The sequence below is a fragment of the Amborella trichopoda genome, chromosome 12 (genome assembly GCF_054954075.1).
Source record: "Amborella trichopoda isolate Santa Cruz 75 chromosome 12, AtrichopodaSantaCruz75HAP2 v2.0, whole genome shotgun sequence".
In the NCBI taxonomy this organism is placed as follows: Eukaryota; Viridiplantae; Streptophyta; class Magnoliopsida; order Amborellales; family Amborellaceae; genus Amborella; species Amborella trichopoda.
In genome coordinates, this window is record NC_142347.1 from 48473933 (window position 1) to 48546021 (window position 72089).

A 72089-nucleotide genomic window follows, 5' to 3' on the forward strand; every position below is an offset into this window, starting at 1 on the left:
ACTATAAAAATAAGATGCACCTCAAAAATTGAGCTGTCTGGATAAAAATAAGAAAATAACTTTAAGTCTTAAAAATAATTCATTTTGTAACAATTTATCTAGACTGTTTATTTTTAATTTAAAATTAAAATTTTATAATTAGAACTAAACACAGATTTTCAAGGCATGGTAAAGTTTCCGATCGTCATTTGAAAAAATTCAAAGGTACACTTAGTATTGATTTACCTTTATGTGGTTTCGAGTATTTATTAAGGGCTGATTAACTTGAAAGAGCAAATGTACATTTTGCTCATTCGAGAACATAAAATCAGTTCACAAAGGGCCCGTATTTGAGGAACCACGTGAGTGAAATATGCTTTGCCCACGTTGCAGGTTTACGATCTTTCTCAGCTTACCTTACACGTCCCTACTGGCTTCCCTTCAAAGGTGTGCTAGGGTCGACCCAACCTCATGGCCCGTCTCTGCTGGGGGTGGGAATTGGTCGGGTCGGTGTATCGGCCTAATAGGTCAACAGATCGATCCGATTGGGTTTGGGTATGTCTCTAATCTTTGGAACCAGATGGGATGGATCAGGTTCATTTGACCATGACCCAACTAGGTTGGGTCTTGGATTGGGTCCGGCTTAAATCTTGTCGGGATCAACCCGAAATGCATATTAATAATGCTACGTATGTGATATAAAGGAATCATGTTAGTTATATTTGTTTAACTGCAATTTTTAAATACACACTATTTTCATTCCATTGAACAATTTCATAAAAATGAAATTTGAATACACACCTTAGAAACTGTTTTTTTTAACCCAATTAATATAAATCGCCCATTTTGTTAAGCTGCTTAGATATAGGCTTTAGAAAGATTTTCTCCCCTTTCAAATTTTTTGGATATATTTGTTATCAATAGATGAACAATGTTGAAAAGAAAAAAATGGTTTTGAGTTCGTAAAGATCCAGATCTTGAAATTCACTAAATGGACGGTCTAGATCACTATAAGAAAAATCGAACCGGAATGATTAACTGGACATGAGGCCAGAAGCGATTCAAGCGGCCTAACCGGGCAAGTCCGAAATGGTAAAAAAAAAATGTTAAAAAATAAAAAATACAAAAATATCTAATAAAATATAAAAAATATATTTAAAGCATGATTAAACAAAACACATCCAAATGAAGTTGAAAATTAGGGAAACAAATGGATTTTAAAGAATCGATTTGTGCCCAGAGGTACTTTTAATTTTTTTTAAAAAAATAAAAAAATACAAATATACATATTAATGGCCAAAACAATTTATAATATTTCTCAAAATTATGAAATATTTTTAAGATTTTATATAATTTTTTTTATTTTTTTTAAAATACCCGACCACCAAAACCAGCAAGTTGCTTGTTCCCATCTAACGGGGCTAGCCGATAGATGAGAAAATATCTAGGGATATCTCTTTAAAAGTCTTGGCTAACTGTCGGTTCTTTTTGGTCTGCCTACCCCATGTGTTCTTCTTGTGTTTGCTGCTGGCAAGGGAAAATTTTTTCTCATTTCAAGTCTTCTTTTTCACCATGATCCACCGCATGCTGCTCGATTTCTGTTCGTCTGTCAAAAGGGCGAGGTCTCAACGTAGGGAGCGTGCTCTTAAATCTCTATGGCCTGTTGTAGCGGTTGAAATTGAAGAATCAGATCCGAAAGATTTATGAAGATGTTATGGCTTTAGATGTGGCTCTTCTTTTCAAGTGGATGCTGCAGATGATCAGCAGGCTGCTACGGAGTCTTGGAGTTGGACGTAACTCATGATGAAATGACTGAACCTTTGTTCCTGGAATTCCTTCAAAAACGGCTGCTTGGGAACAAGCTCCTGCTCAAGCAGCCATTCCCACCACCAATCTCATGCATGCTGCTCAACCAGCCATTCCCACCACCAATCTCTCTGAAGAACATGCAGCCTATCTGGGAATCTCTCTGAAGAACATGCAGCCACTCCTGTGGTGACGAGTGTTGTCTCTGAGCCCCCTGCAAACCTTCTTGCCTAACCATCTGCTCAATCGCTTTCCCATGTGGTTGCTAACGTTGCCTCTGAGTGTGCGCATCTTTTGGTGCCCTCGGTGGTTGTTGGCGCTACTGAAACTTCGGCGGTGGGTTCTACTTCAACATAAAAAAAACCGAAGTTGAAGTTTCTATCCTTGCCTTCGCGCACGAATTGCAGCTCGTGGTAGCTCTACTGGCCTTTCTCATGGTGTTGTGACCTTTAGATCAGGGAACTCTGTCTCTGATGCTCTCGACGTCTCCAGCAACAGTATTGGCTGCTCAGCTCTTTCCCAAGGTGGTGGCTTCAAAGGTCCTGACGATACATCCTCTTTCCATGAACATTTTGAGGGTGTTGATGCTATTGGGAATTCTGATGGTTTGTGGGTCTTCTGGGACACTTTTATGTTTCCAACTTTTGAAATTTGATAGATTTTTTGCTATGATTTTTTAAGGTTCAATTAGGGTATTTTGTTGGGTGCTCATAAATGTTTATGGACCGAATATTGTTGCTTTAAAAGGTGTTTTTTTTATGATGTTAAGAACATAATTGTTTCCACTGGGATGTGGGTGGGGACTTTAATTTGATTCATCATCCTGATGAAATCTTTTCTTCTATCCGTGTACTCACAGATGCATATGTTTAATGATTTCATTTTGGGTAATGATCTTCTTGATCTTCCTATACTAGGGGCTCATTTTACATGGTCTAATACTAGTACTAGCCATCTCACCCTCTCTAAATTTGAAAGATTTTTAGTTTGTGAAGCTTGGGAGAGTGCCTTTATGTTTGTCAAAGTTAATGCCTTAACCAAGCTTTCTTCTAATCATGTACCTATATGCTTGCATACTAAAGATGTGATTCCTGGTCCCCTTCATTTTGATATTGGCTGGCTGAAGAGCTTGAAGTCATTGACATTATCAAACAAACATGGGGTACATGTCATCTTCTTGGTAGTATTGGATACTAGTTTCATAAAAAGTTGATTAATCTCAAGCATAGAGTCCTAGCATGGAAAATAGAAATTAGGTATCATCTCAAACGCAAGATAGAGACCACCATTATAGATCTAGAAATGCTCGAGTGTTCCATTCAAGAAAATCATGATTTGTTGAAAGACACTCTAATCAACAAAAATGTTTTGCTCAATAAATTGCATGATTGCCTCAGATTGGTAGAAATTTATTGGAGGCAAACGTCTCATGTTAAATGACTTAAGGAAGGTGATCAGAATACAAATTTTTTTAATACAATTGCAATGTTCGCAGGAGGCAGAATGATATTACAACATTGAATATGCTAGGTGTATTGGAAGGAGATTCTATTGGTAAGGACAATGCAATTATTCAACACTTTTTGAAGGCCTTTTCTTGCAAGCATTAGCTAGGGGTCTCCATGGAGGGTATTCCATTTAAAACCTTACCCCTTTCCAGGTTGAGGAACTTGAAAAGGACGTAACTGAAGAAGAAATTAAGAAGGCGGTCTTTGCTCTTCATGGAGACAAAGCTCCTGGACTAGATGGCTTCCCCTTTCCTTTTTTTTTCAAAAATTTTGGTACTTGCTTAAAATTGTTCTCCTCCTTCTTGTAAAAGAAATTTTGGGCAGAAAACGTATGCTTAAAAGCATCAACTCAACTAATATTTCTCTGTTCCCTAAAAAAAAATATCATTGCCGACATTGGAGATATCATACTCATTAACCTTTTATCAAGCTTTTACAAAATTATTGCCAAAGTACCTGCTGAACGTCTAAAAGTTGTTATTCCATTTGTTGTTTTTGGGGAACAGTCAGCGTTCATTCGTGAAAAAATGATCATAGATAGCATTTTTATTGCCCAAGAATATATCCATTCAAGAACTCTTCAAAAGAAAGCTGAGGCAGTGATCAAACTGGATATGGAGAAAGCCTTTGACATAGTTGAATGATAGGTGTTACAAGAAATAATGAGACGTATGGGTTTTGGAGCAAAATGGATTTCTTGGATTTTGGGTTGTCTCTCCTCAACTCACTTGTCAACCCTTATCAATGGAAGCCGGAAAGGGTATTTTAAGGCCTCCAGGGGTATTAGGCAAGAGGATCCCCTATCTCATTTTTCTTTTTACCTTGGTTGCTGAGGGTTGTAATATGATAAAAAATATTGAAATGGATTTCAAGTATCAGAGAATGATCTTGTTATTTCACATCTTAATTATGCTGACAACACTTTAATTTTTGGTGATGCAGACTCGAGACAAATCCAGAAGCTTAACAGTTTCCTTTTATGTTGCCAGCTTGTCTTTGGTTTGAAGGTTACTTTTCATAAAACTTGTTGGAGTCTCTTGTTGTTGGGTTCTCTTGGATCCTCTTGTTCTTATCCTTGTGTAAAATTGATAATTTTGCTCTAAAGTATTTGGGGGTTTCCATTTCATATTATAATCTCACTAGAGCAGTTTGGGACCCACTAATTCATAGATATCAAGTTAAGCTTGATTTGTAGAAGACAAAGACTTTGTCTTTAGGAGGCCGAATAACTTTGGTTTTTGCTAACCTTCCGTCCATTCTACAAATGCATCACTGTCGTCCTCACTCTATTTGTAAGCTTCCTCCTGTGAGCTCTTTCAAACTCAAATTTGATGGTAGCTCCATTGGAAATCCAAGTCCAGTTGGAGTTGGTGGTTTGCTCAGAGATCATGAATGGTTGGTAATTTTTTGCTATGTAGGATGCTGTAGCAATAACATGGCTAACCAGGCTGAAATTTCTTCATTTTTATAAGGACTAGAAGTTATTGTCAGCAAAGGTATTTCAGGTCCAATTTTAATTTAAGATAACTCCCTAAATGTCATCAAATGGTGCAGGAAAGAGCAAAAGATTCCGTGGTTTTTTCATATCATTGGGTTGAAAATATTTGATCTTTGCTCAACTCCGGGCCTTCTGGTCTCTTTCTCTCATGTCTAACGTGCGGCCAATGGGGAAGTTGATTGCCTAGCTAAACTTAAAAGTACCCGACATTGTAAAAAAAAAAAAGCTTGCTATTTCCTCTTAATGCCCTTTTCCTTATTGCTTTTTTTTTTTTTTTGTTTGTTCTTTCCTTATGTCTGTTTTTTCCTTGATCCTTGTGCCTTTGCCCTTTATTACCTTAATGAAAAGCATGTAAAGTTTCCAAAAAAGAAAAATGTCCCTTGCAACCCAGCCAGGCTTAGCCATCTAGCCGAAGGGTGGAGTAAGGCTCTTCAACACGGTTCGGGCTAAGCAGAACGCAGAGCAGCTCTCTATGGTCTTATGTTGGGCTATGACTAGCCATGACCTGGCCTGTTGTCATCCTTATTCCTAAAAATTAAATTTTACATCTTTATCAAATGACGTGTTTAGCAGGGATTTGAGATACAATTGAGATCGTCAAATAAGCAATTCCATAAAAAGGAAAAAAAGATGAAATTTGAGTAATTAAGTCCTTAGATCTGATCAATCAAATAGTGGATAACCTATGTGCAACAATGTTTAAAGGTGAAGCTTGGATTCACCGGGTCCCAAGTCATAATCAAAGGCTTACTCAACTGTGTCGAGTCACCGGATTCGATGGAATCTCCAAAGAATAGGGGTGGCAATGGTTCAGTTCGGGTCCGCATTCGAAAATATATTGTGGGACCCAAATCCAACCAGGATTTAAAGTCTTTGGACCAAGACCCAGACCTGGACCCGGACCTGAGTTGATTATGGGGGACTTGGACCGGACTTGGACCCAACTTAAAAATCAATTTCTATATTAAAAAATATATATTTGAACTAAAAAAACAAAGAGAGATTAGAACCCAAACTTGGTCCCAAATCCAGATTTGGATCCAGACCCGAATCGGATATAGGCTATTGGACCCGGATCCGACTTGTCTGGTCAACCCCTGGACATTGGTCAGGTCTCGGGTCCCAATTGCCACCCCTACTGTAGCATAGGAAAATATATAAGAATCTTGGAATTAGGGTAATTCAATTTTTTTGTATTATTTGTCCAAATTGGAATGTGCCTAGGTCCGAGTGACTCAAGGGAGTCCAAGATTGTGCCAAATATATTTCAAGCACTACTATTACGGCGAAAGGCTGATTTTGGAAGTTTTTTATTATCTAAAATTTTAACCTAAGAGTAGGAAGTGATTTCTTGGGTATTTAAAAGTGGGTATGGTATGCATAACGACAACTTTAAACAATCAAATTAAGATGCATCTCCAAACTTTATCATGAAATACAATTTTGGTGTAAAAAATTCTAGGATGGTGCGAGGATCTATTTTCATCTCTAATTATAAAATTTTAAACTTAAAAAATAATTAAAATCAAGTAGATCTATAAAAATATGAGAATCTTGAAAATAGACGGTCCAAATAATGTGTTGTAAAATATACTATCTTTAAGACTTGAATATACTATTTTTAAGGCATGAAATATCAAGATCTATGTAGTCTCGATGTGATGATGATCAATTAGGTATTTTAGTCTCGATGTGATGATGATCAATTAGATATTTTTCTAACATAAAAAATAACCTATTTTGAAGGATTTTAGAAGTTCATCGTTATTTTACATTTTTAAGTATCAAGCTTATATAATTTTTGTTGTTTTTTATTTTCTTTTCTTTTCTTTATGAGCTTAGGCACTAGGTTAATGAGGTCACAACCTCTAATGGTTAAAACCAAGGAAAATAATATAACTTAGACACGCATTTTTTTTAGAAAATGCGTACGTGGTCCTAAAAAAACTCCCTCATAAAATTACATGCATATTTGGTACGAGTGAAAATACTTTCTGGTAAATATTTTTCCATAAAAAAACCCTTCATATGATTAGGCATTAAAGTTTTTTTATACCAATTGGTCCCAGTAAAAAATTTCGAAAAAAGATTTCCACTCATACAAAAGTAAGAGAATTTGCTCTGATTGAACCAGCAGGTCATAAAAGCCAAAATCAAGTCTTAAATAGGCTTGACAAGTTATCATCAAAATTAATTTTAGCTCCACATTGGCCAAGACACTAATCAGATCCATCGTACCAAACAGTAAAATTTGATTTTGGTAATTCTGGTTCTCTATAGTTACTTTTCTTTCGTGTTGGACCGGAACCGGCTGCTCCAGATTGGTACCTCTCTCTCTCTCCCTCTCTCTCTATTAGCGTTTCTCTGAGAGCGACTCACTCTATCTCTCTCTAAGAACAACTCTCTCTCTCTCTAAGTTTGACATGGCTAGGTAGGCAATAGGTCGGGCTGGGTCTAGGTTCAGACCTAAAAAACTATTATTAGAACCGGACCCGACCACACCAAAAGTCATCAAACTTAAATTTGGACCCGAAAATATAATGGGGGACCTAGATTCAAACCCAATTGAACCCGACCCAAAGAATATATCTAAATATATTTTTATTTTTAATAATGTTAATCTTATTTAGTTATAAAAATTATCTATAAAAAATAATTTTTTAATAAAAAATACTCGATCTGTTGATAAATACAAAAATCACAACTTACTTCTAACATTTATTATTGTACTTTGAGGGGTTTTTAACCAAGACAAACCCAATTTTCACAAATTAGGAAATACGGCCTATGGGTCAATTTTTGAACCCATACCAGAACCTGAGACGGGTTTAGCCGTCGGGTCCGGGTCCATTGGAACCCCCTTACTTACGTAGCATGACTTACCTCACGTTCCTGCACCACCGCCGTAACAACAGTGCTTTATGACTACCCTTCCGGAGCAAGGAACAACCCCGACTCCTCACTGTGTGTTTCTCTTTGAAAGCTTATGCAGATTAATGGCGAAGGAGGAGTTAGTCTCTCGCCCCTGGGTCATTGGCTGGGTGCCTTTCCTCGTCGTGGCTCTTATTGTTGCCCACCTCCTCGCTTTCGTAACCTCTTTCCCTTGTTCTCTGTATCTCTAGATTACTTTTTCTCTCTCTAAATTACACTCTCCATTTCTGATTTCGATTCTCTCTCTCTCTCTAAATTATGTTTTATATTCTCTGATTCTTGCATTGTGTATTTGGGGTTCCTTGATGACGCTCCAGGCTTATTGGATTTACAGGGTGGCAACCGAAAGACAGTCACATAGGAGAAAGACGCATTGATATAGGAATTTGTAAGCTCATTTCTCGATCGTTTTTGCTTTTTCATGCTTTGTTTTCGCATTTGATGCGATTTTCGTTACTGGGTTCATCTAGGGTTTTTCAGTTTTTGTTTAATCTATGTATTTGTAAGCTCATTTCTTGATTCATTTTGTTTTTGATGATTTTTTTTTTAATTGTTGGATATAGGGTTTTTCGGTTTTTGCTAAATATATGAATTCGTAAGCTCATTTATTGAATCATTTTGTTTCTTCCAGTTTTATTTCCGCGTAATTTTTGTTACTGGATTGATCTAGGGTTTTCCAATTTTTTACTTTTTATTTTGGGTTCGCCATTGAAATATAAGTGATTAAAACTTATGATGGTTTGATTTTTGCTTTATGGTTTTACATGGCAGATGCTAGGAAAGAATCTTAACACGTCTAGCTCCATAAACTGTAAGATTAATCTTTTATGTATCTTGATTCCTTTCTATTTGTTTTGCTGTTATTTCTTTTTTGTTGTATCAATCTAGTTTTTTTTTTTTCTTTCTTCGGGTAGTTAATTTGAATGTAAATAATTCTAATTTTATAGTTTTTTCTAACATTCAAAATATAATACATAAATTTTATTGAGACAAACTGTATGTTATTTCATATACACATGGTTTTGGCAGAAAGTATTGTTACATTTCTCGTTTCCTGTATTTGAATTGTGTACTGAGGTAGTTGAATAACAAGGAAATGGAACACCTATTTGTTTATCTCTTGGAATTTTGGGACTAGTTTCTTTAAATGCTCTTTCAAAAGTGGCTAGAAATATATGCATAGATAGAATGAGTTTACCATCCAAAATCCATCTCGGTGATGGATTTGGAGTCCACAGGTTTACAGATCTACCATCCCGGCCACCACGGTCACGAGTACGGGAAAAAAATGAAGTTCGAGCCATAATAATGGGTTGTCTTGTACTTCTATTTTGGAACGCTCATTTCAAGATCCCAGATCTACAGTGCTCTGGAGCACCAAAATTATAGATCTGAAGCGGAAATGGATTTGCAGTACATGAATCCCTTGAGAACCAGGGAGGATGCATGAGTCGGATGACTCACCAAAGACTTTCCTTTAAATTTTGTAGCTAATATTTATGTTTTTCAAGACATGTTAAATTGGTTACATCTTTCTTGTGCTTGAAGTTAAAACACATGCTCGAGTCCAAGCATTTTAGAGCCGATGGACTTTTTGATAAGAACTAAAACAATGAGTTTGGAGTTAATTGCGTAAATCAAGAAGAAATCTTATGCAATTTGTTGAACTATTAGCTAGCATTAGAGTGTTGCAGCTTTCTCTTATAGCTTGGAGGAAAATGCTGTACTATCATGGGTTTTGAAATCCATTTGTCACATTTGTTTTCATAAGTAGGGCCTAGTCCGCAGGATTCAAAGATTGGTTCGATATTCCTCAAATTTGAACTGAAATTCATAGGTTCATGTTCAAATTTCTCCATTAAGTATAGGCAACAGGAGTCTGGAAATCTTTTTGGTAGATATTTTACATGGCTTGCCCTTATATTCTTCTCGTATTTCACGTTTTCGATCTTTGTCCCAATTTAAAGAAGAAAAATTTACTTGTAGAAAAATTATTAGTTTTTTGTCAATATGCTATATGTCCTAGAGAACGACATAAACTTTGGTACGATAAGAAAGCAGCATCTAGTTGCCATGAAACCTACTTCCCCCGAAGATTATTTGTATGTTCTATGCTCACTTCAGACATTGGTGCTTGCATTTTTGTTGTCCACACATATAATTTTTGGTTAGGTCATTATGTTATTATTCACATTTATTTGTGTCATGATTACTTCAACTTGTTCTTAATCAGTCACCTTTTGGTCCAGACATAGCCAAGCATCAGTGAAAAATGCAGTTCGACGGTCCTACGTTCCCTTAAATTCTATATCTTGGGAGCCAAAGTTAATGTTGAGATGGATGTTCTCAATAACAAACTCAGCTGAAAGAAGCTCTCTTTGGTTTCTTTTTTCACCTTGAGTTGAACATCCGAAAGTCACCTGTTCTAATTGTTGTTTTTTTTTTTTGATCGTCAACTTAATTTCACTACTCAAAATTTATTATCTAGTAAGTGTGTATTTTTTTCCTTCACAAAATTAAGCCCATATATTGCAAGACTTAAAACTTTGATTGACAATTCCATCTGTCCTGGATCCTATTGTATATATTCACTTTCAAAACGATCATTGGATGGATCAATATTTCATTAGGTGAACATAGTTACTTAGTTTTTCACCATGAAACCCTAATCATCTCCAACAACCCTGATCAGATCTCTATCCCTGACACGATTATTGACAAACTGGACCTTATTGCCTTGACATTTAAACTTAGTATCACAACTTGGTGTGGTTTGCTCTTGCAATCTGGGCTACTCTTATATTCTAAGCTTTTGGGCTTTAGATACTTTTTAGAGGGCTAGTTTTTACGTCAATTGTAAGTCATTTCACCAGCCATAGAATATAGAGCCATCATGTGCATAGATGGGCCATAAGAGTTGTACTTATTGGTCTATAAAATTGCGCACAATAACTAGCTCCTCTTTTATTTATTTATTTTGTTTTAATTGACATTACCCATAAAACAGATTGATATTACAAATTTGCAAGAAAAGGGCCAATCCAAAAGGAAAGGAGGCAAAAACAAAAGAACTAGGGCTGATTGGATTTCTGCCATGTGGGATTTATTGATTGCTAGAGGGATGCTGCAGAAGAGGCTAGATGATTGGTAAGACTAATACTAGATAGATCAATTGAACAGAAAAGACAGAAAAATGAGCCAAAAAATTTGTTCTTTTAGAAGGGTTGGGCGTTTGTTTCTAGTTATTAAGAAGTAAGAGATGGTCATTATGGGTGAATGGTGAAACATTCTGGACTACAAAATAGGAACCTAGTAATGCTGACTATATATAAAAAATTTCATTGATTGTAATTAATCCATGAGGATCTAAGGACAGGAAATATAAGGAGAGCATTTACTATGCTCATTAATTACGTTCCTAATGAGCCTCGTTTCTGTTGAGGCAAAGGACAGGAAAGATAAAGAGAGCATCAGTGATTCACAATTCTGGGTAGTGATTAATTGCCAAATAAAATATAAATATATATCCTATGGTATCCCTCATAATGTACTTACAGAATAAAGGCCACTTCAGTTTACTAAATATAATTTCCCCATTTATTTCACGTTAAAAAAGAGAATCTATATTTATCTCTGTATTTGCATGATTATAAATTGAAGATGGTAGGGTATTTGTGAAAACCCAGTCCAACTCACTGCACATACTATATCTTAATGTTTTATCTACATTTATCTCTGTATTTGCATGCTAATATATTGAAGATGGTAGGGCTATTTGTGAAAACCTAGTCCAACTCACTGCACCTACTATATCTTCATGTTGTGAAGAGTGCCGGAGTTTGCACTGTGGCTAAATGCTCGGAGAAAAGTGGGACTCAAGCTTTATTCTGAAAAAGGATATAAGGGGCTTTTTTCTATCAAATTTGGATAAGCTGCAATTATAACAGTGCATATTATGAATTCCAGTGAATATTATGAATGTATTTTAGGTTTATTTGTTGGATGTTCTGTGATGAAAATGTGACCATGCAAATTCATTTTTCTAAATGTCTCAAACTATAATCAACAAAATGTAGTTTTCTAATTATTAAAAAAAAGACAAAAAAGAAAAGAATGAAAAGGAAGAAAAATTTGTGAACTTTCTTTTCCTTTGTCGTTTAATTATTTTTCCAATTTGAATCAATTTGGTTGAACCACTACAATATGTACATAAAGCCAGTTAGCTCTTTTACTTAATATGTTAAAGTAAATTGAGATCTCATTTGCTGTGTATTTTTTTCACCTATATATACTTTTGTTTATGCTTATACAAGTCCATTACTCATTTCCAGAAAAGTTGACCACTCATGTACCAAAGGAAGCAAGCACACGCTGGATACCTCAGCTTTTGGGGTGCCACGGAAGGGATTGAGTTTATATGATTTTTTTTCTCTTGCTTCTCCTAGGGTTTATTAGTTGTTAAAACTTTTCGTTCTTATTTTTATTGTAAGTCTAATGGTTTATTGTTGATAAATAAGATAACTCCTGTTTTGCTCTGATCTTTAAGAAATTTTGAGGACATGGGTTTTGATAATTTTCTACGTATCAAATATCCTGTAATGTAGGCGGACAGCCTGCCCCTGTTGGATTGGTGGGCAAGATGATCTCTCTACTGTCCAATATGTGGAGCTGCTAAACATTGTCAAATTATTACTGAATCAACAAGTGATTTTAATCATCTGAATAACTTGTTCTTGTATTTGCTTGGTTTATTTTGAGGAATGATGTATTTGCATTGTTAAACTAATCGGCTGATTATCAATGGTGATGAATTCATGGTCTTCTAAGAACCCGAGGGTGTTTAACACCCCTTCCAAGAATTAGAATGCCAGCTAATGACTTATCTCAGTTCTTTATCATTTCACTATACATCAAGATTTGGTATTGATTCCATTTTTTTCTTGGGATCCAGAATTTTCTCCAAGTTGCCATAGTTCACCCTCAAGTAGCTTCCTACTTGACTGAGTTCCATTGAAGGCAAATGCTCTTCCTTCACTAGTTTCAGATCAGTGTCCTTTTGGCCTGAATAACTTAAAGGCACTATTAATGCCATGGGTAGTACTGAAGGCCAAAGAGAAGTGGGGTTGGCTTCTACCCTTCTATAAAGCTCTTGCTCTTGTCGGATGGATGGGATAGAGAAAACATACCCTCAATACAAAAGGTTAGAGAGAGAGAGAGAGAGAGAGGAAATGGGGAGTTTGGGATTAGCTTGTGTATTTGCTTTGCTCTGGTTTAGTAGTAGTTCAGTGTTTGGTGGAGAAGTTGTGGAAGTGGAGGACTATTGTGGGGGTTGGCCATGCTTCTTTGTATCTCCACCCCCTAAAACGTCACCTTGCGGAAGGCATTGTGGCCCGAAACCGACACCAGCGAGAAAAAGTGCTCCACTAATCGGCATGGCTCCTTCTACTCCACCTGCTGTAACTTTGGGTAGCTCACCCCCTCCACCTCCTGTTCTGTGAGGTTTACTTGTGGTCTTGTTCTACAACCTAAAGAAAGAAGAGAAAGGAATGGTCTTCATTTGGTTGGAAATGACGAGCAATGGTCTTCCGTTTAGTTGGAAGTGATATTAGCCTCTTTGCTATGTTTCAAAGTCTTTCTTTTGCCCTTTTTAGTTTTGCTGGTAAGTGTGGCAATGGAATTTGTAGCCTCAGAGGCGCACTAGGTGTAGAGTTTTTGAAGGTTAGATGGGTTTTTTGTGCTCTATATTTTCTTGGCAAGCTGTCCTTCATTAAAGAGTTAAAAGAAAGGTAATCTCAAAATGTGACTTAGTGATTGGTTGCCAATGGAGATTATGATGAGACTAGTTTATGGGCTGTGAATCGAGAAAGAGAGAGAGAGAGATATCTTGTTGAGATTTGAGAGAGATATTGTTGAGACTTGAGTGAGACTTGAGAGAGAGAGAGAGAGGGAGAGAGATAGAGATAGAGATAGACATATCTTGTTGAGACGAGAGAGAGAGAGAGAGTGCAGTGTAGTCAGATTATCTTCGCTTCGGTCAAAGACGCCAAGCCTTCAGATTTTTGGCCTAGATTGAAGTGAAGCAAAACCTAGTGAAGTGGTTTTGGTCAGCTTCAGGCCACTTGGGTTAGCTCCAGCTAGCTTTGGCCTGATTGATTGAAGCTTCAGCCTCTTCGCCAGCCTATTCGCCAGAAGCAAAGAAAGATCAATATAAAAGTATTTTTTTTATTTTTTTTGAAAATATTTTAAAATTTTTTATTATTGTTATATGTTGCATATGTAAATATTTAATTTATATTTATTGTTTTTTTTTTTTAAAAAAAAAATAAGAAGTCTTCTCTTGAATTGGCCAAAGCATGAAATTATTTCATTTTTTCTCACCAAATTGAAAAAAACTTTCGAAGCAAATCTGACGACACCATTGAGATAGAGAGAGGCAGATCTTTATTGAGATTTGAAATGGAACATTGATAGAGACAGAGAGAGGCAGATCTTTATTGAGACTTGAAATGGAAGGGCCAAACCCTAGAGGATAGGAAGGTGTCCACCTTTTTATTATGGGGAAAAGGATACTTCTTTGTTGCATTACGGGGGATATATGTTAATTACTATCCAACTATAGTCTATTAATTACGAATTTAGAGCATACCGTTGAATTCGAACTGTTTGTGATTCTAGAGCCTGGAAATTTCTTTTTCCTTTATACAAAAATTCCAAGGTTCCAACTCACGTGAGCCAGGGTTTTAAAACTGCAGATTCCGGTTGAGAATCATTGGGCCGGATCGGATTTGGGAAAGGCGGATCTCTTCCCAGAATCGAGAATCTACCCTGTTCTATATAAAACTGTTCTATATAAAATCTTTTATTCGCCTAAAATCTATTATTTGCCTTTTTTAAATCTTCAAACAAACATAGATGATGGAGATGACCTATGCAAGTTTTTGTTTTCTTCTTTATTATTAATTTTTTAAAATTTTTGGCATGATGGTTGATTTGGCTAATCTGGATTATAGTTAGCAAGAAAGGGAAGAACAATATATTGGCAAACCAAAATAACGACAATAAATTGGCTTTGTTCCAAAAGGTTGGAGACAAATAATATGGTAAAAATATAGATAAAATTAGGTAGAGTCCAAGAATCATGAATGTTTTGGATCGACTCAAAAAAATCAAAGTAAAAAAAAGTCAGATATGCAACAATTACACAAGATTTACAATTATTCTATTGTTAAAGTCATTGACCAGTAGTTTAGGTCCTTGCCTGGTATTTTTTAGATGGGGAAAATTTTTTATAAGTGCGAGACGCTAAAAAATCAAATTAAGGCGCACCTCAAAATTTTTTTAGAAGAGGTTCATTTGAGGCTCAAAAATCTGCAAATTGATCATCCTGACTTCAAAATGTAAGGACATGAGAAAAAATGGATTTCAAGTTTTGAAAATAGTGCATTTTGTAATGTACTTTCTGGACCGTCAATTTTCAAGATTTTCTAGTATTCATAGGTATTTTCGATAGACACTATTTTTTAAGTTTTAAATTTTATAATTAAAAATAAAAACAAATTTTTAGGCCATAATAAAGATTTTCAATACTGAAACACCACCGTTCCACACCATTAGTAGGTGGGCCTTACTTTGATCATCAGCCCTATTACAAACTACACCCTTTAGATAGTGACAAATTTTTGTTAAATATAATAACCGTACTTACTCTGCTCTTACAGCACAAAACATATGATGGGTTTGTTGGGAGTATGCAATGACAGACTATTTGAGACATATGGTTATGTGTCCCATCTTTTTCTGGGAATACAATGAGATATATGATTACTTTGGAACATTATAGTTTTTCTTGTAATTACTGCTTGTGGTTTTGGAGAACAATTTTTTAAGAGACACATATTACTGAAAAAATTTTGATGAAATTTTTTGCTAAATCAAGTTCCTTAGCTCTATCACATTTTTGAAGTGTTTTAAAATCAAATTCAATTATATCAAATCAATAAAGAGAATGGAAGTTTCAATAAAGTTGTGGAAGAAATTCTCTTTTTAATACTGTAATCGTTTGTTCTAGCACACAGAGTCTATGGAGTTCTATCATTGTGATCCTTCACTCTAGGTTCAATACATGGAGTTAAGATTCTAGCTACTGGACCTACTGGCCGTGAAGGGACTTCCATTGAATCTCCAGACCAACCCAGTTAAAATTTACATTAAATTTTCAGAATTCACAGTACCAATATTCTTAACCTGATCTCATATGGCCATTCTTTCTCTCACCTCCCTTTCCATGGCATTTTCTCTCTCATCTCTGCTATGGCTTCTCCTCCATTTCATGGAAATCACCTGACAACTCTTTGTACTCAACCCCATCAAAGGCCCATCTTAGAGAAACCCATCTTTTCTCTTCTTAAATCCTCCAACAACAGGAAAACCCTTCTCAAAATCCATGGCCTCATGTTCATTAAAGGATTACACAAGCAACTTTCTCTCTCTTCACTTCTTATCAACAAATATGCAGAGTCCAATGACCTTGAGAGCTCAATGCTGGTCTTCCAAACCTTGGAGCAAAAAGCAGAGATTTTTGTTTGGAATTCAATCATCAAAGTCCACTTGGGTGACCCCAATTCATACAAGTATGCTATCTCTCTGTTCAAGCAAATGCAATTTGAAGGCATTAGACCTGACACTTTCACATTCCCTCTGGTGATCAAAGCTTGCTCGGGACTAGAAAACCATTTGGAACAAGGAAAATTAATACACACTCTCTCTCTAAAAATGGGCTTTGTATCAGACATCTATACTTCTAACAGCTTGATTGATGTGTACATAAAATCATCTGAGATTTCTCTAGCTCTCAAAGTGTTCAATGAAATGCCTCATAGAGATGTGGTATCTTGGACCTCCATTATCATGGGATTTGTCCACCTCCAATATTTTGATCATGCCTTCTTGTTTTTTCATGAACTTCAATTAGAAGGCCTTCAACCCAATTCAGTGACTCTACTTTGCATGTTTCAGGTTTGTTCTCTCTCTAAAAATTTAGTTCAAGGAAGACTACTCCACTGCTACACCATTAAAAATGGTTTTGATGCTTATTTATCTCTGCAAAATTCTATCTTGACAATGTATGCCAAGACTGGAAATTGCAGAGATGCAGAGCGCTTTCTCTCTCTAATGGTAGAGAGAGATATCATCTCTTGGAATACCATGATCTCAGGCTATGTTCATACAGGAGAAGATGAAAAGGCCATGAAGTGTTTTAGCCTGATGCAAGCTGAAGCGATGGCTCCGAGCCCTGAAACCATGACAATTATCATTTCTTCTTGTGCACAATTGGGAGTTACAAAGACTGGTAAATGTCTTCACAATTTTTCGATTAGAAGTGGTTTATTGGATGTTTTTGTAGAGACAGCACTCTTAGATATGTATTCAAAATGTGGAGAAATAGCTATGGCATTCCGATTTTTTCACACCATGAGAGCGAGAAACATGGTATCATGGAGTGCCATGATTTCTGGTTTTGCTCGGAACGGGTACTCAGAGGAAGCCATTGTGCTTTTTAAGAGAATGCAATACGAAGGCCCAAAGCCTGGTTCCGATGCTTTGAGAAGTCTTGTTCTTGCTTGCTCTCACATTGGAGCTCTACTACTTGGTAGAGTCATCCATGGCTACCTGATAAGAAATGGGTTTTACGAGGATCATGATATGTCCCTGAAAACATCAATGGTGGACATGTACGCCAAATGTGGGTGCATGGAGCTCGCAAGAAAATGTTTCGAGGAGATGCACATGAAGGATGTCGTCTCATGGACCGCCATGATAGATGGCTATGGCATGTATGGCCATGGCCATGAAGCTCTGCAACTCTTTGGTCGAATGGAGAGAGAAGGGATCAAACCGAATCAGGTCACTTTTGTTAGTGTTTTATCGGCTTGCAGCCATGCGGGTCTCATAAAAGAAGGCCTCGAGTACTTCAACTACATGAGTTTGGTTATGGGGATTAAGCCTGGTTTGAACCACTACACTTGTTTAGTGGACCTTTTGGGGAGAGCTGGCAAGTTACAAGAAGCTTGGTTAGTTATCAAGGACATGCCCATTAAACCAGACAGTAGAATTTGGGGGGCCCTATTAAATGCTTGCAAAATCCATTCAAATTTAGATATTGCGGTTTATGCAGCTAAGAATGTTCTTGAATTGGAGCCTGAGAATATTGGTTACAATGTGGTTTTATGTAATATTCATTCATGGGAGAAGAAGTGGGGAGAAGCTGAAAAATTGAGGAAGCTGGTTATGGGTAGAGAGATGAGGAAGAAACCAGGTTGGAGCTTCATTGAAGAAGGTGGTGGGATTCATGGGTTCATTGCTGGAGATAGAACACACTTTATGGTGGAACAGATCTATGGCGCTTTGGGATGTTTGGTAGAGCATATGAGGGAGATGGAGAATATGCCTGATTTGAATGACTCGTTTCCTGGATCATGATCCCTTTTTACAAATAGTCCCTGAGATGAATAACATATGGAGTTACAAGTATCTTCATAGAGTCGAAGCTTTCTTATGGCGAGATAGAGATAAGTGCTTATTGGTAGAACAACTCAGCAAGAGGGGGTCATCATTACAAACATTTGTATTTTGTGTAAAGGGGACGAGGAGACTAATGATCATTACTTCATCCACTGCCCATTGCTTAATAACTAATAGTTAATAAGTTCGTGACAATTATTTTTTGTAATTTATGTTTACGTTTTATTTATCATAATAAATTCTAGTTAATAACCTGGTAAAATCAATTTATGGTGATATATTAAGAATTTCCATTATTGTCGTAACATAACACTTCTTGGTTATGTCACATATGCAATCTAAAAACAAAACTATTAATTTGAATTTGAGAAGAAACATATCATTACTTCAAAATAGCTTTACATGTCGTGCAATCCAAAAGCAAAACTATTAATTTGAAGTTGACAAGAAACATCTATTTAGAAATAGCTCTACTCAGGTGACAAAAGAGAATTTAGGCTCTCATCTTCTTTTGCGGTGCCCTCCTCATTGTCATGAGCTTTGGCCCACAAGAGCATATATAAACCTCCCACCACCATCACTGCTGCAAGTAAGCTGCAAATTCACCAAATTATTATCATCATTATCTAACCCTAATCCCAAGTATTTGGGGTTCAAGTAATTTGTAAACCTGAAGTTACACTATTGCACCTCAGATGTCATTAGAACATGTGGTTCTACCCAATTGTCATAGATTTAAGAAAGCAAATGAATTTAGAGCTATAAAATGGTACAGTATGCAACATTTTTTTAGTCATCTGTTTCAAGAATTCACATATCCACCAAATTTGAACTATTTTTGAAACTTTAAATTTACAGTCAAAGCTGGCCAAAGGTTTGTATATTTTCTGATGCTGGATCTGGTTTTCCTGGCCGGATTTTGGGGTACAACCTTACCAAATTTTATAAAGCCTTAGCCGTACCAAAACCTCATCCTAGTCTAAATACCAAGTACTAAATAATCACAATAAAGGATTAGAGTGTTGAATATAAATGAATTACCTCCTGAGATTAACAAGGCTTCCTTGCGCAATGGTGTCAAGGATGAAAGAGAAGACAATGAGGAGGGGAGAGAATGCGGATTTGAAAACCGGACCCTTCTTGTACAGACACCATGTTTCTACATAGAAGGATAAGCCTGTGATGATTATTCCCTACAACAAATTTTATAATTCATTATTTGCCATATAATCATAAAAAAAAAGAATTGAGGGATTTTTTTTTATCTAAATATTTTTAGATCATCTTTGATCCACCTTCTAAATACTTTAAAAAAAGGGGAAAAAAAGGAATTGCTTTTATGCTCTTAAAACTGTAGAAAGTCCCTCAAATTGATGTTCCAAAGTTCATCTTCGAGGAGGAACTGATTTAGAGATTTTTCTTGAGCCCCAAATAATTTTCTTTGTATGGAATTGATCATGGGTGATTAAAGAAATTTTAGAAATTTTAGGATAGAGAATCCCTTACTATGTTTTTGAGGGGCTAAACCATTTAATTTTGTGGGCCACAGATCACGTAATATGTGCCCTATGGAGCATACATATGCATATGCATAAACACCAATTGTGCAATTTTCATAAAATAATTTGTCAGTAAAAAATTCTAGAGGAACTATAATGATCCTCTGAGACCTAATCCTAGACTTCACAGGACTTGTAACTTCACTGCCTTATATATGATGGAAAATGATCCACAACAGTATAAACCAATGGCAGATCTCAATAAAAATATGAATAATCTCCACCTTCCATGGCAGCCATCCTATGGTGGAGATCGATTCCTACAAAGTTTTAGGTGCAAAATACAATACCCACCAAGAAAGCTGAAATGACTGCTGAGCCTTTCATACCCAAAAGACTACTTCTGAATCGAGAAGTATAAGTCTACTTGCCCTTGGTATAAAATTGTTCACAATCATCTCTAACAGTATACCAGACGGACAAAAAATTGAATATTTAGGGACATATACTATTGATTGCACCCCAAGTCCGAAAAGCTTTTCTCAGACTCCTGTGTGAAGGAATGCCACACCCCAAGTATTTTATTAGAGTATTTGTGATACGAAAAATAATAATCTCGTTCTAACTGGTAAGTTAAATGACCCCCGTAGGCAATGGCTAAAAGCTCGAGCCCCCAATGCTGTCCGATTTTCCAAGCAGACGGCTTCCTCTCGAACAATGCCGTTATGCTTGCTGTTTGGATGGTCCCAAAGCATGCCATCATCGCCGTTAGTGACAGAACTGCTGGGTACTTCTTCTTCATGGATCCCTGTACAATTTAAAAGACCCATCCTCACTGTAATGTAATGCAAATAATATTAAGATTATTTTAATTTTTTATTATTCTTTAGTTTATCTCTTCAGGAATAAGAGAAGAGTTGCGCAAGGATATTTGAGAGCATTGAGTTTATGTGTGAGTTGATATTTATGGATTTGGGTTAATTAGTTATCAATTGGATTGGGTTAGTTTAGGAGTATAAATAAATAACGTTAAATTAGGAAAGCTAGTTTAAAAATGTAAAAGGACAAAGTTAAATAAAAAGTAATTTTTAAGATAAAAGGGGATGGTTCGTAAGGTTAAGAGAAAAGAGATAAAATAAAGAAAACAAGATAAAATAAAAAAATTGTGGATAGAGTTTTTCTTGTTAATGTTTATCTTATTTTTTAATCTATTTAAAAGAAGGTTTCCTTTCATTGTAAAAAGATGTAGATCAGGTAATAAAATTTGGTTGTGAAGATATTTTTGGGGTTGATTCTCTTGCAAACCTTGAGAAAGGTATATTCTCTCAACCTTGGGGTGAATTCACATTGAGAGAGGGTATATTATCTCAACCTTGGTGTGAATTCATCTTGAGAGAAGGTATATTCTCTTAACTTTTTCCTTTTTCCTTTTATTTTTATGGTGTTATTATTTCTTTGCATCAATATACATTAAACATCCACAAATCTTCTATGTTACTATTTTTTACTTTGTCCTTTTGTCAAAACAAAAAGGTTTTCAATAATGGAAAAAGTTTACATGAGGTTGTATCCTTACTTGTAGAGATAAAATTGAAATAATCTACACCGTTCATATTAGTTGAAAGGTGTAGATTAAACATTATTTTTAAAGCTAATATCTTCAAATATATGTCAAATATATATCCATCCAACTAAAATAGATGGTGTACACTATCCCAACCTTCTAGAAGGTTATAGCACTAGTGCATCATTTAAAAATACTAGTGTGAATGTCGTTCGACCTGAATTTTTAAATTAATGCCAAAGAAATATACAAAGAAATAAATTATGCATTTCTTAGGGGGGCAACACTTAAATGCAATTGTTATTTTCCCAAAATGCAGTCCCAATGACTCACCACGAAACCATTGATATTGTTATTTTCTCAAAATGCAGTCTAATGACTCACTACTGGTTTGGAGGAGACCACTATTTTCTCTCCAAAATGATCATTTCACCCATAAATGGATTTTGGGGCCCGCTATGAGCCCGGTAATTGGGGCCCGCTTCGAGCCCCGTAATTGGGGCGAGTCCAAGTGGAACATAGAAAAAATTGATTTATAGTTTGAAAGAACTTAGACAAGTCCCTCCAGAAAAGAAAAAAGAAAATTAAATCATAAAATGAAAAAAATTCATAAATCATCATAAAACTTATGGAAATAGATCTAGAGTGCATATACTATCTTGCTACGGCAACATAGTGTACATCAACTCCCTCTGTAAAAAGACCTGCTTCAGAGGAGTTTTTCAATCTGAAATTCTAAGAACCACCTAAAAATTAGGAGATGATATTCTCAAAAGACATTTTGAGCTTTCCATACTAAGATCTCACCCTCTCAAAATTGGATGGTATCTATTTCAAAGTACATAGAAGGGTACTCAAGAGAGGTTAATCCGTGGATTGAAAAAGTTACATCCTAAAAGTTGGGGTCCTAAAATTAATCCTACATGGAGTTTTATCCGAGTGGGTAAATAGACAGTATACTCCCATGAGAGCATAATATCTTCTAGCATATATTACTGCATCAATTATTAATGAAATAATATCATATTTCTAAACCCGAGTCTTCAAACAATGTCCCAAGCATTGAAGCCTTACTTACCATTAGTAGATTCCATGAGGCTCCAGCAATAGCACCACAGATGACCATAACACCCCCAATAACCTCATTTCTGATGCTCCCAAGACCAGCATTTGAGGGTAGAGAGGTGGAATTTTGATTATAGGAAGATGGTCCGGCGGTCCACAGAACCATGGCCGTTGCTCCCCCAAAAGAAAGCAGTACGCCCCGTGTCTTGGCTTGCCCATAAATAGTGAAGAAGTTAAGGTTTTCTTGACCAAAAAGTGTGGCCCCAATGAAGGTAAAAAAGGGAATGGTGTTTAGAGTGATGCTTTGGAAAGTTGCAGATATGAAATGGAGGCTTGCAGTTAATAGCAATTGGCATATTGGGATCCTGGACCAAAACAGCCCAATGGAAAGAAGTTAATGTCGACTAATCTCTCTCTCCCGTCAAAGTAATAACTAGTGTTTGAAGTCTCTCTCTAATCAAAGTTAGAACAAGTCTCTCTCTCTCTAATCAAAGTCATAACTAGTATTTAAACTCTCTCTCTCAAATCAAAGAACCACGTCCCTCTCCCTCTAATCAAAATTAGAACTAGTTTTTGATCTCTCTCTCTAATCAAAGTTAGAAAAATTCGGGTTAATTAAAAGAAAAATATCCCGATACCTTTCATTTTTAAGTTTTATATATCAATAGATCCAAGATTTTAAAACATATCTTGAATCATAGAAATTTTAAGTCTTGAATCTTCTTACCCATTTGGCTAACTTTATCCCTTTTAAATCTATTTTTTTTACTTCAGATAAATATAATAAAGACATATCATATCTAAACACCATCCTTTCTCTCTCTTAACACGTGATTTTTCTCTAAATCTCTCTCCATGACTTTTCTTAAACCTTCTCTTTCCCTATTTTTCCACTCACTCTCTCTATGGTTTATTTTTTATTGCTTGATTTCTTTGGATTTTTTCTATTGATTGGTTATATATTATTTGCATGGACGATTAACTGCATGTAGATTGTGTCTGTTTTGGCACTCAAACTGAGAAAGAGAGGGGTTTCGAGAAACACAGGTAGAGAGAGAGTGAGAAACCTAGAAAAAGAAATTAGGGAAAAATATAGAGAAAGAAAAGAGGTTTGGGAGAATCTTAAAGAAAAGAGAGGGCGAAAAACCTAAAGAAAGATAAAGTGGGGGAAAATAGAGAGAGAGAGAAAGGGTTTGGGAGAATCTCAAAGAAAAGAGAGAATGAGAAACATTTGACAGGAATATATCATATAAAGAGAGGAAGATTTAGGATGATTATGTCTTTTTTTATAACTGTTAGGGTCAAAAAGTCAGTTAAAAGTTGGTAAAGTCAATAAGGAGATTTGGAGATATATTTTGAATCTTTATTACTATTGACATATGAAAACAAACAAAAAAAAATACGGGGATATTTTTCCTAATTAAAAAGTAACAACATTATAAAACTATTAAATTGTAGAATCAATTTGTAAATATTTAATGAGATTGTAGCTATTTATCATTTTATAAAGATATCACAATTATTTATAGCTATGAGATGTTAAATTGGATGGTTTGAAATGTGTTACAAAGTTTTTTAACTTTGAGTCTAATTAGTGACATGCTCCCAACTACCGAACTTGAAACCCAAAGGTCACGAGTGATTGTGATTTCCTTATGTTGGCTAAAAGTAAATGATCTTTTTATATACTTTTCCATATTTTATATCAAATTAAAATGTTTTTTTGACAATGATCTATGAGTTTTTCTTGTTATATGAGTTTTTCTTGTTATATGCCTTATTTCCATATTTTCTTCTTTGTTTTTTTTGTATTTTTCTGAAATATATCTAACTGTAAAATCAAAATTTTCTAGATCCGTGCGTTATATATTATCAACTTATTTGATTTTTAATGTTATTTTTGTTTAGTGTGATTTCTAAGATTTTCATTTCATTTTTACCTTTTCATTTTTTATTTTTAGGGTTTTTTAGCCCTATACACTAGGCGAGCCCACTCAGACTCACCTGGGTAACTCGGCTTGAGACAGGGCCGAATCCAAGGCCGGAACCGAGTTCCGGAACACAACTTGAGCACATTGCGGAATAAGTCTCTCTCTAGATTAAACAAAAAAATCTGTTAACTCATTCTGCGAATGAAGTCAGACAATCTGGATTCCCTCCCTCCAGATAACGTAGATGTACTATTTTTTTCCCATTTCGACCCCTCCCAACAAGAACCAAGGTGTACATGGACCCGAACCCGGACCGGACCAAGACCAACTAGGTCAAGTAAAGATCAAATGGACTCATTGTCAGGACCCGGACCCGACCTATTACCGACCCTTGCTGTACTGGTGATCCATGAGCCACTGATTATTGCAGTAACTGTACCAAGTTGTCCTGTCTTTAAGCTTTAAATATCTTTTTTATCGAGCGAAGAGTCCTGTATTTAAGCCTAGAAAATCTTAAAAAATCCAGAGAGAGAGATCATTGCTTATGAGTTATCATGGAGTTTTGGAGAAATCTAAAGATAAAAAAAGATGAGATATCACTCAAACGACTTACTGGATGAAGCCCAGGAAGAAACCCCAACATATTATCTTGAACGACGGCCTCTGCATCTTATTTCTACCATTAAAAAAATCATCCAAAGAACAATTAATATGGTCAGTAGACCATTCTCACACTAAAAAATCACTTTGACCAACTTCATAAATAAATAAATTACAGGGAGAGAGCTAAACTTTGATAGAAACAGGGAGTGCCAAATTTTCATACATAAAATAGGAGAGATAAAAAAAGAGATGGTCCCAACTTTTTGCAGGGGGAAGAGAGAGAGGGACTTGCCTTTCAAGGAAGAAGGCGAGGAGAGAGAGAGTGAGAGTGGCAAGGATGTGCTCATAAACCACAAAGACATATGCACTGATGCATGAGAGAGAACAGAGTGGAGCACCGCCAAGAAACCAGCAAGAGCCACCTGATCCAATGTCAATAACATATGGGGCTTGAAGCCCTCAAAATATCTCCTGCTTCTCATTTTCTCGGCTCCCGAAAATCTCGGATTCTTAAAAAATTTCCCCAAATCTCAAATTTCTCAGAAATGAGGAATCCATTCTTATATAATGTTTGTTCTGGCACTTTGCCTGAAGTGTGAGGTACCACTAAATAAAAATTGAAGAGCGAGTTCACTGTACACTCCTGCTGGAGCATATTGTGTACTTACTCACTCACTTGGGAGGACTAAATTCGGAAGATTTTGTTTTAGTCTAAAATTTTCGGGACCATCTACAAACCACTAGATTATTATATTAAAAAATGAATCTTTAGTTTTCTAACATTTAGATCACACCCTTTAAAAATTGGAGGGTTTCTAATCGATCTTGAGGCATTGCTTTTTTCAAACCTATGGAGAATGCAATATGGAGTTTTTTGTATCAAATATAGCATATCACTTGAATGGGTTATATTCTTAATTCCAAAATATACTTCTAGATTGGTTTTTGCTCAAGAGAATAAATAGATACTATACTCCCTCAGGAACACGAAAAATTTTGGCAAAATTAAAAGGACAGCTGCGGCTAGAACATTTTTTCTTAAAATAAGAGGAGAGCAGACTAATTAGAGAAAAGTTTACATAGAGCCTAGGCTCTTAACAATCAAATTTGAACTACCTCAAAACTTTTACTAAAAGAGGTTGTTTTGATACCCAAATATCATTAAATTGATCATCTCGACATCAAGATGCATGGACATGAAAATAAAATGGATTTCAAAATTTCAAACTAATTCATCTTGTAATGTATTTTTGGACCGTTAATTTTCAAGATTTTTAAGTTTTCACCGGCTTAATTCACACTATTTTTTAAGCTTTAAATTTTATAACTAGAGAAGAAAATACAATTTAAAGCTATCACAAAACTTTCATATTTCTTGATACTATTTGAAGGTGGGCTGTAATTTGATTGTTTTAAGCCTTGGCTCTATACAAACAGCAGTATTATTATTTATTACTGTTATTATTATTTTCATTATGAGGAAAGGGCAGTAGACTTTATTATTGTTGTGGGGAAAGGGGTCCATTAAAATTGCGGAAGCGATATGACCACGTGACGAGAAAGAAAGGAAATATTTCGCCAGAAAACCACTTAATAAAATAAGCCAAAAGATATTCTACTCCCGTGTAATCAGATTGTTCACTTATTCCCTTGGGTAAAATCTCACCTAGAATTAATTTTAGCGGTTAAAATTTGGGGATGTAATCTTTTCGATCCATTAATTTACCTCAATCATTTCTAATTGCACTCTCTATACACTTAAAAGAAAAAAGATCGTGTACAAAGAAAAAAAAAGAGATTATATACAATGAGACTACTTTTTTTTATTACAAGATGTCACAATCACTCCTTATTAGATGTCACCAATGGTTTAAAAAGCTTAAAAAGCGAATTGGTGATCCGGATTGGGCACCTCAAAAATTGATCCGAATCGACAAATCGACGATCCGAATAGGAAATTGACTGAATCGGTTGGATTAAAGCTTCAAAAAAATCCAAAAAAATTATTAAAATTCATTATAAATATTGTTTTTTAAGAATCCAATAAGAAATGATGGTACTGCATTATTAACTTTCATTTTTTTATCAATTTGTGAATATTGATATGCTCTTTCCCTGTATAAACTTAAGTATTAAATTTGTATCACATAAAAGAAAAATCATACAATTATCATAGATAAAATATATAATTACACATTGACTATAATAAAGAGTAGACTAAATCAATGAAAAAATGGCCATTAAAATCTCGTTTTGACGAAAAACCCTAATCCGCTAAAAAACTCCAAATTATTACAGTCTAACTAACTATAATTCAAAATTATTACAACCTAAATAATTATAATATTATATACTGAAATTATAATTATTAGTTTAATTTTATAATTATTTTATTAGATAAAGAATAACAAATTAAAAATATTTTATAATATTATCTAATTTAAAATGTATTATTGACAACTATAAGAAAAATAGTATATTACATGATTTATAATGTAAAAATTAATAAATAAAATAAAAGATTTGATTATCAATGTAAAAATTAATAAAATGCGTACAAATTTTGAAAATAGCACTTGTGATAACCATCATGCCTTCTTAACATATGTGTTTAAAATTGCCTATTAATATCATATACTTACATTCTGTTTTCATTTAATGATGTTTAGGAATTATCCCACATCGGAAGATGAGTATTCAAATATTTTATATAAATAACTATGTAATTGAAAAATAAACACGTGTGAAAACACTAGGGCATCCGTGCACATGCACGTGTGCATGTGCATGTGCGTGTGGCACATGTGGGACTGGTGTGTGTCGCACGTGTGACGCGTACACATGTGTGAAATGTTTTTGAGGTTTGAATCAGCCAGAATGTGTGACACGCACATGCACGTGTGGGAGTGTGTGTGGCTCGAGTGGGAGTGTGTACCACTCTTCTCGCACATGCACGTGTAGGAGTGTGTACCACTCTTCTCGCACATGTACGTGTGGGAGTGTGTGTGGCTCGTGTGGGAGTGTGTACCACTCTTCTCGCACATGCACGTGTGGGAGTGTGTGTGGCTCGTGTGGGAGTATGTACCACTTGTGTCACACGTACACATGTGTGGGAGTAGTGCGTGTCGCACGCGTGACGCATACACACGTGTGAAGGTGCTTTTGAGGCTAGAATTGGGAGAGAACCGGATGGGAACTGGCGGTTCTGTTCTAGAACCGGACGACTCTCGATTTTGTTATGGAACCGGCACGGGCTGTACCGATTCCCGAGTCGAACCGGATTGGCTGTCACATTGGATGGTTCGGGAAGTCCACAATTTTTTTATTTGAAAATAATTATCTAGTTGTTCTTAGTGGATCCCAAAAAAACCGACCAAAAAAAAACTTCTTCCAAAATGTCTCATTTACCCGAGGGAAGTTAATATATACAATGGGATTGCGGGAGCATGCCATATGCTCCCGCAATATATACAATGGGATTGCGGGAGCATGCCATATACACTCAGATACTGGAGTGTATATAAGTTTGCATCCTTATAACATAAAAGTAAGGTGGGCTTCAAAAATCCTAAGTGTTTCTCATTTTGAAAAACCTTATAATTAAATATATTAATCATGAGATATTTGGATATAAAGAAAAAAGAGAATCTCAAGTCCAAAAAATTATGCATATTGTAAAAAGATATCGAGACCGTCTAATTTTAAGAGTTTTAAATAGTTATAGATCTACCCAAATCTGCAATGTTTTTGAAATTTTAAATCTCATAATCTATTGTAAGGTTTTCCAAATGGAAACTATATCCCGACAAAATTTAGAGGTATCTCTTCCTTATACATTACAAGGTGGGCACCTTTATACAAACGGAGAGTTGTCATGATATAGAATAGATCTATACCCTTCACATAGTAAAAGTGAATAAAAGGAAAGTTCCAATGATAATATCAAGAGGCGAGCAGCGTTCTGGTTAGGCCGCTTGTGCCAACATTGCCCTTTGCAAAAGGTTAGGAAAGGGGTAGGTCGTGGTGGTAGCACCCTCATTTCTAGTTAATACGTTGTAGTTTTCAATTTAGCTGATTCCACCGACATACAATTTAAAAAAAGACAACTTCTTAATTTTTATGAAAAAACCGGTAAGGTCCGTCTTCCCCACTAAATTACCCAAAAAAAAAAAAAACATCTTGAAAAGAAATATATACCCCTTACACAGTAAGACTAACCAGAGCGTGACATAGATTTTGAACATTGTGTAGACTGTGGAATTCTCCATAGAGGATTTACATTATCCGGAAAAGTTTATCACGTTTCCCAATCGTTCCTAATGGATTCATAACCTAAGTTAACATTAAAAAAGAAGAAGATTCGGAACTAAAAAACACCTTTGAAATATTCACACCGCAGATAGTGCAGATCGGACGATCCATAAAATTTCAAATAAAAGATCTATAAAAAGAATTGGTACAAGATGGACCATTTTGAAAGTTTTAAGACTCGTTCTTTTTCAAGACTATGATTTTCAATGTCCAGAGGATAGATCTATACAGTTTTGGATCCTCAATAAATCCTTCAGAAAGATGGATTCTGAATTGGTGGACTCATATAACTGGGACACACCACTCTAATCTACAGTTCTATGCTACTAGAGGGGTACTTGTGCCTCCATCTCCACTTCTTCTCATTTCTGCCTTTGCTTCTTTAGCTTGGGCCCATAGGAGTAGATAAAGACCTCCCACCACCATCATTGCTCCCAAAATACTACAAAACGAAACCACATAACCTTAATCTTAGCCCTAAAAAAAAGGACAAAATAAAACAAAAAATACATTGTTATCAAAATCGGACCGATCAATCTGGCCTATGCTACCAAAAGTGAATTGGATAGACATGTCCTCTTCCAAGAATTTTCCATAAGTTAAAATAAATTGTTTCTGCAGCAAAAGAAACATGACCTCTTCTAGTAGTTGAAATAAATTTTCTTGAGCTTCAGAAGGGGGCAGCTTCCATGGGGGATCACATAAGCCACCATTTCTGTGTGATTACAATATTTTGGAAGCTGCAAGAAGCAATGACTTCCAAAATAGTGTTGTACTTTATGCTATCAAATACTGAAAATGCTACAGTTTTGGGAACATGTGGCTTTGGGAGCCACAACTTCCTGTTATCCAATTCCACACTTAGAGAAATAGGGAAATTACTTGTGAGAAAAAAGCCCGATTATACCTCCCAAGATAAATAGGTTCACCAAACAAGATGGTCTCCAATAAACAAGAACCGATGATTGATAGTGGACTAAATGCAATTGTGAACACAGGTCCCTTCTTGTTTATGCACCATGCTAGTGCATAATATGACAACCCTTGCGCCAGAGCCCCCTACATAAATGAAATCATACTCATTATATCCAGAAAAAGTACTTCGTAAGGCTGCGGTTGTATACTGTATACAGCTGCAGTCCAAATCTCGCAAGGATAAGTCAATCCAAATACTGGAAGCTCTGCAAATCTGATGATCACTACTTTGCCAAACATGGATTCACGGACTTGAAATGAATTCAGGCCCTGAAATTGATTCATCCTGTAACACTTCTACTAGGCTGCCAATTGAAGTCTTCATAGATCTACCAGATTATTTTCCAGCTTAGGATATGAGTTTTCTAGCAGGGTTTTGAGGTGGTATTGACATATGGCTTGTTGGGGTTACGTACTTGATAATCCTGTTAATGCTCAATTTGTTCATATACTAAATGGTTTTTGGTAAGTTAATTGTATTGGGCTCACCCAGTTAGAGCCTTCTCGCATAAATGTGAACGCGCGCAGCGGAACTAGAAAATATGAGAAACACAAATATGCCAAAGTCGATGTGTGTGTATGAGTGGAAAAACATACAATAAAGCATAAAAAGACATAATTATTACTGACATCGGATTTACGTGGTTCAATTTTTCAGGCTACTTCCACAAAAGAAAGAGATAAGAGGAATATATTTCCATATCAAAAGTTATCACGTGAGATGTTTTTCTTATAAAAAGAAGACTTAGTCAACAAATCACCCTTCTTCCATATTCTCCAACTGTCCTTCATCAAAAGAACAGTTCCATTGGTGTCCCTCTCTCATGGGATGGGATTCCCAACAATCCCCCGCTCCAATCCCAATTTCCCTCCAATCCCGGGTAGGAGGTTTCTCTTCACAGATCAACAAGGTACTCAAATGACACTCGTGTCAGCCATGCTTCTCCATGACTCTTGCTTATCTTTAACCAAAGTATTCATCATCATATCCGACATTCTCCTGTCGGTATGGATTTCTCCTAATTGCAATACTTTCTCACATTTCTGCAACTTGGACTGTCATACAACAAATCCCCTGCAAAGGTAATCGAGTACCCCGAGATTGACTTCCTGGGGCCTAATTCTGATGTCTTCATTTGTATACCAGTGTAACATATGTTTCCTCTCCTAAAGCACATACACACTTTGAATGCTCTTCTGAGATACTTGAATATCAAATTGACTATTGTCTATTGTTCCTTGCCAAGATTAACGATAGTTGAATATGCTCACGATGTTACTGTCAGTCCATAGAGTCACTGGCGGTTAAAGTGATTCACTGTTGGTTAAAGTGGTGACTGACGATCCATTAGTCAATACCTTCTTTGCAGAGTGGCGATTCACTAATGGTTAAAGTAATGACTAATGGTATGTCGATCAATACGACACTCACCGAGAATATCTAATTGAGCTCACCACGCCTCTACTATATGTGCTTCTTATGGCCGACCCATAGAGAACTTTTTGTGTTTCTTCCTTTATCTTCTTGATTGAAGACTTCTCCTGACACTCAACCCGTGCCATCTTGCCTTTCGACAACTTTACCAGATCATAGTTATGATTCTTATCCAAGGATATATCTCATCTTACATAGCTTTAACCCACACCTTTTTGTGTTTGTCGGCTTGACTTCCTGGTAGATTTTCACCCCTTTCAGAGTAACTGGTAGAGGGTTTATATCCCCTAGATGACCTCCTCAGTTCAACTGTAGGTGACACTTCTTGAATAGGCTGCTCCCTCTGTTCCTCATCACTTGGACTCACATGTCAACTCTTTGGACCCATCCTCTTGTTTCACTTCTCCCCCATTTTCAATTACCATGGTGGAGAAACTATGACCGGTTCTGAACCATTGAAAATTTGTGGATGTGCTTCCTTCTTCACATGGTCAATAGTAAGGTCTTTCTGAAAGACCATCCATACCCCTAATCACCTTCATGTACTCGGGATCCCATAGCCTAAACTGAACTTTTCATCTGAATACCTTTAGAAGATGCATAGGAGTCCTTTCTTATTCAAACTTGGATCTTTGTTCCTTGGAACGTGTACCAATTCCTCGAACACCATCAAGTGTGACTAGGAGAAATCCTTTTCGGACCAACCTCTCTCTTGGATCTGACCATCCAGAGAAAACAACAGGATTGATATTAGGTAGCATGTTGTGAGGACTGCTTCACCCCAATACACCTTAGTGGTAGATAACATGCTCCTAACTTTGAGACACTTTAGCAACTCGCGTCTCCTATTCCACCTTGTGTGGAAATCCAGAAAGATCTCAAACACCCTATCTTTTGATTTCACCATACCTTCATGAAGCATCATTGATAAAGGTGACGAGGTACGATGCGCCACCAAACAACTCCGATGCTCCGATATCCGCAATTCAATCCGAGCTGCATGATGCAATTTTAATACACCCCTCACCCATGGCATTGTCATCATTCTGCTCATTCTTGAGCTTCCGACAATCTTTCTTGATGTGCCCTTCCTTGTCACAATGAAAACATTTGGTCTCCCTTTTCGTCTTCGATTGGTTTTGGTCCCCATTTCTAGACCTTCCTGGATTTGTGACAAGGGATTACGAGTCCGATGTGTTGGAGACTTTCTTCTCACCTCCTCATTCAGCAAGCTGCTAGTGATCTGACTAATAGTCACTATCCCAGCTGGTGTTGACTTACTCACGAGACTATCAGTGTCTCCCAACTGTCTGGCAGTGAACCGAGCAAAAACAGAGCCTATAGCTCATCTTCTAGAAACAATTTCATCGTTGTGAGTTGGTTAACAATGCTTTACACCTCTTTTAAGCGCTCTGCAACAGGTTCCCCATCCTTGAACTTCATGTTCACTAACTTCCAGATCAAGAACACCTTATTTCTGGCGGTCTTCCTCTCGTACAAGTCATGTAGCCTAACCCATAATGACTTTTGAGGATGTCTTCATCGACACATGGTGAAACACATTTTTTTCCAACCATTGTCGGAGAGTTCCGAGAACCTTTCGGTCCAGTCCCTTCCACTCATCGTCTGTCATACTTTCGGCTTTGTATTCTACCCCTTCAATGGGTGCGTACAAGTTCTGACAGTATAATAGATCTTTCATCTTTGGTTTTCAGATGATCCAGATATTCATTGTGCTCCTAGTATTGGAATCCATCTATCCACACACACTGTCTATCTCCCATGCGATATGGTCATATATTTCCCGATCATTTCAATGAACTGCTCACTGATTGTGAACTGCCCACCGATCGTGAACTGCCCCACCGATTGTGAACTGGCCACCGATCGTGAACTGCCCACTGATCGTGAACTGCCCATCGATCATGAACTGCCACCCGATCGCAAATTGCCGCCTGATTGTGAATTGTCACCCGATCGCGAACTGTCGCCCGATCGTTGTGTCGTCCGATCGTTACTGACACCCGATTGTTATTGTTGTACTTGTGTTCGTCCTTACTCATCCGACAACCACTAGGTTCGCTATATCGTAAAACGGTGATAGGGAGGACCAAGGGGCGAAGGAAAACGTGCTCCAATACCACTAGGTGGGCTTACCCAGTTAGAACCATCTCGCACGAATGCAGACGCGCGCAGTGGAACCAGGAAATTAGAGAAACACAAATATGACAAAGTTACAATAGTCTTCCAAAAAATAACCTTTCTTGGGATCACCGATTTCATCTTTGGATTTCTCTCTAAGATTTCCCTCTCTGATATCAGATACTTGTTTTCTTTCTAAGGGCTTTCTCTCTCTAAAAGAAAAGGTTCTCTACTCCTCTCATTTTCTTCCCTTCCCCCTTTTTTCTCTCAGAACAAAAAAAAGCTTGAGAAGATGATCACTGACTCTTTTTCATCTTCTTATTCTCTTTAAGAAGAATAATAACTCTCTCTTCTTCTTCTCTCTTCAGAGAATGATAACACTATATCTCTTCTTCTTCTTCTCTGCAAAAGAAAACTTCATGTAACCCTGATGCACCAAGAAGAGTCTACCTAAAAAATGACCCAAGAGATATGCCCATCTAAAATGACCCAAGAGAAATGGCTTTGGTCAAACCAATAAAGAGCCGCAAACCCTTTAACGTGATTTCTATTTATATGGACTCAAGGGGATAACAGCTATATTTGGAAAAAAGACTTAATCAATTAATCACATTTTTCCATATTCCCGAACTGCCTTTCATCAAACGAACAATTCCATTGGTGTCCCTCCTTCATGGGATGAGATTCCTAACAAGTTGAAACTATACACAATATAAAAGCAAATAAAAAAAAGAAACCCTCCTCCTAATAAAAGGTTTGTAAATATATGGATAAATATTTTAGATATAAATTCACATGAAGAGATTTTTTTTTTTTTTTTGTAAGTAATTCAGTGGAGAAGACATGCCCCAACCAGTTTTTTCAATAGATTAGGGATTTACATTTGGGAAAAAGTTTATATAGAGTCGAGGCTCTAAACAATCAAATTAGAGCCTACCTCAAAATTTTCACTAGAAGAGATTGTTTTGTTTTGATACCCAAATATCCTCAAATTGATCATCTCGACATCAAGATGCATGGTCATGAGAAAGTAATGGATTTCAATTTTTGGAAATAGTGTATTTTGTAATGCATTTTTTGACCGTCAATTTTAAAGATTTTCATGTTTTCATAGATCTGTAGATTTACAATATTTTTTAAGCCTTAAACATTATAAATAAAGATGAAAATATATTTCAACGCTATCATAAAGATTTACAGTGTTGAAACCACACATTATTTAAAGGTAGGCTCTAATTTGATTGTTTAGAGCCTAGGCTCTATACAAACTGCATCCTTTACATTTAGAAGGTGTTAATTGGGGGTGTCAATGGTAGGAATGGATACCATGATGTGGTAATTGGATGTGAGGATGCTACTACCACAACCCCAGGCCCTCTCTTAATAAGAGACATTGTTATTAAAGACCTAATCCCTAATCCCCATTTTTTCAGGGACTGACTTGTTGGAGAAAATTTTATTCGTTTTTTCCATCTTTCGTAATCATCATAATTTAAACATACACCATCATTGCCACTTGCTAGTTTTGATAGTTTGGTCTCTAACTTTAACTCCTAAAAATTCTTTGTCTTATATAAAATAGAGAAAATTATGCATATCTTTCCGTAATTACATTCGTACCCATTTTGTTTGCAATTTTTTAAAGGGAAAGTATATTAAAAGACCATCTACTTTTGATACAAGGAGGTCAAAATAACTTTTGTCCATCAAATTTCAAATCAGATGGAAGTAAGTTTATTATTGGCTAGACTCCAAGTTCAAAAAAAATTATCAAACTTTGTGATACACCCCAAACCATTCAATTTGACATCTAATAGCTAGTACCAATTCTGACATCTTTATTCCAAAAAAAAATAGTCTCTTAGCATACAATCTCTTTGAATAAAGGGTGTAGTTGGCATACGGATGCATCCGTACCTGTAGAGGTAAGATGCACCTTCAAATTTTATCATGATATATAATTTTGATGTAAAATGTTCTTAGGATTATCTCAAAATCTATTTTTATATGTAATTATAAAATTTTAAATTTAAAAAATGGTTAAAATCAAGTAGATCTATAAACATATGAAAATCTTGAAAATGGACTGTGTAGATAATATGTTGTAAAATGGACTATTTTTTAGACTTAAAATCTTTTTATTTTTCATGGTCATACATCTCGATGTCGAGATGATCAATCAAAAGGTTTTTCAACATTAAAACTACCTTTTTCAATGGATTTTTGAGGTGCATCTGTAGTTCTACATTATAAGCTTGCATCCTTATATAAACTTTTTCCTTGAATAAATGATGTGATTGTGAGAAGAATCATCAAATCAAATCCGCATGGAGAAAAACATAAAATTGAAAGGATTATCTGTTCCTGGAGGAGAAAAATGTAAATTTACTTTCTCAGGTAGGACCCCAGCTAGATAACCAAGTGACTAACTTAACATCATTTAATAAGGATTGTCTACAAAGGGACTATTTACTTTTTGTATAAAGAGGTCTATATCGTTCTTGTCTTTTAAATTTCAAAATGGGAAGTTGTAAATTAGACATAAAGTTTCAAAAAACAAATCTTAGATTTTGTGACTTATCCCAAACCATCTAATTTGACATCTAATGAGTAGAAATGATTGTGACTTATATGTAATAAAAATAAATTGCCACTTTGTAGGCCATCCCATTTTAATAGCACTTTGGAACTGAGAAAAAAAAAAATCATGCCCCACAAACCATCAATTTCTTGAACAACAAGATCTACTCAAAATAATTTTTTTTTATAAAATAATCAAAATTTAATTGATCCCAAAATTCAGTTAAAAATTATTTATAAATACGTCATTTATCTAAGGGAATAAATATATATTTTTCTCCTCCCGGTTTATGCATATAATGGAAAATACTTGCATAGAAATTAAAACAATTACCCCGTATAGGATGGTTGCAAGCTCCAGTCCTCCACCAAAATCAATGGCCCACGAGGATGCTTTCCTCTCTGTTATGGCAGCCACTATGGTGGTCTGTATGGTCCCAAAGCAGCTCATCATAGCCATCAATGACCCCTCAGGGTACATCCTAACCGCAGGACCCTACAATACATAACATAGTGAAATCAATGTTAATTAGTCGGATTGCCAATGTGGCTGGTTTGGTTTAGACTTAATAATAGATATTAGGTTTGGTAAAAAATAGATCAAAACCAGAGTTCAACTGATTTTTTATTGTTCGACCGGTCGGTTTTTAATCGGTTTAATAGGTCAAACAAAGTAGACAACTTTTCTTTACGATGAATTTATTTATGCATGACTCAACTGTCACTGGCTTTAGGAAAACATTTGGAAGAATTTCATCCAAAAAAGTTCAAGTTCGATCCCTCTTCCAAAAAAAATTAGGTTAAGAAAGGGGCATGACATAATTAAATTGCCAAAATATATTCTACTCCTGAGGGAGTATACTGTCTATTTACTCCCTTAGGTAAAACCCACCTCGGATTAGTTTTAGGACCCTAAATTTTGGGATATAACCTCTTTATCACATAGATTAGCCTCCATATATATTTTTTTCTAATTGCACCGTCTAAGCACTTGAAAAAAATAATGTATTAAGATCGAATAGAAACGGTCCAATTTTTACAGGGTGAGATCCAAGTTTTAGGAAGCTCAAATTTCAATTTTTTTTTTTTTTTTTTTGAGAATAACCATCTAGTGATTAAAGGTGGTTACTAAAACTTTGGAATGAGAAAATCCTCCCAAGTAGGTCATCTGACCAAAGGAGTAGAAGTAAACTATGCTCCCGATGGAGCATATTATACACATTCTTATTAAATTCATATAACAAATATAAATTAGTTTCCTCCGAACAAGCAAGGAAAAGTTTATCCAATGCGGCACCCTTATCAGTAGAAGTAGGATTGTAATGATTTTTTTTTTTTTCTTGGGTAATTCAATGGGGACTACGAGTCGAAATCTTTAGTGGTAATGTGTTAAGTGAGAATAGAAGCGTAAACTTTAGTTGGGACACAAATGATGCTACCACCAAACCCCAAACCCATTTTCAGGATGGTAATGATTTACACTGTTCATTTTAATGGGACACTATTGGCAAATATTAAAAGTTCTACCAAATTTTATCCTCTTAAGAGACTTGTCTAATCTACGTTGTCTAGGGGTTAGGTACAGGTCGGGTCCGGCGGGACCCGGAGCTAGAACTGAATAGTATTCGAATCTTGGTGTCCAGGTTCTGGACTTGGACCCGACCCATCGGGGCCAAAAGTTGGACCCATACCCGTACCTATTGGGTCCCGGCCTTAGTCGGGTCCATTGCCACCTTTTTTTTCTTTTTTGCTTTTTTTTCCCCATCATATACGCATATTATTAGCAACAAGTTCACAATCACCCATCATTAAATTTCAAGCCATCTAATTTGTCATTTAATAGCTAAAGATGACTAACAGTTTTTATTGTATATGATCCTTAATACATCCAAACGAATAGGGCTTGAAGTATTTCATCTCTCACAGTTTATAACTGAGGGTCGGGGCCTATCGGACTTGGACCCAAAGCCGATTAGTGTTTGGGGGCAGGCCAGTCCAAGTTTTGGGCCTGAACCCGACCCACCGAGTCCGAATGTTGGACCCATACCCAGACCCGTGTCTGGTATACCAGGCAAGTCTCGGGTCGGGTTCGGGTCCGTTGTCACCCCTAACGTTGTCCAACTAAAATAAATAGTGTAGAACACCGCAACCCTAAAGTTGTCGCCTAATTGTTGAAGAAAAACTAAGAACAACTTGACAATATAAAATTTATTTTCAATCAAATTATAAAAATACACCTAACTTATCAACTATTTAACATTGTAGTTGTTTTCAACTAATTCAGCTCACGATCATGTGTATTTTGATGGCATTATTTTTAATTTAAATCAAAAGGTACGAGTAAAATTTCAAATAGTTCATCTCTTAGTTACATTTTGACAAATTTTGCTCTATCTTTTAAAAAATTGCTCAATCTTATTTAGTTAGTCTGACCGATCAAATCGGTCTCATCTAACTAGCCAAACAATAATTTTGGCTAGATCTCAACCAGATTTAGTTTTTGACTTGGACCAAACTAGACAAAGCATTGATCCACCTGTTTGGAGCGACCAATCCAATCGAGTCTTGCTAACACTAGTAAAAACAATGTTTCGTGTGCTTTTTGGCATTAACTTGTTACCATTAAGAGAAACCATGTGCTCTCAGCCAACATGGCAAGCACAAGCATCAAACCTCCTGTAACATGATCCAGACTTGGTGAACCCCCATCAATGTGCAACGTTTTCAGGATTGTTGGCCCAGTCCATAGCACCATCACCGTTGATCCAACAGTGGAAGTGACCACACCAAGGACCTTGGCTTGCCCTTCAATTCTCCAAAACCCTAATTTCTCTTGCCCAAAAACCAAGGCCAAGACCAACGTAACGGCCGTTTCGGCATTCGTAACAGTGCTCTGAAATGAAGCCGATATAAATCGGAGACTCACAGTATATAGGAATTGCACAACCATTATCCTGTGTAACCAAACAACAATTAGAAACATATTTTGTAGTTTTTTTTTTAGCATTATATATTTTGTAATTTTTATCATTAACATATTTTGTAATGTTTATTTGCTTAAAATCAAGAGTTTCCACTACGTTTATAATTGCGATTTTCTTAGTCTCTCTTTTCCTAAAACCGTTTATATAGAATAAAATAATGAGTGAATCTCGTAAGAGCACACTATACACTTACTCCCCAAGGTAACAGAAGTACTCAGTAGAAGTTTTTGGTATACGATTTTGATGTCCACTTTAATCATACGGAGAAGTATTTGAGAAAATAATAGATGTTTGAGTTCTTTAATAGATATAATTATAAAATTAGATCGTCTCAATTAAATCTTATGGCATGATTAGGTTGATCTATAGGTCGAGGAGGTTATCGCCCAAAACTTGGGCTCTAAAAATACTATTAGACAGGATTTTATCCATATGTCAGTGATGCTGGAGCATGTAAACTTTTGACTAAAATGATAAGGGGTTATACTCAAAAGATCCCCATTAGCATTAATGTTTATTTTTAAATTTTCAATTCATTTAGGCACTCCAAACAATATCTTCAAAATTCATGTTCTAAGTTGGTTTGATGCGGTTCAAATAATAAAAATGATCCAATTTATTGGTATTGTTGACATTCATTGATCCAATTTTTTATTCTTTTGTTCCCATTTTAGCCTCGGTCCAGAGTCTACGTGTTCAAAACACCAAGAGCTATTCATTGTACTATAGTTGGTTTAAAAGTTTAACAAACTTTCGAATGGTCCAAAAAATAAATATTAGAAATAAATAAATAAATAAATAAAGAAGAAGAAGATAAAGACTTACTCGAGAAAAGCTAAGATACATGCCCAGCCGAGTATTTTGAAGGACAGCGGCGGTCTCTTTTCTCTGTGATGGTGCCACAAAAACAATTCCAACTGAGAAGAATATTAACAGATTGAGAGCCGTTAAAAAAAAAAAAAAAAAAACAGATGGAGAGAGAGAGAGAGAGATTGTTTGTAGGTCTTACCTCTCAAAATAAGCCATGGGAGTGAGGACCAAGGTGGCCACAACATGCTGGTAAACAAGCAAAACCGGGGCACTCATCCCTGTGGAGAGAGCAGATTTTGTCAAAACCAGAAGCCCTGCAATCCCCAAATTCATAAGGATCAAGAGCAAGTGCGGCTTATAAGCCTGCATCCCCTCTACCAATCCGCTTCCCCTCATTTCTCAAATCAAATTCAAAACAATCACCAATCTTTTTATCACTCCTTGCACCAAAGCCACATGCCTCCTCCACAAATCATCATTCTCTCGCTCTCTCTCTCTCTCTCTCTAAATCATCATCCTCTCTCTTTCTCCCTCTAAATGATCTTGCTCTTTCTCTAGCGACAATATTAAGGTAGGATTCTCTAATACTCTTCTTCCTTCTGTACAAATGATCATGCTCTCTTCTCACTCTATAAATGATCCTGCCCTCTCTCTCTCTCTCTCTATGGATGATATTGGACCTTCTCTCATTCTCTCTCTACAAATGATCATGCTATCTCTCTCTAGGGATATAATGGGCAGGATCTCTCTCTGTCTCTGTGGCCCAAAAGCACGTGGCCGTTAGACAGATGTGCTCGTCACTTCAGTATTTATTATTGTAAAATATTATTAAAATGTCACACCATTCAATAATGCTTGATGTAGTCAAATCAGGGTTTTCTCAAAAAAGTCGTCGGATTAAAATGATCATTTTAATTTCTTAAGTATTTTATTAAAACATGATGTAAACATCTTTAGGGAAAAAATAGAAAAAATTTATACAAGGTTGCAACCTTTTTTATCTATTTATTTATTTATTTATTTTACAAATGTTTGCACTTATAATAAACTCTATAAAACATATAGTCCCTCACCTTTTACCATCCCCTCCCCTTCCCTTTTACCAATACATCAACTAAATAATTAGTCCCTCCCCTTTTACCGTTACATCAACTAAATATTTAGTTCCCCTTTTACCAATACATCAATTAAATAATTAGTTTCATGATAAATATGAATACCAATACAATCAAATAAATATGAATACCAATACATCAACTAAATAATTAGTTTCACGATAAATATGAACAAAAGACAAAAACTAAATAATTAGTTTCACGATAAATATGAACAAAAGACAAAAACTAAATAATTAGTTTCACGATAAATATGAACAAAGACTCTGAAAGAGAGAAAGAGAGTAATATCCATGACCTTAAGCCAAAGTGAACAAAACTCCCAAAGCACCCGTTGCTTCTCATTGTACCACTTGACTACATTCAAAGAGTCGCCTTCAATTCAAACAGTATCCCTACAATTCATCTCCTTGAAAAACTTTAACCCATGGTACACCACATTTAGTTCAGCCCTATTAGCAGTGGCATAACCAATGGAACCAGCAAATGAGAAGATGACATTATCTCCACCATCTCTGAGCACACCACCTATACCCGCAACACCTGGATTACCTTGAGAACTACCATCAAAATTAAGCTTCAAAGTACTTGCCAATGGTGGTGTCCAAAATGATTTGGGACGACAATTCTTTCCTCCAAGTAGAAAAAAATTGCTGAGATTTGAAAAAACATCGATTTTAGTCACACCCCCTTCCCTAGTGACTAAAACCCATGACCAAATCGTCGATTTAATTACATAAATCAAGCATTCCAAATAAAGTGACGCATCATCAAAGACTCTTCTATTTCTTTCTTTCCAAACTTCTCATAGAATATAACCCATTTGGCTACATACCACAAAGTTCTAGCACCTTTGGGCAAATGAGGTGCTGACCGTTGAGAAATTAATGGTCCAAAAGTTTTCCTACTAGAATTTTTATTTTTAATTTTTAAAATCTATTTATTTATTCATATTCATGATCTCCATGTTAGAGATTACATGTCCTAAAAAATTAAGTCAAAAAATATATCTCAAAAATATATTTATTAATAGGCCCGTATTTCTACATATGTGGGCCTGGCCACATAGAAACCGGGTCCTTTTTAGTGAGGGGAAGTTCTACAACAAAAAGTCATACAAGTAAGTTTTGGATAGCCTGATGCTTTATATTTTATCCAAATCTTGATTTTAAAGAAGTCTATCATAGATATTAACAAGAAGAACACGAATAAATAAAAATAAAAAACATAAAATTAGAAAATATAAAGATAACAATTTTTTCTATAGTATTTAGCTTATCCAATGAAGAAAAAATAAGAAAGAAAACTAGAAAAATATAAAATTAAGCAGCTCTAGACAAAACACTTAATCAAACAAAAATGAAATACAAATTAAAAAAAGTAAAAATTCATAGTTAAAATATTTAAAATTTACTTTCCATATTAATATAACCAGGAGCATCCAATATTCAAAGTTATAACCTAGGTTCTCAAGTTTACTTTGAATTCATTTAGGGAAACAGAGGAAATTACTGGGGGAAAAACCTAAGGAAAATAAAATAAAAATAATTTTTTTATTTATATATATATATATAAAAAAAAAAGAAAAAAGGAAGATGGGCCTAAGCATACATTCCTAGATATATGGGAGTCGGAAGGAAGGAGGTCTCTAAGAGGAAAGAAAAGACTATAACAAGAGGCGCAAAAGAACAAGTGAAAACAGGCCCGTTTTTGTGGATGCACCATGCTTGCACATAGTATAACAGCCCTGTGATCACAGTCCCCTGCAAGAAAAAAGAGGTCTTAGCATGTAAGTAAGTAATTTGAGAATTATATGGCTCATAATCGCTTGAGTTTTGTTTGAGATCGGAGCACTAGTGGTTCCAGATAGAGTGGTAAAAAATTAGAAGATCTTCTTGAGCCTAGGGTCCTTATTGTTAATTTCTTCCAAAACGGCCGAGTCAAGCCTTCGACTCAACTGATTTCTCAAATAGGCTCAAGACCCTGGTCTGAGCCTGAGTGACACACTAGGTAACCTATATTCTTGGATTGGATACGTTGTTACCGGTGTTTTAAAACCTGGAACAGGTAATTAATTAGTGACATGCAAAACCAGTTCAGATCGGCAACTTTGACCAGTTTGTTCGGTCATATGGAGGTACAGACACAACTAAATTTTTTTTTTAAAAAAAAAAGGGGAATTGAGATAATATACTTTTAACGGTTAATATATGAAATTTCAAATCCTTATCCATCTCTAAGGTGGATTGTTCAATGCTAAGATCCCAAATCTCTCTAAAATAGATTTTTGTAAGGGTAAGGCATTTGAATTTAGCGGTGGCAGTGGACCTCGACTCGACACGGGCCCCCGACCTACGTCTGGGTATGGGTCCAAAAATTGGACCCGCTGAATAAGGTCCCAGTCCAGGTCCTTATGGACCCGACTCGAATATATAATATTTTAACAGTATTTAAATAAATATAATTACATATTTTTAGTTTTAATATTTAAATAATACATGTATATATTTAATATAATATTTATAGATGGAAACAACATGTAAAAGATGGAGTTTTGATATAAATTTATTTATGGCTGGAAATACTTTTGAAAAAATCCAAAAAACATTACTTAGAAAAATATAACCCATGATGAGGCCAAAAAATCAATCATATATAAAAATATTTATATATTGATTTAAGAAAAATAATTTTTATAAATTTATCACATAACTAAATTTATAGATGGGAACTCAAGTTGACAAGGTATCGAGTCCGAGTAACGAAAAAGTACATAATGAGACTATTTATCTCTGATACAAGGCTGTCACAATTAATCTTGACTATTAGATGTGACATTGGGTAGTTGTGTTTATTTAATTGACGAAGTTCAAAGTTCAAAAGAGATTTTTTCGAACTTTGTGATATACTCAAACTATCATACGTCACATCGGATGGTTATAAATAATAGGTGTGGTTTGTATAGAGCCGAAGGTCTAGATAATCAAATTAGAGCTCACCTTCAAATAGTATCGCGAAATGTGGTTTCAATATTGGAAATATTTGTGATAGTCTTAAAATATATTTTTATCTTTAATTATAAAATTTAAATCTTCAAAAATAGTGTAGATTGAGCCGATCTATGACCGCTTGAAATTCTTGAAAATTGACAATCCAAAATGTGTTACAAGATGTAGTATTTCCAAAACTTTAAATCCATTTTTTTCTCATGTCAATTCATATTGATGTCGAGATAATCAATTTGAGGATATTTAGGCATCTAAACAACCTCTCCTAATAAATTTTTTTAGGTGGCCTCTAATTTGATTGTTTAGAGCCTCGACTCTACATAAACTTTCCCATAAATAATTGTGGCCTTCATGTACATAAGGTAAATGATCTCATGGTATACAATCCCGGAGTAACTCTGCTAATCCAAATCGACTTGATGAGTTTTAAAAGGAGAACTTTCTATGTGACCCCAACAACATACAAGTTATATGGGACCTCGCTTTTCAGCCGTTCGATCTGAATCGAACGGCTACAATTGTCATACTAGAATGTCACGTCAAACATTGCTTTAATTTTCATTTTTTTTCTACAAAATATTTTTGAATGAAAATTTGGGAGTCCCATCATAAATTAAGGGGAACCTACAAAAAATAAAAAAATAAATATTTTCCATTAAAATAAATGACCAAAATGCCCTGAAATTTTTAGGGGTATTTTGATAATCTTTCATCATCGGAAATAACTTGTTTTTATTCTATGCATGCCCCAAATTTTGGATTAAAATGATTTATAAAATAAAAATTAAAAATATAAAACTTTGAGCAGTCCGATCACGATCTAACAGTTAAGAGAGCTTATGATATTGTAACTCAAGTCATCTTAACCATCTATTCAGATCTGATGTGTGCGTTCAAAAGTCAGTTATTATTATATATATGGGTGGGGTTCCATAGAAACCATGCATTTCCCAGTTTTACAACCATGCATTAAGGAGTACAAGTTTCATTTAGAAGGTTTTTTTGGTTCATTTAACCCTTCTCGGGATCCAAATTGTACATTTGGTCAATGGCCCACATTTCTTAATACATTTTGAACCACACTTATCAAGATCAGACCGCAATCCGACTGGACAATCGGCCTACCAAATGGTGCTTTGAAAAAATTAATCCAGAGAAAAAATTGGGTTTTGATAAAAAAAATCAATCAAAATCAATGTTAACGGCTTTGACCGGTTAAACTTGTCATACAAAATAAACAACTTTTTAAAAAATATATTATATATTTTTAAACTTTTTTTTTTTTTCTTGATTTTTAAATTCCTGTCCAACCGATTCAACGGACATGATCAAACCCCTCTCCAATTTGATGACCAATCCACTCCTAATAGCATTGGTTTAATTAGAGAAACATGAGGACTGTAACTCTTCCTCTCCTCTACTACCCTCCTTGTCTCTCTCTCTTTCTCCTCAAAATTAACAAATTGCTCTCTCTCTCCATAGCTTTTAACTAGCCCGCATAATCACAATCGTCCATCAACATTCACAACTAAAGATTCTTATTCATATTCAAATAAAAATATGTTAAATTTTTTTTTTTTTTTTTTCATTCATGATCATCATAGGGTATCATGGATCACTACAAATTTCATTCCAAGATCGATACAAATAATGGGTGTTCAAGGGAGCCACATGAAAATAGTATGAGTCGGGGGACTCATAAAAACCTGGTCAGAATTAAAAATAATCCCTGCGTCGGGCGAGGCATTTTTATATTTCGATCCCAGAGGCATAAATCATCAAGAGATGAATTTAAGTGACGGTCCCTCAAAAAATATATATATATATATATATTATTAATGGTTCAAATTTTTATTTTTTAAAAATAATGTATTTATTTTAATTTTAATTTTTACACGTATCAATATGTTAAAGACGGTATATTTTGTTAAAATCAGGATCAAAATTTGTTTTAAAAATGAATTGTAAAGGGCGACTGCATCTATACATAAGAGTCCGGGGACTCAAAGAAACCGTGTCCACACTTTTGGTGAATCAGTCAACTCACCTATTACCATGCGGTCCCTTATCAATCCAACTTCCATCTCAAATTGGATATCAAATATATAACATCCCTTAAAAGTTAGAAAATGTCATAGCTAATGATGGTTGTGCTTGGACCAATGCTTTATAATACGGATCGGTGAGGAGGATTGCCCACCTATTAATTCCGATCTAAATCAACAACCCAACAAAATATAAGAAAACAAAAAATAAAAAAAAAACTCCCATGGTTCCATCTTTTATATCTTTTATTTGATAATTTATAACAAATAAAAATAAATGTTCTAAATGAGAGAAAAGGGGGTTGAATTAGACGCAGTGGCTTTAAATATTGATGTGCACGATGTGAGGTGCAAACGTGGAAATATTAGGGTGGAATAAAACTTTTATTTTCAATAATTATTTGGCCTCCTCGGGCTCTTTCTATCTTTATAATTCCTCTCTAGGAGAAAATGCCTTGTACTCCGAATTGTAATCGTTCATCAATCATCCATTGGGAAGATGTATGGATGTAAATGTGTATCGTACATGCCATCCGCATTTTAGTCATTTTTTGGTTGTTGCTCCCATTCAATTAGAATTTTTAAACCAAGGAAAAAAGGATGAAGCCCTCTCAAGTTTTATTTTTGCTACTTCTTATGAGTGTTGTTGCAAGGGAGAAATGTAACTGTGGACAATTTTATGAGAAGAGAGAGTTTAGAAGAGGGGTTTGGGCTTGGATAGAGACGAGATTTGCAAAGGGGTTGGGGTTTTGGGGAGAGAGAGAGAGAGAGAGAGAGAGAGATTAGGTTTGCAGAAGAGGGGGTTGGGTTTTTGGAGAGAGAGAGAAACGAGATTTATGAAAATGCCGTTCTGGTATCCAAAAGGTCTCATAACCTGAAAAATCTGAGGTTTGTAGAGGAGGAGAGGTATGGGTTTTTAGAGAGAGAGATTGGGTCGTTATTTCGGTGGGTTACAAAGAGAGGGGTGTGAGGTTTGCAGAAGAGGGGTTTGGGCTTGGAGAAAGACGAGATTTGCAGAGGGTTGGTGTTTGGGGAGGGATAGAGATTAGGGTTTGCAAAAGATGGGATTGAGTTTTTGGAGAGAGAGAGACGAGATTTATGGTATCCTCCTTTTAGAGAGAGAGAGATTTATGGTATGAGCCATGGGGTAGTTTATGAACCATTCGGGGGAGAAATCTCGGTCATATGCCGATGGAAATGGAGATACGGAAATTTTTTTCTTTAAGTTCTAACGGGGCTATTGATGCTCCTAAGGTGCAGATTGGAAGTTTGAATGAATTTGATAGGAAGACACGACAGATCTTAATAGGTATACTTTCGGCATGAGTGATTGAGCAAAACAGGGGTGGGGTATGTCATATGTTAGAATTCGTGAGATCATATAACGGAGAGAGAAGAAGAGAGAACATAGATAACACAAGATTACGTGGTTCAGGTTGAAGCTTTACGTCTATGAATCCAAAGCTTAATGGCTACATCTTCATTATTTTAGATAAATGTTTATATCAATAAATTCTTATATAAAACATGAGATAAATATAATATGATAACTTGATGACCAAGTAACTGGACTCCATCTGCTAGATATTTAACCTTATCAAGAGATATATACTCATACATCTATAATGATGTATATCAATATGAACCTGAGATATCCATATCAATATGAACCCGAGATATCCATATCCTAACAAGTCAAAGTAGGGTTGCTTTTATATTACGTTCTGACCAATATGTTGATCGTGCATGGAATGAGAGATTTTACAAAGTTCGTGGTCCGTTAATGACGCTATTAGAATGGAGCCCATCGATGCAATCGTCTGTTGTGAAGATGGATCTTATTTGGGTTCGCTTGTGGGGTGTTCCTCTTCATGTCTGAAGTGAGTCGATGCTTAAGGATATTGTTAATTTATTTGGAGAATACTGTGACGTTGACCGTAAGCTCCTAGTTGGTCTCAATGCTTCTTTTGTCAGAGTTAAAATTAATCGTTTCTTGGGAGTTCCTTGCCCGAGACAAATAAGATTACAAGTGTTCCATGATTTGTTTTTGATCAATGTGAATTTGGAAGGTACAGGCATGCCAGTAGATAATCCTCACAAAGTTCACCAGGCGTTTCTGCCTTGTTAGATACAGCGTCTTGAGAAGGAATGGATTGAAGTGCAGAGGGGAGCAGCAAAACAGATTCCGACTAAAGTTGACCAGGAATTTTTGAATTGGGACGGTGGAGTTTCCGGGTCAGTGAGGTTTTACCGAAAAATTTTGAATTGGGCCGGGAAGAATTATGGGCGTTTCTAACTTCAAGTTCTGAAACGGCATACCATTACAAAACATTTAAAGATCCGGAAAATGTGGATTCCAGTGGGGCGCTTCTCGGATTCCTCTGCATTGCCTTCCTTTCCGACGGGGAAAACATCTGTCAATTCTTTTAAGCGTGGTAACAATGCGACTGCGGTGGACCTTGCGGGAACACCTACTCCATTCGCAAAACAACTTGCGTCGGTTAAGGCGACGCGCTGTGAGACCGTGGAAGTAGGTATTTGTGAAGATCTTGGGAATATGGTTTTTGGAAATTGTCACGTTGGGAAAGTGGATGTGCAGGGTCTAAGGAAAGCAATATCTCCTTTTCTGGTGCCGGATAAACTGCTCTTTGCTGCCTCCAAACAGCTGGCTGGTATCTTACTGTGTGTGCTCCTCAGGGCTGGATGATTAAAGTTTCTCACTTGCTATAGAACTGCGAAGAAGAGGACTAATCCAAGGAAGAGGTCGCGTTTTGATCCTCTATCAGTAGATAATATGGTGGTGATTCCATTATCTGACTCTGATGAGGAAGCATGGGAGTTTACAATGAAGTCTTATGTATTTGATATCGGTGAGGAGGCTTATGAGGTTAATCAGATCTACGAAGTGGCAGAATCTTTGGATCCACTGTCAGCAATGGTGCTAGCTGAGTCAGTCATAACCATTGCTTCTCTTCCTGAAGCAAAAGGTGGAGATGAGGGCGATGAAGAAGTGGAGGATGCTCAATCTAGGGCCATAATTGAATAAATGGGATTGGACTATAATGTCCCTATTGATGTGATTCTTCAGGCTATCAAGGATATGAAGAAGGTAGAGAAGCGAGCAGCTCAGGAAGCTCGGTCTCAGGACAAGATTGTCATTGAGAAAGTTGCGACTAACAAGAAGGCAGAGACTGATGCGGTGATGCAGTCGAATGCAATGGAAAAGGCTCAGGCTCAAGATTTCGGTAAATTCCCTTGCACTATGCCTCGAAGCAAGGGGAAGAAGACGGTGATGCCCAAAACAAAGGAAAAGAGGTCGGCTGCTTCTTCTAGATTCTTGAGTAGGCTGAGGTCCAGAGGCACTAATTTGGTGATCAGGGAGCTGGTTTTGAATGCGGATGCTCCGTTTTCAGTGAGCCAGGATGAATGCTCCGACGATGATGATGGAGCTGGCATGATGGATATTATTTTTTATGGGCCTGATGCTGAAGGTCTAGGTTCTTCCTTCAACCTTTTCTGATGTTTAATTTAAATTGGAATGTTAGAGGTTTAGGGGATGCAAGTAGGAAGAATGATATTTTATTTTTGGTTAAGAAGAATAAATCAAATATCCTAATTTTGCAAGAAACCAAACTTCCCAGCCTTTCTGTAGTGGGGGCTCAAGAAGTTTTGGGTTCTGGTGATGTGTGTTTTGAGGGCATTAATTCTGTTGGAGCTTTGGGTGGGCTATGGATGTTGTGGAATCCTCAGATTCTGCAAGGTTTTGATATTTTAAAAGGGGATAAATGGTTAGCTATTCTATTCAATGGTTCTAGTCGAATTTTTTGTGGGGTCTTCCGAATGTGCATGGTCCAAACAATGTAGCTCTCAAAGTTAGCTTTCTTTATGATTTATCAAGGGTTTTATCTGGTTTGAATGTTTCCTTTTATGTGGGGGGGATTTCAATTTAATTCGATGGCATGAGGAGTCTTCCTCAGAGGGTCGGATTAACTCCTCCATGAGATTGTTTAATGCTTTTATTCATAACCATTGTATGGTGGATTTGCCTTTGTTAGGTGCTTCTTTTACTTGGACTAATAATCACCCTGGGAATCTTATTATGACTAAATTTGATAAATTCTTGGTCTCAAACTACTTTGTTCTAGTTTTCCTCTACGAGGGCCTAAGCCTTTTAGACTTGAGATTGGATGGTTGGAGGAAGCGGGTGTGATGAACTTTATTAGGAGGACTTGGGAAAATGCAATTACCTTTGGGTCCTTAGACTTCCAGTTACACAAAAAACTGTTTTATGTTTAGCATAAGCTGATAGAATGGAAGAAAGAAAATAAGTATCAATTGAGAGCTAAGATCGACAATCTCTTGGAGGATATTAAGAGGATCAACCAAACCATGCAAAGTGGAGGGGTGTATTCTGAGATACTTGCTAATGAGATAATTGGAAAAATTAATACTTTAAATGAACTCCAACGTTCTGAGGAAATTTATTGGAGACAAAGGTATTGGGTCAAATGGCTTAAGGAGGGTGATCTGAACATTAAGTTTTTTCACTCTATAGCCTGTGCACGAAGGAAGCAGAATGATATCTCAGGGCTTACTATTCAAGAGATAATTCAGGATGATGTGGATGGACGCAACTTGGCAATTATTGAACATTTCCGTAAGGCATTCATGTCCAAAGTTTGTGCTACCCCTTGCATGAATCGCATTCCCTTTAAAACTCTTCCAGATGATGTTGCGGCTTAGTTAGAAATTGAGGTATCTATGGAGGAGCTAAAAGCGGCAGTTTTCTCTTTGGCAGGGCATAAGGCTCCAGGACCTGATGGTTTCCCCATGTGTTTTTTCTAGAGATTTTGGTCTATGCTTTCGATGGAACTATTAGCTATGGTGCGAAGTTTTTTAGAGAGGGGTGAATTATTTATAGGGGTTAAATCTACTTTCATTGTGCTCATTCCTAAAAAAATAGTTATAAAGGATCTCTCAGATATCAAACCTATTTCATTATTGACCAGCTTGTACAAAATTGTTACTAAGGTGCAGGCAATGCGTCTAAAAAAGGTGCTGAATAATGTCATTTCAAGACCCCAAACTTCTTTTATCTAGAATAGGCTCATAATTGATAATGTCTTAATTCCCCAAGAGTGCATCCATTCCAGAATTGAAAGTAAGGAACTGAGGGTAGTTATAAAACTGGATATGGAAAAGGCATATGACAGAGTGGAATGGAGCATTTTGCTTGAAATTTTAAAGTGCATAGGGCTTGGTGATAAATGGTGTAACTGGATTTATGGGTGCATCTCCTCAGCTCATTTCTATGTTCTTATTGATGGGTGTCCTAAAGGTTTCTTTAATTCCTCCATAGGGCTCCGTCAGGGTGACCCATTATCTCGCCTTTTTTATTCACCATCTATGCAAAGTGTTTCAGCTTGATGATATCTAATGTGATCAATAGGGGCAATTTTGTGGGATTTCAGGTAGGGCGAGACGTTCCTACTATTTTTCATCTATAGTATGCAGATGACACTATGTGATCTTTACATAGGCTAAGAAAGAGTATATTGAATATATTGACAGATTTCTGAGGTGTTGCGAGGTGGAGGTGGGGTTAAAAGTAAATATTGCAACAACTTCTTTAGTGGGTGTTAATTGCAGCGGAGGGCTGGCTGAGGAGCGAGCTATGACTCTTGGATGCAAAGTGGAAAATTTTCCCATTATTTATTTGCGGCTTCTTATTTTCGATTCCAGATTTCCTATTTCTGTATGGGACATAGTAATTCAATGTGCTCAAACAAAATTAGATTTATGGAAGCCTAAGTATCTATCGCTTGGGGGACGTGTGACTTTGGTTAAGCCGTGCTTGGCAAACTTACCCATTTATCAGATGTCTCTTTTAAAAATACCAGCAAGTATAGTCAAGAAAATTGAGAAGATGATGCGTACTTTTCTATGGGGGTCTTTTGAGGAGAATATGAAATATCATTTGTTAAGATGGGATAAAGTGTGTACCCCTAAATGCGAATGAGGTCTTGGTATTTGAAGAGTGACTTTGATGAATGAGGCCATGTTGACAAAGTGGTGGATGTGTATTTTGTTGTTCAAAGATCAGCTTTAGTGTAAGGTTCTTATTGCAAAATACTGTATTGATAGGTTTGGAGTTTGGATTGGAGGAGGGAGAAGTGCATCAAGGTCTGTCTTTTGAAAATATATTTTTCTGTTCAAAGCCTATCTACGTAGAGATATCAGGTGGAGTGTGGAGAAAGGCACTCTAGTTCCGTTTTGGACCTATACGTGGCTAAGTGATAGCCCTTTGAAGATTTCCTTCCCTGATTATTTGCTAAGTCTTCTTTCCTTAATGCTTTGATATGTGAAACCTATCAGGTTGTTGGAAAGCAGGTGGCGTGGGATATCCAGTTTTCGCTATAATCGTGTTAATGACTATTTTGTGGCGCAGGTTTCGAGCTTGTTATCACAGTTGCAGGAGGTGGTGTTGTCCAGTAACATTGGTGATGAGGTGATTTGGGAGCATAGTAAGGATGGTCTTTTTTCGATAAAAGCCATGTATTCCCTCTTGTTCCACGATTGCCACAGGTGGTCTTTTTCCCAAATTTGGAAGTGGCTCATTCCTCATAAAGTTCAGTGTTTTATTTGGTTGGCAAAGCAAAATAAGGTTCTTACCGTTGATAATCTCATTAAAAGAATAAAGGTTTTTCCAAATGTGTGCCTGATGTGTAAAGAGGATGCGGAGTCAATTTCGCACTTGCTTCTTCATTGTTGCTATGTAACGAATCTATGGAATTTTTTCTTTGCTAGGCTTCAGTGTGGCGCTACCTCAAAGTGTTTTGGGTATCATCTCTCAGTTAGTATTTCTGGCTCTACCTAAATTGGGGGCAATGATTTGGCAAATTGTAAGACGAGCTATGTGCTCGAAATTATGAAGGAACATAATGGACGTTCTTTTGAAGGAATTGGCATTTCCAATATATATCTCATTCAGCGTATTATTCATACGATATGGAGGCGGCTGTCGGTCACTAATGATGGGAGAGGTTTTAGCGAGATAGATGTGCGGCTTAATGTAGTTGATTTGGTGTTCTCTAAGAGTGTTAGGACAATACAGGTTGGTAGATGGATACTCCCTGTACAAGGTTGTTTAAAGATAAACCTTGATGGTAGCTCCCTCGATAATCTGAGCAGTGCTAGTATTGGAGGTGTGGTACAAGATTGGACTGGATCAATTATTCTTGCTTATGCCGGACCTATTGGAGTTGCCACGGCTAACATGGCTGAATTCAAAGCCTTGATCAAAGGATTACTTTTTATTAAAGCCATGAATCTATATAATGGTCGAAGGTGATTCCCAAAATGTGATTAGGTGGTGTAATAAGGAACAAAGAGTCAACTGGCTGATGTGGTCGATCTGGGTACAAGTGGTTAATTTGGAAGGGGATTTATCTTTATCGTTCTATCATGTCTTTAGAGAATCAAACGGTGTTGCTGATTGACTTGCTAAAGGAGGTGTTTCTATGGATTATGTTTCTATTTTGAATGATGCAATGAGTGAGTAATGTAACCATGTCTTAGTTTGACAATAAAATTTGATAACATTTGTCAAAAAAAAAAATTATGAGAAGAAGAAAGATTTTAGCTAACATTTGTCTTGCATGGAAGGCAATTCTTTCCAAAAGTTGGAATAGCTTTAACGTTACGTTACCTAGACATTCGTGAACAGTTTAGTTTCGATTGTTTTCCAAAGGTGAGGAAACTTATTTGGCAAATTTTCAGAGCCTCGATTTTTTTGGGAGATTGGATTAGAGAGAAATCGAAGAACGTTTGAGGTAAGACTCTGCAGGTAGACTCTTTTAACTCGTAGAATTGCTCATTATTTATGGATATTGTTTTAGGGTACATGAGTCTCAAAGATAGACGCCGTCTATAATCATTCTAATTTTATAAATCTTAAACCGATTAAAAAGTGAGAGTCGTTAGGAGCCTGATGTCTCCATGTGCCTTAGACTGTTGTATAATAAATTCAATAAAGAAATAATACAATATTATATATTATTATACTCTTCAATTCCTGTTTCCAATAGAGCCAAAATTGAGAATCATTGCTGGCTTCAACAAATGCGTCTATCAAGCAAGTAGTGAGAGAGAAAAAGAACGGACAATAGACCAAAGCATATGAACCCAGTAGTGAGAGATAGAAAGGACAATGAACAAAACCAAGACAAAAACCTCAACTGCTTTACAAAGTCTTTTCACCATGCCTAACACATAAATTCAGAAAAAAAATTAAGTTAAAGACATATTTGACTTAATGACTATTATTAATTATTAACATTTACTTATTTCTGACCATTTCAAGTAATGATCATCTATATTTTGATAGACATTTTAAAATAAAATCAAAACAAACAAGCAAAATGTTGAAGTAATGAATCCTTAAAGCACATTTTGTTAATTTTCCCAAACAACATTCCTTTTCCTTCTCTTATGCAGTGTTAAGAAAATAAGACTCGAATGCTACTTCGGCATCATTAGTTTCTGATTCTCCTAATCAACTTCATAAAGAAATTTAAAAACAATTATAATAATTTTCTATCAAGTATCCAAAGACCTGGACTCAAGACTCGTCCAATTTCGAGACAAAAATCGGATTTTTGGATCATTGTGCTCGCAAATGCCCTGGTAGGATCTCAGCAGTGCTCAATCACCCTAGGAGAAAATAGCTCCCAAAAGGAAGACATCATTTAGGTGACAAGAAAGCTCTCTAGAAGCCCTAATTCTCCTAATCAACTTTATAAAGAAATTTAAAAACAATTATAATAATTTTCTATCAAGTATCCAAAGACCTGGACTCAAGGCTCATCCAATTTCGAGACAAAAATCGGATTTTTGGATCATTGTGCTCGCAAATGGCCTGGTAGGATCTCAGCAGTGCTCAATCACCCTAGGAGAAAATAGCTCCCAAAAGGAAGACATCATTCAGGTGACAAGAAAGCTCTCTAGAAGCCCTAAAAGAGAGAGAGAGATGATCACCCAAAGAAAACCAAAATTGAATCAACAAGAATGATCTCTTCAAAAACCCTAATGAAATTCTCCACCTCCATAAGGTGAGAGAGAAGATTATTTGGGCCCAATGAAGGACCATCAGTGTCTGTCTCTAAAATTCCGGGAATTTAACTCCAATATTGGCAACTAGAAGATTTTAGAGTTCTCTCTCTCCACCCACATCGTCGTAGCTTTTTTTTAATTAATTAAGATCGACTACAAATATCTTTAACTTTTTTTTAATTAATTGGGATCGTAGCTTTTTTTTAATTAATTGGGATCAACTACAAATATCTTTAACTTTTTTTTAATTAATTGGAATCGACTACAAATATCTTGTGATCGGCCACTCTGTTTTATTAGAAGAGCCAAAATATCTCTAAACCCGAGAATGATCAAAGTATACGTACTCTATATGAGGGAATAAGAAAAATCACCCATTGGAAGAAAACCACCATTGCAACAGCAACGAAATGGGATCTTACTAAAACTCCCATCAAATGAATTTGGGAACTAATTGACCAAATAACAAGACAAAGAAACTACAAAAGCAATTTATCTTCTCTCCCTCTTATTATCTACACAAGAAGCCAGATGCCCCATCCAACCCCCACAGAAACCAAGGGGACCAAGAATCACCCTTCTCTCTCTGTCTCTCTCTCTCTCTCTCTCCTCACACTTCCTCATCTCTTGCATGGTGCTTCACCCTTCCAAAGCTTCTCCCTTTGACAGGCCCATGTGCCCGGCTCGCAGGCTCTGGGCCCATGGGCTCAACCCACACTGCAGAGCCCATCTCCATTTGGGCTATTCTCACAGCTCCTACTAACTTTTCCGGCAACTCTTCCTCGCTTTGGGCCTCCACCACAAACCCCATATCAACAGTAACTGAGGTCACATACCCTAAAGCCAAATGCAAAATAGCATTAGCTAAAGCCGAGGACCCGATATCTACATCAATTTCAAAGTAGTTATCGCCCTTTAAATACCGACAACACAACGCCTTGCCTAAGAGGCAAGCTGAGTGGTTACCAACCGCCGCTTTTACAATCCAAGGGCCCTTGACAATGCGGTTTACGATTTTGAACCGAGAGTTCCGGAACGCTTCGTCACCATGCACGAATTTATAGAGCAATGAGTCAGGATGTAAGGGATCATCTGATGCAAAGTAGAATACTGCACTGTGGTGCTCGCGCCCTGGTATTACAAGAGATTAAAAGTAAGAAATATATTAATGTTGTACTATGGTCACAAAAGAGTAAAAGGACTAATATGGCAGACAATGAGATACAATTCTTAGGCCTGAAAATGTTAATGTGAGAGAAAACAGTATTTGAATGTTATGAGCCTAAGGAAGATAAAGGAATAAGAATTTTCCTTTCTGATGAACAATATTGTTAATAATGACAGATCTATCTGAGCTTGAAGATATGCAATCTACAAAGCAAATCACCACATGTGATTAGGCAGTGAATTGAGCACTAAGTAAAAAAGAGTTCGATTAAGTAACTCATTGAGATAAGCAACCACCAATCAATAAAAAAGGCCAATTTGAGGGGTGCCCTGTTTTTTCTTTTCCTTTTCGTTTCTTTTTGGAGCAAGGTTTAAAACCGGCTGCCCACATTTGCAAATTAGCAACTTGTGCGAATCCAGGTCATCCGTTCGGACTTGACCAAGTTTGTCAGAAACTCGACCGAGTCTCTACAAGTAATAACAGTAAAATATAGGAATCGGCAAGTTTGACCGGTTCCTTATGGACTCGAACACACTACCGAGTCCAAGTAACTCAGGCCAGTCTGGAGGTGCCTGAGTTTACAAACACTGGTCTCACTATGAATCCAGATGCAGCATCTTCATTAAACATTTAGCAAATCAAAGCCATAATAAGGGGGTTATCATGTTAAATTCATCAAATTCTTCTTATAAAATCAATATTCCTGAGAAAATAAAATTATTCTCTACTTAATTACTGCCTAAACCCAATTTGTAAAATCCAAACTCCTTGAGTGAATACTCAATCAACTCTTTTCTTCTCAATTCACTACCTGAAGACTCATTGGGAGAATGAACATCCCTTATTCCTTAGAACACACAATCAAACTGTCCTCTACCCAATCCCGGGAATGCCTCAGTGACAGGCTTGGAAAACTCAAACAGACTTGGTCAAATTATCTCGATCTCAGTGGGGAGGCAAGTCAAGAACCCAACCCATGGGAAGAGCCGAGTCCAGCAGGTCCCAATATTTTATTATTATTTGCTTGGATTCCTCCGAGTCTGCGATACCGGATTCGGGTTAAGAACGCTAGTGAGTTCTGACCGGAGTCCTCCCACACTTCTCAGAACTCCTCTGTACTAAATTCTCTACCTGATGCCCTATTTCTAACAGTAACATGTAAGAAATAAGAATCCCTTGTCAAAATGGATCCTTAAAATGACAAATGAAATACTATTAGCTCGAAGCTTAAAAAAAAAATGCAGGAACCAAAGTTCCAAAGGATCCACAAATTAACTAAAAGATACTGCTTGGCCTGAAATTCATAAAAAATGGCAAGGATACCCCTTCAATGGATCAAAAAAATACCACAAAAATTAATCAGCTCAGAATTCGCCATAGGATTCCTCCCCTCAATGGGTCCATAAAACAAACATGAAACCACTACCTCAGCTTTCAGACTCAAGAAAAAAATGGAAGCAAATCTATGCCTAATGGATCCTAAAAATTGCATAGAAACACTACTAAACTCCAAATTTCACAAAAAAAAACAGCAAACCCTCCCAAGATGGATTAAAAAAGGAACATAGAAAACAATACTCAGATCCAAATTTCCATAAAATGACAAGAACTGCTAGCTCCAAGGCATTTTAAAATCAGAAGGACACCATTTTGCTCAAATTTCACATAAAAAACAGCTATCAACCCTACATAGCTCTAAATTTCACAGAGTTAGTATCGTTCAACAGAGAGAGAGAGAGAGAATTAACAGCTCTAAATTTCACAAATAATGCTAAATAGAGAGAGATAGAGAGAGAATTAACAGCTCTAAATTTCACAAATAATGCTAAAGAGAGAGAGATAGAGAGAGTAAAAAGCTATAAATTTCACAAATGATGCTACAGAGAGAGAGAGAGTCGTATCATCTTGCCATATAACAAAAAAGACATCCCCCAATCCCTTATTCATCTAACATCTGGTCTTAAAAAACAAATAAGTAAACTATTAAAAATAAAAAAAACTACTTTATAACACACACATGCAAACACACATCTAAAATTAAACAAAAAGGAAAATAGGAAAAATATCAAACCTGGGATCTGCAAATTAACGGCGAACATGAAAGCCTTACGCGCAGACCCAGAGGCCTGGGCACGACGAAGAGCAGTGGCGACCCTGTTGTCCGGACGGCTTAGCAAATTGTCGAGCCGGGCACTCGACCTCAGCCAATCGACCGCGAGTGGCTTCAAGAGCCAATCGCCAGAGGGGGATTTCTGTTTTTTGGAGAAGTAATTCTTGGCCCTGAGAGAGAAGAGGTCGCCAGGGGGTGGGGCCCATCCATTGACGCCTGTGTGAAGGTCGACTTCATCGAGGGAGCCAGCGAGGCGGGCCTCATGCTTCCAGTCGATCGGTGGGGGAGGAGAGAGAGAGGGGTTTTGGGGGGAGGGTTTCTCTTCACGTGAGGGTCGTGGCTTTTGCTTTGTTGGGCACATTGTGGATGACACACTCTCTCTCTAGGGATCTTGAAGCCTGCCTGCTTCCTGCCTTGGGTCCTTGTCTCACAAGGATCCTTGAATCTCTCTCTCTCTCTCTCTCTCTCTCTCTCTCTCTCTCTCTCTCTCTCTGGGGATCTGAAAAACTGCCTGCTTGCTACCTCGGAAGGAAGGGTCTCCGGCTTTCTCACTCCTTTTCAGGGATCTTCTTGCCTCCCTGCCTGCCTTGGGACTCTCTCTCTCTCTCTCTCTCTCTCTCTAGCTTCCTGCCCTAATCCCCTGGAAAGAAACTCTCTATCTCTCTAGATATTCCCTGCCCTAGAAGGCAGGTCTCTCTCTCTCTAGAAGTAGAAGGAAAGGTTTCTCACTCTACTATAACTTCTCGTCTTTTTCTCTCTCTTCCTTGGGATATCCCCTCCTCGCGTGCCTACCCTAAAAAGGAAAAACCCTCTCTCGCTCTACCCTCTGCTTCCGTTGCCCTCTGATATCTGCCTGCGTGTGCTTAAGTGTCTCTCTCTGACGTCCTCACTCACTTTCTCTCTCTAACTTCCAGCTCTCCAGACTGCCTTTCAAAGAAGGGATCCATCCCTTATTTTATCTCTCTAACGCCCCTTCTCATTCTTCACATAAAGAAACTCCCCCTTCCTCTCTCTTCAGATAAAGAAAAGGCTTTCTCTCTCTATCCCCCTTCCTCTCTCTTCAGATAAAGAAAAGGCTTTCTCTCTCTACCCCATTCTCGCTCTTCAGCCAAAGAAAAGGCTTTCTCTCTCTACCACTTTCGGTCTCTTCAGCTAAAGAAAAGGCTTTCTCTCTCTACCCCATTCGGTCTCTTCAGCTAAAGAAACCGGCTTCCCATAAAACAGTGACGCACGCTTATAATATGAAGAGAGACCATAGTTAAGAGAGTGATGAAATGATCCTTGCTAATTTTTTCGAAATCGCTAGGTCCACCCCAATCCTAATCAAATGACGATAATGGCCCTGAATACCTTAAATTAGGCTGGGCTGGGCTCGGGCCGAGCCGATGGTTTAGCCCGGGTATCAGCCCCGCCAAATTACCACTTTTTGGACCCGTCTAAAACTAAATCCAAATTACACTTTTTGGACCCGTCTGAAACTAAATCATAAACTCTTTGTGGCCCAATTTGTATTATATCATTGAGGCTCCAGCCCGGACTCCAAAAATATTAATTTTATGCTAAAAAATATATTCATTCACCATTTTGATCTCAATGCTATAAATTCAAAAAAATAGATTTAAAGCCTTCAAAATATTCTATCTTTTAAGTATCCATTTTAGGTTTTACCATTTTATTAAATCTGCATTATTATAAAATCTCAAATACCATAGTCAGAAAAACAACGAGATTTGCACAACTTTCCAAGAGTTTTTGAGGCCGAACTGCATTTTTTAGTGAGTTTTGACGTACAAGCTTACACACTATGTGAAAAGTATACGATTAAACCAATTCCTTTCAAATGAAATAATCACACCTGTCGTTAGATGTAGAGTTGTGGAGCGGTAGGGTCAACTTTGTACTGTACTATTGAACTGAGATGCACCTCAAAAAACTATCGGAAAAGGTTGGACTTATGCTTAATTTGATCAACTCAACCTCAAGGCCTAAAATTTAATTATTTATAGATATGTTTGTTCTGCATCATTTTATAACCTTAAATTTCATGATAAGGGGTGACAATAGAATTTTATGCCATTAAGATTTCCATCGAACAAAACTATTATTATGATATGCGCTTTACTACTAATACAAAGAGATCACTTATATAGGGGATCACTTACAAAGAGACCATGTATCTATTGTATATAGAGGTCATAATCATTCATGTCTCTTAAATTTTAAAATAGATGGTTGTGATAGTGTTATTAAATAAACATAAAGTTAAAAAAAAAAACTTTTTGGACTTCATGACTCACCCCCAAACCATACAATTTGACTTGAGATCTAATGAATATGAATTATTTATGACCTCTATATACAAAAAATAGATTGTCTTTTTATACACAATCCCATATTATAAAGGAAAATTGTTTGATATGGTTGTAGCCCTTTAGGCCGAACATCTTGGCCTTAACATTATAGTCGTGGAAAAAAAAAAAACGATTTCAAGCTCAAAAAATAGTTTATATGGTAACAAATTATCTAAGTCGTCTATTTCTCCCTAAAAATATGTGTTCATGGATCTGCAAGATCTGTACTTTTTTTTTAGTTTCAAAATTTAGTGTACTTTTTTTAAATTAATTTAGAGCCATTATAGATATTTATGTTGCCGAAAATAATTTCTGATTGATAATTTGAGGTGAGGGTTTATTTTGTGTTCTTAAAATCTAGGCCTTACAGAAATCTCAAGCATAAATAAATGTTTTGAGTTTAACTATAGTTTTCAAAACTTGATCGAGCTGGAGGTTAGGCCAATTGAATTTCCAACCGGTGCTTCGATTTCCTCAACGCTGTGCAACTTCAGAGTTGACACGTGTCTTCCATAATATTTATCAGCTCCGCGCTAACTTAAATGGCTCAAGCTGAGCTGGAGCCACAACGAAATAACGAACTTGGACCCTTTTTTAGCCTCTTTACCCCGAGTTGAGATCGCTTGTGTTTTGCTCCCGCGGGAGCAAACAGTTACCATTTACTCCATCGGGCAAAGGACCTACTTTGGGAGTATTTTCTGGCATGAAATTCTGGGACGCTCTACCTTTCATCGCAATTTTAAATCTGTGCATATATATGTGTGGGATTGTTGTCCCTTAAATTTCAAAATCAGTGGTCATAATAATTTTTTAGAAAAAAGAGACTATTTATCTTTTTTTAAGAAAGTCGTAATTATCCGTAATCATTGGATGTCAAATTAGATGACTTGTGGCAGAAAAGTTCAATATTTTTTTTTTTTAAGTTTTAGTTTAGTAATTGAGATTCATACAGCCACCTTATTTGAAATCTAATGGACAAGAGTAGTTGTGATCTCTTTGTAATAAAAATAAAAAATTTCTTCTTCTTTTTATAACTAAAAATAGATAGTTTCTTTTGTATATGAAGAAGGATTGATAGAGCTCTAAAGTTAAATCCATCAAAAATATTAATTGACTTCAACAACAAAATTTGTTATCCTTTGTTGACATTAGATGATCTAAGGCCTTGTTTATATCAATGTTGAATATGAAAGGGCACAATAACATATATCTCTTTAATGGGTAATTTTAGGGCCAGTCAATGTCCCTTCTTGTCTTGCCACTCATCCGTCTCAAGATTCTCATCTCAACTGCATATAGTAAAATTGGTCTCATAATTGTCTTATAAGACCTTTCCTTTAGCTTCATTAATATGCATCGATCATATAAAACTCCAGCTGCACATCTCTACTTGGCCCACTCAACTCTAATTATATGTATGACATTTTATTCAATCTCTCAAATTTTTTGGATTATTGACCTAAGATATCGAAAGTAAACTCTTTGTTATATTTATTATCTGTTAATTTTAACTATTTCTTTGTCTCTACTCCTATTATTACTAAACTTGTATTCCATATACTTCATCCAACTACTTTAAAAACCTTTAGCAACTCCTCAACCATCTAATATCTAAACGTGCCCGTTTGGACGTATCCATCATTCACAATTAAATCTCATAACTCAATCTCAATTTACTCACTCTTGAATAATCCCACTCGTGAGAAGTATGTCATGCTTCTCCCCCCTGCTTATCTAATTAAAAAAAAAACATAAACAAAAGACAAAAAATCCTCTATGCATTGCATAAAGAATATGCTTCTTTCAATGTCATGAATTACCTCATTCATAATTACGTTGTTTAAGGAAAAATTTTATACTTACCTTACATATATAATTTTTATAATTTGTATTAGAAAACCACAACCATCAGATCTGACCAAACAGCTGGGAAAATCATTGGATAACATTAACTATGTTTATCAGGTCATAATTAATCCAAACTTTTATAGTTGGTTCACTCCCAACCTTAGGATGTCTTGAGAGTTGAGACAAAAAAATCATACATGCCGAAAAACATAGAATCACTGTTTCAAAAACCGGCTCAGTCAACCGAATCAGGCACCAACTGGCCCGAGCCAGCTCCATAGTTCCATATTGCATCAGCAGGTTACTTCAACCTTATTCTGTATTGAAACCCAAAAGCAGTTAAATCACTGAGAACTGAGCGAGTTCATTAGATCTTTAGACCCGAATAGATACACCATCAGTTTGTAGCCATCTCGAGCAGTTTCAAGCTGGCTGGCTCATCTATTATTAGAACCAATGTTTCAAAACCCCAATTCGTGGGGCAGATCCTTCAGCCACAAATTTGTTTCGGATAAATTAGAGGTTTATGGGGTGAGCATTTGGATGAGACATAAGAAAATATTATAAAAGCTTTTAAGAAAATATTATAAAAGCTTATATATATATATATACTATTTGGGGAGAATCGGTCCATAACCTCGACCATCCCAAAACTAATTCAGTCCTGACCAATTTCTATCCAAATCAATGACTGGATTGGAAATTATTGAGTTTTCAAAATACTATGTAGAATGTTGCCAAGAAACTCACCTATTTTTCCAATTTTTAGCGTTCACCCATAGGGGTTGGGCCTGGCCAGACTTGGACACTATATATATTTAAAATGTTATGTTAAATATATACATGTATATTTAAATATTATAACTAAAATATGTAGCTATATTTATTTAAATATTATCAAAATAATATATATTAAATAACATTATTCGGGTCGGGTCGGCATGGACCTAGACCCGAATAGTTTTGGGGTCCAATAGTTGAACCCAGACCCTATCCACCAGGTCCAATCCTTAGACTCATACTCAAACCAGGTTGGGTCCAGACATTGAGTCCCGGATCCTTTGCCACCCCTAAATTCACCAACCTAAGGTGCTTCTCTTACTCCCTAGGGTGCATGTGTGGTAAATTATTTTTGTGGCTTGGCTTGTGGCTTGGATTCATGGCTTTATAATGTAAAGTGGCGAAAATTATGTTGGTGGTGGTGGTGGACAAGGGCGTGGACTGGCTTTTGTCTGCGTCACACGTGACAGCCTACTTTTCTTTTTATGAAAATTAAAAAAATAACCGACGGACTACAAAATATTATATGCTCCCGCGGGTACATACATAGTCCCTCTGATTTTTTTTATTTTATTTTTTATTTTTTATTTTTTTGAGAAGAAGACTTTTTTAGGACCTAAATTTTGAAAGAAAAAAAGCTCGACTTCAAAAAGACGGATAACAAGAAAGGGATTGTATGCAAAAAGATTATTTATCTTTGGGTGGGATTTGCATAAGGTTGCAAACTTGTAACATTAAACAATCAAATTAAAGCGCACCTCCAAATTTTATCTTAACATATAATTTTAGTATAAAAATTTCTTAGGATGGCCCGACAATCTATTTTCATGTCTAATTATAAAATTTTAAACTTCAAAAATGATTCAAATCAAGTAGATCTATAAACATATGAAAATCTTAAAAATCAACTGGTCCAGATAATTAATTGGAATATACAATATTCTTAAGTCTCGAAAACTTTTTGTTCATATTCATAGATCTCGTTATCAAGATGATCAATTAGAAGGTTTTTCAATATAAAATCAGCATTTTTCAATGAAATTATTAAGTACACATTAATTCTACATTTTAAGGTTGCAACTTTATATAAATTTTTTCTTTTATCTTCTATACATGGAGATCGCAATCATTCTCACTCATTAGATGTCAAATTGGATGGTTTGGGGTGGGTCATGAAGTCCGAGAGCTTTTCTTTCGGAACTTTGTATCTATTCAATGACACTCTTACAACCACCCATTGTGAAATTTGAGGGATTAGAATAATTGTGACTTCCATGTACAAAAAAATAAGTGGTTTGTTCTTAGAGAATCCCTAAAATTAGATGCCTAGAGACGTATGGTATACTCAGTTGGATTCAAAGTCCCAAATCTAAATTTTCAAATTGTGTGATACATTCAAGCTATCAAATATTGCATGCGATGATCTCCTTAATGCAAGGTCTTAAAAGTATACATTCCTAGAACAAAAATCACCGACATCATACATTTGCCTCAATAATTGATGTCCTAAGATTGAAGATTCAATAATAGAAGTGTTTAATTTTGGGGTCAAACATATCAAAGTCCGTAGAATTTAAAAATTTCCAATATTTAATGAAGTGATCTTATTGCAAATCTCTTTATTTAATTTTAGATATAAAAATTGCGACTACTCCGTCGGAGTATGCATAGAATATCCTATGAGATCACAATGTGGTAGCTTTGAAAAGAAAAAGGAAAAGGCGTTGGACGGCCAAAATTTCGGATATGGTTTTGGTAACTAGTTCGGATAACCGGATGAGCCAGATGGACTGACCCTTCACCAGACCAGTCCGAATCTGCATAATTGGCGATTCAACAAAAATTTAAATAAAAAAAAAGCCCCCTAAATAACAGAATTAGATGGACAAACAAAGAACCTTGAACATACTCATATTTTTTGTATTTCTTTGATAATTTAAATCTCAAATTAAGAAAAATAGGAAACACGGACGATCTGTAAAATGGAGAGAACTGGGCCAATTTTCGATTCTGAGAAAGAAATTCCCTACTCACCTTCTCATCCTGTTTGGATCAGTTATTTCTAATCCAGATAAACCATTTATAAACCATGAATTCCTTAATGTTTATTGAGGTGAATTCAGGTTTGAGATTCCCTTTTTCCTTGAAATTACAAATTATGGTCCATAAATTATACGAACTTTGGATGATTAGATAGTAACTTTTTCATTTTGATGGGAAATTCATTGATAGCTTGGTAACTTAATTGTAATATGCTAAACACATATCAAGAATTTGACTACACGATCAGAAATGAAGAGAATGCATCCAATAAGAATAAAAATAAGAATGTATTCTTATTGGAGAAGCAATGCTTGCAATAGGAAAGTATGATGTGCAAAACTTTTTATAACCATCTCCGTCCTACGACCATCCTTTACTACATCAACTTTCTTGTCCTGCAAAGTATCGTATGTAGTATCGGACCTGAACGGGGTGGGAACCGAGCCAATTTGACCTGGACACGACTCATCAGATCCATTATTTGGGTCCAAACTCGGACCTTATGTCAAGTCCACCCAATCCGTTTTCTACGCTTATTTCCCTTGATCATTAATGGGAACCTCTCCTATGTTGCATGCCATTGATGGAATTTTGTAACTTCGTTTTTCGAAAAATGGATAGAAGCATCAATCGTTATCCACGTGTCTCAGAGCTAAACCACCAATTGTGGGCCACTCTCCATGAGTGGAGCCAGGTCATCTCTGTAAAATGCTCTATTTGGTGCCACCCTGCCCAAACCTAGTTATGGCCCCCACATTAAATAAATCAATTAACAGCCTATTTCCCCTTATTATATTCGTATTAATTTATATATCTAAGATAAGAGAAAGGTTTCGATATTTTCCCTACTGTATAGAAGATATATATACACCCTTATCCATTCGGCCGTTCAATTTAGATCAAGTAAGTTATTGATCTTTTGATCTTAGATCCAACGTTTCAGAGTATTTTTTTTTTCATTTTTTTTTTTTTTACAATTTATATGAATATGAAATTTGGTATTTGCCTTCATATCAATGAGGCGCACCTAAAACAAATATTAAATTTTTTTTTTATGAAATACAATATCCAAAATACCCTTGAAACTTTCAGGGGCATTTTGGTTATTTGATTTTTTGGTATTTGCTTTTAGATTTTTTACAAGTGGAGTTTAAAAGAAGAGCAGATGCCCAAAAATTGGTGTCAATATGTTTTATAGAAATTGTTTTTAAAACAATAGTATACACGTATGATATTATGATCGGAGTAATCTCAACCATCCATTCGGAACGGCCGGTTGGATAGGAGGAAAGATATAAGATTCGTAGAGTAGAAGAGATACAGTAGAAGGTTGCCCATATGATCACATGATAAATAATAAAATATCAAAATCCGAATGCCATAGATTCCCTCCAAATTATTGACCCCACGTGAAGCCGGCCTACTCAATCGTACATGGGGATCATTGGAAGGAAGCTAGTCAATGAAAGAAATAAATTAGATGAAAGTTCAGTTCTAATTCTTCAGAGTCCTCTCTTAGAATTTTGTTTTAAAACTTTTAAGATAAGGTCCGGTATTTTAAAATCCAACGATTTGGTTCGGGAACCACATGTCCATATCAGATTCAGTACGAATCGTCAGGGTTTTACTATTTTTTATTTTTAACCTATTGTTTGCTTGTTGGACCGATCTGGATTGTCATTCCAATCCATCCATATTGATATGGTGGGTGGATTGTCATTCCAATCCATCCATATTGCTATGGTGGGTGGGTGGGTGAGTGATCCAAAATCTCATTCCAGGTTTCCAAATACCAAGATATTTAAAGAGCTTGTATATTATGAGACTATTTATTTTTAGTACAACAAGTCGTAGTCATTTTTTGCCATTGGATATGAAATCCAATATGTATAAAAGTGCATCATAACATTCGAAATTTTATTTTTGACTTTGTGTACAAACAATGAAATATCATCAACCACCCAATTTCAAATCTTATGGTCAATAATGATTATGGCCTCCTTATATCAAAAGTAAATAGTCTCATTGCAAACATTTTCAAATATAAAAATAAATAAATCGTGCCTAATAATAAAAGTAATAGTTACAAACTCTTAAAAAGAATTAAAAAAATAAAGAATAAAATTGGAGAGGAGATGACCTAGACGTTGGAGGAAGAAATTTAGTGTTCAAGTAGAAGATATGAACGAATGTGATGCATCATGTATATGGGAAGATTGAAAATAATTTAATAAATTTTGCGAGATTAAATAGTATGGTACATGGCATCATAACCCTACGTTTCGTAAAGACTATGGATGGCACTGAAGTTTCCAGCCTGGCTAATAACATCTAAGCCCTACATTTCGAAAACGGATGGCTGTAGACGATAGTGCCCCAGTGTCAAGTCTAACTCACACTATTTAAGTAAAAGATTATATAAACCTGTCTTATACTGTAGCGTAAGACTTTGAAACATACACATTTGTTGGACTTCAAATTTTGTACCCATGCAATTTTCAATGAGCGAGCCAAAAAATAAAATAAAATAAAATTTGAAAAAAGGGCAAAAAGTGAGATATTTTAATAGTTGGTTGGAGTCAAACTTGAGATGTAGTGTTGCTAAATGTAAGTTGCTAACAACTAAGGCCCAATCCTAGTATATTTGATGAGAAACAAATATGGACCTTTAAGGATAAATTTTTTAATGGTTGCAATTTGTGTAAGGCCTAGGCCTTACGAGAAAAAATAAGGTTTCACCTTGATACCTTTGTCCAAAAAAGGTTTTGCACACACAAAATTCCTATGATGGTTCTAAAATCCATTTCCACCACCAATTATAAAATTTTAGCTCATAAAATTAGTATAGACCTTGTGGATTTGTGAAAACTTGAAAATAGAAGGTCTAGGTGATATGTTACAATATAAACACTATTTTAAGGACTTGAAATCGTAATATTTTTCACAACCACAACGTTCTAGGTCAAGATGATTAATTTGAGTGTTTTGCGACGCATGAATTGCAATTTCTAGTATGTTTTGAGGTGACGCCTTACATTTTTCCATATGGCCTATGCCTTAATTTTAACTTTTTCTTAGTTCAATGACTCTTCAAATCCAAAATTTTTGCAAAATTTCAGCCTATACAATTAAAAGAGTAATGATTCTATGAGACCCTCCCACACCCATGTGTATAGGACCTCAAAGGACCACTATTACATTTGACACAGATCTCTAGAACAATTATCACATGAGTGTGAGATTTGATTTTTCTAAAGATCTGTACCAAATTTAACGGTGATCCTTTGGGGTCCTACACATATGGGTATGGAAAAGTCTTATAAGATCATTACTCAAATTAAAATAACAAGCTATATGTGGGTGATACATTAGCTTGCCCACTTAAAGGAAAGTAGGTCTAATCTGCGAATTCTATCTTGGAAATGGATGGTTGAGATGCCAAGCATCAAACCTATCACCACATAATGGTACATAATTGATAAATTAAGTACACATTCACAATGCCAAGTACTTTAAACTTGAATATGAAGTCCTTTCAACTCTCTTTTCATAGGTAGGGGACCAGCAATAACTCCAACCAATATATGAAAACTATTAGTTTCCAACCATAAAGATCTCATTGAGATTGGGACTTGCTGACCTTAAAAAGGCAGGGGGGAAATCAGCTATCAATCACTGACATGTGATAGCCATATGGCAAACATAAAAAAGAAGAAGAATAGACATTGATGAAATGAGTAAATATCCACTTTTCCAAGATCTTGTCAATAGTCTTTGGGGCATGGATACCTATAAAAATTCAAAGGTTTTTGAATGCGCTTGTGGCCTACTCCTGCTGGAGCACACTATCCGCTTATCCCTAAGCCGAAAGCGCTACTAGGGCGTGGGAGGATATAAGGTAAAAAAGCAAGACAACTGAGATATCAAACCCACCTTCACCCAATCCAAAAAAAAAAAAGGAAAAAAGAAGAAGAAGAAAGATTAGCAACAGGGAATAGGTGTAAAGTGAGAGATTACTACCAAATTTTCACTAGTCAGGGGTTTTGACCAGCAAAATTTGCAGAAATATAGTTTATAAACCAATAAGGGAAAAAGTTTATATAAGGATGCAACCTTAAAATGTAGAATAAAAGATGCACATTTTAAAATTTAAAACCCCTCTAATTGATCATCTCAGCATGTGTAAATGTAAAAATGAAAAAAGATTTTCAGTCCCATAAATAGTACATCTTGCAATACATTATCTAGACCGTCCATTTTCAAGATTTTCATATGTTTATAGATCTAGTTGATTTTAACTTCTTTTCGAGTTTAAAATTTATAATTAGAGATAAAAATAGATTTTCAGATAATCCTAAGAATTTTAGATCAAAATTACATGCAATGATAAAATTTTAAGGTGCGACTTAATTGGATTGTATAAGGTTGCAACCTCATACAACCCAAACCCTATAATAAAATCCTTCCTTCGGCACAAAAGCTCACAATCACCCTAGCCCTCGATTTGAAATGAGCTTAAGGGGGGAATACTATTAACCGCACATGAAGTAAAAGAAAATTTTCCTAAAACTGTGTGCAGGGAAATGACACTCATTTTACATCCAACATGAGATGGTTTTGACCTTTGTATGTAAGAGTTAAGAGTCGTATTGTACTCAATGCCTAATGTGCTTCGTATATGTCACACTGTTGTAGGTGTCCCGGATGTGAGACTACAGATTAATTATATTTTGATAAATGTCCATCACAGAGAGCTGGAGTCAATCACCACAACATGACACTAAAAGTACCATAAAATTATAGTCCATGCCTCTCATGTGACAGCCTACGTTAAAATTAAGACTAAATAAAGATCTATCAATATGGTCATGATAACAACATGACCATGTAGGGATTATCACCGTCCATTAAATGGATGAACGGATCAATTAATCACATGTTCAGTGGTACAAGCTCAACCGTCCAACTCATTGATGGGACTTAGGACATGAGTGCGTCTAGATTGAGTTATCATAACCATATAAACCATATGACACAGAAGATAAACATAATAAGGAATTCTACTACACCATCCATCATCAGGAATGGACGGCCGATGTCCAAGGGTTACATCATATAACACAACATTGTCGCGATACTTTGCCCTCGTGCAAAGCATGCATTTAGAATTCCAACTGAGTTCATGCTTGGATTCAATTACAATCTGAGTCTCACTTTTCTGATATAGGCAGTTTCCAAAGAGCTTTTTCTCTTCTTTTGTTACAAGATTATTAATGTTTCAATTGCAACAAAACATGTTTGCACTGAAATGCAAATCTTGATGAAAAGAACCACCAAACAGAGATAATATGAGATTAACGTGCAAAGGAAACGATGATACAAGTGATGCATGTTTGATGGCATCATATCAAAAATAAGAAAGAACAGTTGCCATGGCTATGGAACATGAGTTTAATATGGAAAAAATACGATGATGCAAGTGGTAATGTTTAATGGTATCATAATGAGAAAGAACAATTGTCCTGTCAAACCATTAACACATACAAAAGAAGGTTATATTAGAACCCAAGGCCAAGCGACGTCCAATTTTGCAAATTATGAACTCGTAAGTAGGGGCAACCCAGAACCTAGGTCATAATCTGGCTCACTTTCAACAAGGGCTCCAATCAAAGCACCAATAAATCTACAAATGTTTAATCATCAAAAAACCAAAAACAAAAACAAAAATGCAAACAATGAGTTGATTTCATAGAGGAAGGGAAACAGAAATGGAGGGATCTAGAAGTAGTAGAAAGAAGACTGCCGCTCAGCAGTGGTTTTTTCATGGAATGCACCAATTTCTATTTCCTTATCTTTGAAACAACTGAATTAATTGCTTTTTGAAATGGAGAGTCGTGCCAAAGTCACCAATTTGGTAGGGGCATAACCTAAAAGCATCCACCTGATATATTTATTTAATTCACTTCAATTGGATGAGGTTGAGTTCAGAAAACATGCAATACCTAATTATGCTAAGCATCCACATTCCGCCAACCAATTCAAGCTCATAACCAGAAGGTATACCAGAGGAATTCGATCAATCAGATAAGCGAGTATTAGGGTGGCATGTGACAAAAAAACAAAAATACACAGAGAGAGAGAAACCCAACAAGGACCAACCATAAGATCATGCAAAAGCCTAAGACCCTTAACAATTGCAGCAGTTGGGTTGAGGTCTACCTCGACTATTATTCCAACTTTACTTCCATCTCATTTACCACCCAACCTCCACAACCTGTATCTCCACAAGTTGAAGGACCACATCACTTTGAGCTTCCAATTGAGGTTGTTAATATGCACACTGCAGATCAAGGTTCTGGTAATGGCTA

The 72089-nt window shown here is 36.1% G+C and overlaps 3 protein-coding genes, 1 long non-coding RNA gene and 1 pseudogene across 26 annotated transcripts; 2 read left to right on the forward strand and 3 right to left on the reverse strand.

The window, feature by feature from the left end:
- Positions 1-7563: 7563 nt before the first annotated feature.
- LOC18435642 (uncharacterized) lies at positions 7564-12441 on the forward strand. Of its 3 annotated transcripts, none has more exons than XR_966711.3 (4): positions 7564-7880; positions 8040-8110; positions 8494-8533; positions 12054-12441. It is a non-coding gene; the product is annotated as an uncharacterized LOC18435642 (long non-coding RNA). The 3 variants fall into 3 exon arrangements; XR_016045436.1 differs by having other exon boundaries at positions 7673-7880; positions 8057-8110; XR_016045437.1 differs by lacking the exon at positions 8494-8533 and having other exon boundaries at positions 7679-7880.
- Positions 12442-14663: 2222 nt separating this feature from the next.
- On the forward strand, positions 14664-18438 carry LOC105420759 (putative pentatricopeptide repeat-containing protein At3g23330 pseudogene; annotated as a pseudogene). 2 transcript variants are annotated; one of them, XR_016045432.1, is made up of 2 exons: positions 15439-16737; positions 16952-18438. The product of XR_016045432.1 is annotated as a putative pentatricopeptide repeat-containing protein At3g23330 pseudogene, transcript variant X2 (transcript). The 2 variants fall into 2 exon arrangements; XR_016045431.1 differs by having other exon boundaries at positions 14664-18438.
- Positions 18439-18600: 162 nt separating this feature from the next.
- On the reverse strand, positions 18601-25515 carry LOC18435644 (WAT1-related protein At5g64700). Of its 17 annotated transcripts, none has more exons than XM_088853070.1 (6): positions 25198-25513; positions 24916-24978; positions 22385-22736; positions 20097-20550; positions 19285-19436; positions 18601-18837 (listed from the first exon to the last, which is right to left on the reverse strand). In XM_088853070.1, the coding sequence occupies exons 4-6, from the start codon at positions 20127-20129 to the stop codon at positions 18714-18716; spliced, it is 309 nt and encodes a 102-aa protein (XP_088709196.1). In that variant the 5' UTR covers positions 20130-20550; positions 22385-22736; positions 24916-24978; positions 25198-25513; the 3' UTR covers positions 18601-18713. The 17 variants fall into 15 exon arrangements, 13 of the variants coding, with proteins under 13 accessions (XP_088709189.1, XP_088709194.1, XP_088709196.1 ...); XM_088853063.1 differs by having other exon boundaries at positions 20385-20550; positions 25198-25515; XM_088853068.1 differs by having other exon boundaries at positions 20369-20550.
- Positions 25516-29305: 3790 nt separating this feature from the next.
- On the reverse strand, positions 29306-40847 carry LOC18435645 (WAT1-related protein At2g37460). 3 transcript variants are annotated; one of them, XM_020667885.2, is made up of 6 exons: positions 40342-40847; positions 40158-40220; positions 38969-39302; positions 36683-36844; positions 30124-30275; positions 29306-29658 (listed from the first exon to the last, which is right to left on the reverse strand). In XM_020667885.2, exons 1-6 carry the CDS (start codon positions 40536-40538, stop codon positions 29535-29537), a joined length of 1032 nt encoding a protein of 343 aa, XP_020523544.1. In that variant the 5' UTR covers positions 40539-40847; the 3' UTR covers positions 29306-29534. The 3 variants fall into 3 exon arrangements, with proteins under 3 accessions (XP_020523544.1, XP_020523545.1, XP_088709201.1); XM_020667886.2 differs by lacking the exon at positions 30124-30275; XM_088853075.1 differs by lacking the exon at positions 30124-30275 and having other exon boundaries at positions 40158-40249; positions 40342-40843.
- Positions 40848-55798: 14951 nt separating this feature from the next.
- LOC18435646 (protein ENHANCED DISEASE RESISTANCE 2) lies at positions 55799-59651 on the reverse strand. The gene is made up of 2 exons (XM_020667840.2): positions 58661-59651; positions 55799-56552 (listed from the first exon to the last, which is right to left on the reverse strand). The coding sequence occupies exons 1-2, from the start codon at positions 59058-59060 to the stop codon at positions 56032-56034; spliced, it is 921 nt and encodes a 306-aa protein (XP_020523499.1). The 5' UTR covers positions 59061-59651; the 3' UTR covers positions 55799-56031.
- Between the last annotated feature and the right edge of the window lie 12438 nt (positions 59652-72089).

Coding starts and splice junctions, on each gene's coding strand:
- LOC18435646 (XM_020667840.2), bottom strand. CDS start 59,060: ATGTGCCCAACAAAGCAAAAGCCACGACCCTCACGTGAAGAGAAACCC. Junction 56,553..58,660: donor CGTTAATTTGCAGATCCCAG/GTTTGATATTTT, acceptor TTGTAATACCAG/GGCGCGAGCACCACAGTGCA.
- LOC18435645 (XM_020667885.2), bottom strand. CDS start 40,538: ATGAGGGGAAGCGGATTGGTAGAGGGGATGCAGGCTTATAAGCCGCAC. Junction 36,845..38,968: donor GCACATGGTTTCTCTTAATG/GTAACAAGTTAA, acceptor TATGTATTGTAG/GGTCCTGCGGTTAGGATGTA. Junction 29,659..30,123: donor GAACCTATTTATCTTGGGAG/GTATAATCGGGC, acceptor TTCGTTTTGTAG/TATTTTGGGAGCAATGATGG.
- LOC18435644 (XM_088853063.1), bottom strand. CDS start 24,971: ATGCAGAGGCCGTCGTTCAAGATAATATGTTGGGGTTTCTTCCTGGGC. Junction 20,551..22,384: donor CCTCATGGAATCTACTAATG/GTAAGTAAGGCT, acceptor TAAATTGTACAG/GGATCCATGAAGAAGAAGTA. Junction 19,437..20,384: donor TTTAGCCATTGCCTACGGGG/GTCATTTAACTT, acceptor AATTTGTTGTAG/GGAATAATCATCACAGGCTT.